Raw genomic sequence first — 53,142 nt, 5'->3', positions numbered from 1 at the left:
CTGTAGATCTCTCCTTTGAACAGCAGCATATTATAATGATGTAGTCTGTCCATCCAGAAAATCCTCCTAACTGTGATCCTGGACAAAGACTGTGGCCATGGCCATGACACATGTTCCTGACTAGCCTGCTGAGAGGTATCTGATCAAGATGTTAAACCATCTCCTTTGACTTGTCCTGCAGGCTGAGAGGTTTCCAACTTCCAGACCAGCTTGCAGAAACAGATTTGAAGTCCTTTACAGTGACATTGGTGGGATTTCCTGTTGATCATTAATCTTTATTCCACTTTGATGAAATCATAGACACCAAAGAGGACTCTGACCTTTCCTTGAAAAGGCTTTGGGCGCTCTAGCACTTCACATATTGAGACTTTGATGGATTAGGGGATGAAGAACAGTGGCTCTTGTGGGCTGGATGAGGCAGCCAGATGCCAGTAGAGTCAGCTGCCAACCTTAAATGCTGGCTGCCTAACTGATCGAGAAGCGAATGCTGCTGCCTCGTTAAAGAGACCTCTCAAAGGGTGAGATGGAGTAACTGGTATGTTAGAGGGACAGATGAGAAGGACTCAGGAGAGTCGCCCCCAAACTGGATCTCATTTCTCTGTCGTGTAGAGCCACAGAGGAAGATTTGTAAGGGTTGTCCCACTATTAGTAGTATTTCTATGCACTCTTACTGGATGCTGCACTGTTTTTGGTCGATAAATGTCCACCGTCTATGACAGATTCAATAAACTGAGATCAATCAGGCCTGCACTCATGGGACTGAACAGCTTGATTCCCTGAGGATGCATATGCAAATCTCCAACACACAGTTACAAGAGGATCAACCCAAAGAGCTCCACTAGAGGCTGAAGCCTGTGTGAAATAATAAGAGGTGTATGGTGCCCGACTTTCATAACATCACACCACTAAAACAGCAGACACGTCCATGAAGGATGAAGACATTTATTTCACATCACTCCCCCTGGATTACTATTCTCACGAGGTGCAGAGCCACAACTGCCGAGCAGTGATGTTGCATCTGTAAGTAACACTCACTCACACAAGTACAACAGCAGCGGTGGAGCTGAAAGCACATAAGGAGCTGCATGTGGATACACACGTGTTTCTAAGCAACGTTTCTTTTGCATCACCGAGTTTTAACATGGTGATGTTTCTGTGCTGTGGAATCTATTTGAGGCGTTCCATCCAAACAGCAAGAGTAAACCTGCTCGACAACAAATCCACGTTTTACAAGGTGAAACTGACATTGATAATCTGTTGACTAATTTGCGTCATCTCTCAGCGCTCCCTGTGAAATTCAAAGCCTTAGTACAAAATTACCTGTGGCCACTCTCACGAATCATGCTTGATTTTCTTCATGGCCGAGAAGGGGACACACTAATCAGATGTCTCATTCTCCTGAGGCTTGTACCTAATTAGGTATCATTTTGCTTTTTCAGTTCCTTTCTCCTCCAAACCCACACTATCATACTGTACAATCAGTTTTAAACGCAGTCTTGTACAGGATGGAGAAAAGTAGGTAGCATAATTATGGTGTGACATTTGGTCTGCTTGTCTTGACAGCACAGAGGTTTTAAAAGAAGTAGGCGTAGCCTCCAGGTCAGAAAATGAAGCCAATGCAGGCAACCCAGTTGAATATTTATGACCTGACTTTAATATCGGGAGGTGGAGGGGATGGTGGTGGAGTTACAGGCGAGAAGGCTGCCAAACCAGTGACCACAGTTCAATGCTTTTAAACCAAAACATTGTGTTTTCCTAGCCCTGACCAAGTGGTTTTTGTCCCCAAACTAACCAAACCAAAACAGAAAATTGAACCTAAAGAAATGTTGAGTTGCAACATTTAGTTAGCAAGAGCTGACCTCACTGGTTAGCGAAAAAGGACCCTAATGAGTGTATGGACTCCCTTTGGTAAATTATGATCCCATTAAGAGTAAAAGAAAATAAACCAGGGTATGCTTTAGGGTTTGGCTATCTTGTTATTGACAAATCGCTACCACACGACATCAGACAATGGAATGTCTAAAGATCCGCTTTCTCCGGAAAATTTTTGCTAATCGGACCTAAGTGGTGTAGGTCCGGTGTATAATTTTACCCTGGATGTTGCACGTAAATTGGGGATTCATGTGCCCTCCTGAGCATTGCCAACAAAAGCTTGTCTGTTATTTCCACCCTCATATTCTCTGCCAAGAGAGCTTGTATAGAGTTCAAAAGCTCCGGGCGCAGCGGGGGAAGATATATCACAGAGATCTAACCTTTTAAGGTTGTCATGCGTTTGAGGAAGGTATCCATGGGGTGTATCCCCTTGGTGGGTTAGGGAACTCAGAAAACATGCCGTGGAAAAAATGGCAAATCCTGAAGCATCTAAGGAACTGTTGTTTGGGGGCTAAAAATGATTGTGAGCTGCATGAATTTGTTTTTTTGAAAGCAGGAATCCAGATAATTTTTGGTCTAATTTGGGTGACGGTTTGTTGGGTGGCACTTCTGTCCTGAGGGGGACGGAGCTTGTTCATGGGCAAGTTATAATGAGCAAATCCTCTCACCCACAAGAAAATGCATGTAGCAATTACCCAGACGTGAGACTCTGCATCAAAATCACTTTATCTGCCAACCTGGTACTTTACTAGTACGAGCAGGCTTTCATTATAAGTTTTCTATTTACAAAACGCCATAGTGACCTTCGTCGTATATGTACGACTGAGTGTTGTGATGCAGCTCCCCCGAAAGCTTTAATTTTGACCGATTTTTCTTTAACACAAAGCCTGTACACTTATCTCTCCAACTGTATACAGTTAATGGAGTCTTCCGACACATAAAGCTGGCTGTTTCCAAGCAACAGAGAGAGACGGTTTTAACTTTACAGAGATCATAATGAGGTTGGATGTCAATCAAACTAGTTTTTTCATTCTGGGCACAACACTACGACAAGACAAAGACAATGACACGCTTGGTGAAGATCATTATCATTTTCTGCTTTGGGCTTTGAGCTTTTGATTCATATGAAGACAATCCCATCACATTAATTATATAGTGTCATGTATGATTAGAAGACGAATGCAGAATTTCAGAGGAAGGCAGGAAAAAAAAGAAAGGTCTACCAGTGTGAATGGTGTTTTCATGATGGGATTGGTTCAAGTAACCCAGTGAAGGATGTAGAAATGATTTAATATCAAAACAACCATTATTGCTGAAAGAGTGTTTGTTCACTTGATTCTTCATCTTCACATTTACGTAAAGTTACAATCAAAGCAACGATGTGTGTTCTACGCCTTGTCTGATGACATAAATTTGTTAAAAATGTCTGAGATCCTTCTGCCACGCTGTGCAGGAACATTCAAAGGCCACTCAGTGGGTCGTCTGCCAAAGATACGCACCGCTCGCTGTGAGGAAAACATGATTACAGAGTCAGAAATAAAAAACAGCAAGCTCATTGTGCACCTAATGGATGTACGTGTGCGAGCCAAATCTTTTGCTCCATAACCAATGAGGCCATGCTGGCGTATTTGCAATAATAAGGAGAAAATGAGTAGAACCATTTGTGTATGAAAAATTGAACGCCTTCCAAAATGAGACATCTACCATTTGGAAAAATGATGACTTCTTTATTGCCGGAACAATTCTGATATGAACATAAAACCCAGTATGAGTCGCTATTAATATTATGAGTCATCTTTGAGATCTTCTTATATACTGTTGTACTGAATCCATGAAAACCGGAGAGAATAAATGCCTTTTTGATAAGAAAATGTTCACATGAAGCAATAAAAATTGACACAAAATTGATGACGGCTTACAACACTGAGAATTATCACATTAAAGCAGGATGACAGTGATGAGGTAACGTATTGATTTGTAGCTATGTAAGATTAATAACTCTAGTTACGCCAATGGCAAAACAAAGATAAGATTAGTCTGCGCAAAGCATCTGTCTGTAGGCAAGTCTACAACTGGAGATTTAATTTCTTTCACTTGGGTTTAAATGGAGCAGTTCTGTAAAGAAAAATGTGGAAATCAACTACTGTTACTCCAATTCTACTGTCTTTCGTTTTCCTTTATTAGTAAGTAATTACACAAAGTTATTTTCCATGAATAGCATGTTTAAATAACAGACCAACAGAAAATATCTGCAATTTGGCGGTTCTGTTTTGGGTTTCAAGATCAATTCTGTGCCACCATGTTGAATTTAATCAGTAAAAATTGGACACAAAGTCACGTTGCCCTTCCTATATTAAGCACATCCTACTGCATTAGCACACACTATGCTGTTTGGCTTTATACATGCCTCCTGAGCTCCAGCACATCTTTGAAGTTCTCCAGAAGGTTGGAGCTGGAGGGCAGAAACACTCCTGAAAAATCCAACGCTCAGGGAGCTGTTTCAGTGTCATAGCGAGGCAGACAGGATTCAGTTTTCCGTGTTTGCCCTCTTGGATTAGGGATGTTATTGCTCCCTACATTTCGCTTGCATCCCTGGTAAAAGCTAATCACAGCATCTGACCCCACTCCACTGAGCAAACCTTTAAAGTAGCAGCAGCACTTCAGTCTCCTCTTTGCCACCCAGCTCCCATTCATCTCCCTTTTTACATCGTCATGGAAGCAAGCCTTGAGACTTGCACTTAAGTTCATCTGTTTTGACTGCCTGTTTTTTCCTTTTTATCAGGACCGTTGCAATATGTAATGTAATGTTATGTTTACTGTAGTATGAAATCACGCCCTTGTAACGTCTAGTGGTGCAAAGTGGTATTGCAGACAGAACAGGCAAAGGCTAGCTGACTATCATGCCAACTTCAATACACATCTCTGCATCACGATACATATGTGACATAACCTCAATCATAAATCATAAAATTGTTCAGGAAATGGGAAAATGAATAGAACATCCAGAGGAACTTAATCTTTTCTCATCTTGTTTTCCTGCATCACAATATGGCCAGAGAGGGATTTAACTTCTGTGGATTTCTCTGGCCACCAGATTTGTCACTGAAGTTTAAAGCATCTGACCACACTCCACTGAGCAATCCTTTAAAGTAGCAGCAGCATTTCTGTCTCCTCTTTGCCACCCAGCTCCCATTCATCTCCTTCTTTTCATCATCATCATTTTTTTAAAAACCTCACCTCCATCTGCAGCGATACGCAACAAACACTCCCTCCTGCACCTTCTCACCTCCTCCTCAGCTTCCATCTATTCATCGAGTCCATTTTCAGTCCTTTTTCGCTTCCTCCCTTTGTCAGCAGAGGTGAAAGAAATCGTTAGAGAAAGAAGACGAGAAAGAAACGGCAACAAAAACAGAGTAGGTAGAGCAAGGTCAAACTGTAGTTTTGCTATTATGCATCTCTCTCGCTGACTGTTCCTTTCAATTTAGTGCAGTTTTCATATTTGCAATGTACGTTTGAGGCCTCTTGCCAATGACGACACTCTCTTTTAAACCTGAATAAAACTGCCCCAATTGGAGTGTGTGGATGCTTCTTCTATACACTCCAATATGTTGCCAGTTTCACTTCTATTTTCAGTTTAAGCATTTTCATCTTTTTTTAGCACATAGTATCGTCCCTACAAAGTCGAAGTGGAAAAATGTAATTCAGGGGTGCCCGTTATTCCCCAGTTTCGCTGCTTGTATCATTTTCTTTTCATTTTCTTTAACACGATAACCCTCGCTCTGCGGCTGACAGAGCGGTTGTCCCGTTGCATCATGGGAGATGGGAAAACGACAGAGGAAATTAGGTCCATCATGTTGGTTACAGTTGGAGGAGCACCGACAGTCTCATTATCCGGTTCCAGTCTGTGTAAGGGAGAAATTGATGGAAAATTTGGGGGAAGCCATGACTGGGATCTTTGAGTGTCAGCGAACCGGACCAGTTTTGATGTGAAAGTGTCTGAGCAGGACATCGTCTCGTTCATAAGTATGTTTGGTTGAGCAGGCTCGTAAAACGCAAAATATACACAGTAAAAGCAAAAATGCCACAGGAGAAAGCTGCTTTTCAAAATAATGCTTTACAGAAAGTAGCTTGATCTAACAGGCAGAGTTTATCTCCCCATGTGCTGGCCTCTTTTCAGCTGTGACTGTGCACGTGAATAATTCATTGCGAGTGACTTTAGTCAGTGAGATTCGGCAGAGAGGCAATATGAACTCTATCTTAACCTTGAACTGGCAGCCACAGGTTTCTGTCGAAAGGTGAAATTCAATTAGACGAGGAGAGGAATGTTTTTATCCTCTGCTTGATTTCTGCTCCACGGTCGCTGCTGAGCCGTTGTATGAGAGGGTTATAGAGGCAGCAGATGACAATCAACAATAAATAATGAGTGTGATCAGGAATATATCATCAATTAATGTGCACAAGCAACATGTGAAAGTGGAATTGTGTCGATATTTTACAGTTTGGTTGATTCAACCAACCAACCAACAGTGTAGTATAGTGTGGTATGGTATTATGTGGTATAGTATAGTGGATGATAGGATAGTATTAGTATTTAATAGCATAGAATACATTTCTACAAAATGAGAAAACATCTTTGATGACTCATCCAGCACTTGTAGGCATAGATAGTCATTTCCTCCCACCAGATCCAATTGGTGTGACCAAACTAATCCTCTGCCATCACAAGAAACAGCCATTTGCATTTTGCATTGCTGGTAAGCTGCAATTTGGTTAGAGGTGTGTATTCAGTTGTTGGTCAGAAAAACGTTGTTTTCCCTTTCCCAAAGTGCTGTGGCTCTGATTCGAGTGGCTTTGAAAAGGGTGGGGGTGTTAAAGTGGTAAACTGAGTGGACGCTCCACTAACTTTGGTCAAATTAAGGCGGACTACAGACAATACAGACAGTAATCTGCCTACCAGTGTCTTTTAAAGCTCCAAAACAAAATGTTGCATCTTGTTTGTTTAAATGTACAAAGATATGACAAAAGATGTTGTGTATGACCGCCTGTGCATTAAAACTTCATCCACACAGGATTCCCAGCTAAACCACAGAGCCCGGCACTTCTGACAGCTCTCCCCACTTGGAAAGCTTGAAATCCCAGAAGACAGCGAGTTAACCGAGGAGTGACAAGCATTGATGAGCGACACTTGAGAACCCCTGCTGATAAATGATGGTCAATTTGTGCAAAGAGCCGATAAAATGCTTTACTGATTACTGATTGCGCTTTTACGTACTGACAGTCAGGGTCTAAATAGCTTAGTGAAGAGACAATAAAGAGGATGTGTGTAGACATATGTTTCCCGAGAGTCATTTTAACAACAGCACACCTATTCCTCTCCTCATTCTTGGCACCATTTGGTTGAACATTAACTGTTTATAGATTCGTTCCTTCAAAATCTTTTGTTGTCTTCTTGATTTTTGCTCCAGCTGAAGCCCTGACAACTACTGAAAAAAATGTAATGTGCAATTCAGTCTGACACTTTCAACTGTTATTGATCAGCGCCACTGACAAAACAATTGGCGATCTTGAAACCATCATGGTTGATGCACAATTTAAACCAGACTGCCTGCAAATGGATGCTTTAACTTCAGTCTCGGTGGAAAGGATGGTGCTTCGAGGTGTTCAGCTCATCAGGATGAATGACAGGTGCTCGGCCTCAGACTTGTAGGTGACATTGAGGAGGGCAGGACGCACACATCCTTTCTTCATGGAGAGCAGAGGAGATAAGATGAGCAACGATTTGTTTTATAGTCATTTGTGAGAGGAGTTTGTTTATTCAAAATGAGTAACGCAGGGTGATTTGAGTCATCGGAGCTTTTTTCGTATCATCGCGGGCTCCGTAGTGTTGTGTTAACTCAGGTCTTCCCTCGTTGTCTGTCTGCTTTACACCCACTCCGCTTTGTCCTTTAGTACTCTTTATGTGTGTTGACGGACAGGATGTAGGCTGGTAATGGATAGAAGTTGAAGGCTAGGAGTGTGGGAGAACAAACAGAGCACTGTAACAACACCATTAATCTCTATTATATTCAGAGGCAAACATATGGACACAACAATGGCAGCAGAACACCTCCAAGGCACGAGAACAGGTTTCACATTAATAAACTAAAATCACAGCTACAGGGGTGCCAGCTGTATGACAGAGGCAAAATGATGTTATTGCGTTGAAAGTTTTAACGTATTCGGCAGCAGATTAACCGACCTCGACAAATCAGTTACATAAATCACACAATGTAGCGTCCATGGTTGTTCTCAGCGAGGGCTTGCGTTTAATCTGTGCCTGGGGAGAACCATTATAAAGCGGATGGATTCTTTCAGCGAGTGTTGTGGTGCATTTACCTGTTCTGCCTGTCAGTTCTGGTGCTGGCGTTAAGTGAGTGCCTGGCTATCAGCCCTCGCCAGCGCCTGTGCAATTTCGCTCCCTGCCTTGGGTTTCTAGATAGGTCTGCAAAAGGCCTTGGAGGCCAGCTGAGAAAGCACACTTTCACATTCATACGCCACGCAGGAAAATGCAAAAACACAAAATGCAGACACACACACTCGCAAAACCCATTTGCCCTTTGCAAGAAGGAGCGTCAGTACAAACATATCATGTAACAGAGCAGGGCTCAACACTAAGGTCCAATCCCATTTCCAATTTTGACCCCACCCCACCCCATCCTATTGATACGACAGCCAAACACCAGCCCTACCCCTCTATTCCAACAAGAATCGGGACACTCCACCTCTAGACATCAACGCACAAGATAGAGGGGTAGGGCTAAGTGGTAGGTCCAAGGGACGTAATTGTATATTTGGACTGGGCCTCGCTTTAGGGAATGGTTGCTAGGCTCACAACTGGGTAGAGCCCTACAGAAGTTACATTAACCTATTAGCTGGAAAAGGAAAAGGTGAAACCGGCTCTCTGTCCACAGTCGTGCTTCGGGAATCAGTTTCTTAACTTCGAGCCGGCAATGCATCAAATCACCGCTAACTGGACATCAATTTGTGCTGTCACTACTCCTCTAATGTTTACTTTCTACTCAGAGCCTATACAGAGTGGCGTGGCAGCAGTTTTCTGCCTTATTTGATCCAGTTTGAATCCACACTTTGATAACCCTCTGCGTCTGGGTCACTTCTGGATATCCAGTCCAGTATCACAGCAGTTTGTGAAATAGTCATTGAAATGGATTCATGTACATGGGCACCAATTTTCATTTTTTTCATGAAACTTAGCCTGACTTTAGAATGGAAAATGGAAAATATGTCTCTTAACAATTTTACAAATAGATTTTTAATTAACATTCAACCAAAACCATGACCTTTCTCTAGCCTTAATAAAAGTGAAAAAATATCTCGACTCAATTAAAGGGTAAAGAGGTGATCTGTTTGTTACTGCACCCTAAGCATGGTGCAACACGCCCCAAAAGAAAGCATCACCCTCCTGTTCCCATGGTAACAAGACAGTAATAACTGGCATCAGGTGAAGGTGGCATCAGGGGAAGTCATCCCTCTAAATTTCTCTCATTCTTTTTCTTCTCTCTTCTGCCTCAATCATTCTCTTTGACTCCCACCTACTCTCACAATCAGTCTTGTCCATCTGCTTCCTCCACGACCTTAGTGCTTTCCTGACAATGAGAGGCTGCAGCTGCCATGGAGATAACAACAGCACCGTCTCCATTAATGAAATTTAGTTAACATCTCTGCACGCTGGCTCACATCCGAGCAGATGGCAAACTCCAGAAATATCATCATTTAGTTCCTGCCTCCTGCAGATCACAGTTAGTGTTTCAGGTAGCTGCTGTTTGAGGGCTGGGGAATGATATTTTGCAATGATTAATATTGTGATGTGAGTGGACAGTCTTAACCCTGATAACGCTGGGAAAATGATTAAAACAACAGAAAAAAGGATGCTGTTGAAATGTTCCTCCTCTAGTAAAATACTAATGGCAATATTGGAAAGTACAAGCTTCTGGCTGAGGTTCATTGAGGTTAAGTAGTTATTGCCAGACCTTAAATTCCTACATTTGAAACACTTGAGAGAGCATATTAAGTGACACACCACCGATCAATGAAGCACTCTTATTCCTTAACATTTTAAAGAATACTCAAGAACCTGAGAACGGTCCGGTCTTATTTGAAGTGTGACGGTGCGTTGAGGTTTTAAATGGCAAGAGATTAGGGGAAGTGTTGCGTCAGAAAATCAAAGCGAGTCTTGGTTTCTGGGGCTGGAGGAGCTGTTTGTTCCGAGGGAGTCTAAAAATGGACAGGAAAAAAACCTCTATTTAAAAAGATTAATTGCCCTTTTCGCCACAGAAAAAAGCTCCCAGTTGATGCAACACTAGTGCAAAACAGTGGTCTGTGCAATGCACTTAAAGTCCTGCAGAAACAGCTGTGGAGTGAGTGATCTGAAGTATGTTCAGTTCATGCGTGCATTATTGATCAGAGGACATAACGGCAGCCAAAGGAACTGACATCAATCATCCTGCGATCAATACGTAACAATAAAATGACTCATTACCTTCAAACAGCTGATGAGTTTTTAAATTGCCAATAACTTCAACACCATCAAGTTGTTGTTATTTATTGCTAATTAAGCAGACCACAGCCATTAACCTAAACACTGTAGAAATACATGACAACGCATGGTCATGGAGCTACATTTCTCATCATCTAAAAAAGCATTGGAAAATCTATTTTCAAAATAATTCTTATTTCAGTCTATCTGGTCATTAAGTGCACAAACGTCTGCCACTAGGGTGCTCTCTATCATAACAAAGCAAAAGATGTTTTCCAAGTGTTGCGTGGATGGGGGGGGGGACCACTGCTCAGCCGCTTAGAGCCTGCCAGAGCGTCTGAATTAGAGCCAGACCGTCTGGAGAATAATCACCTTGAGGCACTTATCACTCACTTATCCTCACTCCTGTTTATCAACCTGACCGCAGCAGCGATTTGCAGAGCTGACCTCTGTTTTCAAGAGTTTAAGTACTGTAATGTTGACTGCTGAGAGCCTCCAGCAAGTACTTCATTTACTGAGAGTTGACCTGAATTTAACCACACAGACACACACGACCTTGGTCGCTAACGTTAGCTTACAGCTAGTGTACAGTAAAGCAATCTAGCTGTTTGGGGCAGCTAAAAACTGCATGAGTTACGCAAATAACCATAAATGCTGCTGCCGTCAAACTCACTTCACTGTTGATGTATAAACCATTAAAAAATGTATGGGTTAATGCAGGAACTGAAGATGAGGTTAATAGTTTTCCCTTTAAAAATTCATCACACCATTTTTCTTAGCCGAGAATATTCTCGAGCAGCAGAAGCATGAAAGTCGACGCTGAAGGTGCTTGAAGTTCTGCCAACACCCTGAGGACGATGCTGCAGAGGAGTCAGCCCTCAGGATAGAGACAGGAAAAATGCATTGTAGGCCGCCAGTCAGCAGGAGACGGATCGTCTCAACTCCACCTTCCATATAATTGGTATATTTGAAAGAGTGCTCTCCGTTTCCATGCCATGTTTCAGCAGGAGCACTCAGGCTAAAAAGAGGAACTATTTTTTCTCTTCTCAGCATGCTGACAATAAAGAGGGTGATGTATTATCCAAGAGCATCTGGACTATGCTGTTTGCCACTTAAAGCATCTTTCTGGAGCTGACATGTTTTGTACATATGAGTAATATAGCATTTGCTGAACTACCCTCGTAGAAGTATATACAACACATCCTGTATCCTGTCTGGTATTCGAACTTATCCCTTCTGTTGAAGTTGATGTAATGGGGCTAATTCTGTAGAAACCAAAGAAAATGTGGAGCCAAATCACTGAGGAAGTGTCAACGTGATTTTATCTTTCAACATAGCCGTGCAATTAAATAAACCAGTCATCCCCCGAGGCAGACACAGGTTTCTCCTTTGTGACTAATTACTGCATGTTTTTGGTAGTTGAGAAGGCAGTCAAAGTAGAATTAGCAGCCATATCACACACATATCTCCTCTCCGTCTGCCTGCCTGTTACCCGCAGAGACAGGAGAATTGAAGCTGGCTTAATGACACCGTCACACAATCATGACAATAAAAATTGGTGTCAAGAGACCAAATTGACTGAAAAAATTGGCTCCGTCTGTCAACTACAGAGCCGTCCCCTGAAGTGACAAGGCTCTACACATACTGTCTGATTCAGCAGCACAATAGTTTCAGGTCTTTTGTACAATTTTGCTCTATATGGAGATGCTCCTCATATAAATGGTAAGATATGGACGGATGTTTGGCAGCTTTAGATTACTAAAAATTCAAGTTACAGGATATTTAAAGCAGCGCAAATATAAGAATGAAAGAAGACTAGATTTTGGGAATAAGACGGCAACTTTTAAGATGGTAAAGTATTTCTTAAATTCATGAGTAACTAATAGAGAAACTATTAACATGGTGTACATTATTGCGACTGGAGAATAAAACAAGAGGCTAGGCTTGGTCAGAAGCTGTAGCTATAAAAGAGTAAGTATATGATTTAAAAATGATGATGAAATACTGAGAAACAGTTCTGTCGTTGATATCTGTCCAATATCAGATCCATCTCTGAAACAAGACTGACATTAGAGACATTTTTCAAGGATAAATGTTCAAACACTTGCTGATTCCAGCTTACTATACATAAGGATTTGCTGCTTTTCTTTGCGTGATAGTAAATGAAGAGGTTTCTGACTGTTGGTTGGACAAAAAACCACAATCTGAAGACGTCACTTTGGGTTCTGAGAAACTGTGAGGAGCATCATCGTAATCTGCAGATTTATCCGTAATAAAAAATAATCAATAGCTGCAGTCCTACTGGATGAGCGTATCATCAGAAACAAAGGTCAGTGGGAGATAAAGAATAGTGACGCCAACAACTCCACCTTTTCAGTGTGTGCACAATACAAAGTGGATACATCATATTTATATCAAGTTACATTTGTTCACCAAGTAGAAGTGCCACAGGAGGTTTGACTCATTTTATGACAAAGCTGCTCTAAGAAGACGTCGGCTACAGCACAGACAAAGACATCTGTTGGTTCCGTCTCTGTAGTGATTAAATTATGGTGTAATTCATTTTCAACTTTATTCTCTGTGCTTCTTCCCTTGTATCCAGTAAGTTTTCCATATGGCAGGTTTTCTGTTGTCCAACATGTCTGTGAGCCCTGTTGAGCTCCACCTGGCGTGCTCCCCATGTCTAACGATGTGTCCTAATGATCTGCCTGAAATCCACTGGACAGGGAGGAACTGGGGAGCCACGCAGCGTGTTATTAGCCAGCGTTATAATTGTGTTTAGAATTCAATCCTCCAGATTAATTTCCTGCAAACCAACGTGTGCCATCTGAGAGTTTGAATGAAGTGATCTGTATCAAAACCCGGTATACGTCGACTGAATGGGGATTTCATTAACTCTGATTTTGGAGTGCGATGACAGACTTTTCCACACCCTGCAACCGCGTGCTAAGAATTCAGATGAAATCATTTCAAATCTCCAGTGGACTTGAAATGAAGTAATTTACACCAACGGACTGATCTAACTGTGCCTTTATGGTGTTGTAATGCTTCCTCACCTGTGTGGAGAGGGGAAATTGCTCAGTGTGGGAATGACCTTCACAGAGAGCATAAATAAGACTCCTGAATCACGGAGATCAGCGTGAAATGGCCCTTCCCTGCAGACGCATAATTAGTAGAAATGAGGTCTGACCGCAGTGGTATTTAAACTTCACCTGCCACAGAGAGCTGCAATAGGGATTCATTTCATTATTGATTCAGCTGTTAATTAGTACCGTAATTAATTTATTAACTATATGGCCTGTAACATTTCAGTTCATAATTTCACAGATCCCAGTTGACATATTGATATTGCTTGTTTTTTTCCTACTTATATTAAGTTTACTGCTATAGAAGACTAAGAAAAAATATTAACTTTAGCTAGACCCTAGCATCAGACAGATGATTTATCCATTAGTCAATTAAAAGATAGGTAATTGCAAACCTTTTGATAACCAATTAAGCGTTACCGCCATTTTTCAAGCAAAAAAGTCAAACATTTGATGGTTTCAGCTTCTTAAATGTCAGGATTTGCTGCTTTTCTTTGTCATTTGAGATAGTAAATGAAGAGTCTTTGGGTTTTCGGCAATTTGAAGACGTCACTTTGGGCTCTCGGAAATCGCAATGAACATTTTTTCACATTTAATAGACTAAACATGCAACCAATTAATTGATCAACTAATAAGCAGATTATTCCATAATGAAAAGAATTGTTAGTTGCAGCCCTATCGGAAACCTAATTTCACCTCAAACCACCCTAGAGTCAAAAATGACACAAAACAACAAGCCCACACACACACACACACAATCACACACTAATATCTTCGGATCCATAATATCCAATTTATACCTGGAGCACCCTACACCGAAGCAGATAAAAATCAGATACCAGATGAGATCAGTGGTCTGGAGAAAAAAATAGATCAGAGGATGACTCCTTCACTTTAATAAAGCACATACAAACCTCAGACATTTCATTAAAAAAAAAGGACTGAGTGATGTGGATCTGGTTGGTAGCTGCGGAAGCTGTAATGTTACTGCTGGGCTGTGGGCTCTGTCTCTGGAGGTCTGAAAATAAACACACGAGCCAATTTGAACCGGGGTTATATGAGAGCGGAGACCTCTCCAAAGATTATATCAAATCTGAGGAGACTTATCCGCTTCTCCTCCTCTCACATCTGCTCGTGTGTCTTTGTGTCTTTTTTGTCTTTCTCTGGCAGATAGACTGTGTGCAAGAAGAGAGAAAAGGGAGATTCTGTGTACTCTCTTCATGCCATTCAAATGAAATACTGAATTGATTTGCTGCTTATTTGCATTCATATATGGATCACTTGTGCTCTTGCTGTCAAGACACAGAACTGGAAAACCTGTTTTTAACCTGAAAACTCTCCTTTAAATGATATGAATCTGAAAGAAAAAGTGGAAAACTGGTGTTCTTTCACATCGCCTACAAAACCAAAGACAAAGGGTGCATCTTATATTTCGTAGTTCTTACAGTAGCTTTCCCCTGATGGTTGCCTGACTACCATTTCCAAAACCTGTATTGCCAATCTAATAACGTCAGAGGGAAGCGGAACATATAATTAGGCCGTCAAGACTATAAGCCACAGACTTCGTGGGAAGGAAAATACTATTCCCTGCTGCCCATGGGAAGGATGAAGGGAGATTGTGGACAGCAATAAGAGGACTAAGAATAGAATGGGGCCATACTGTTGATGTCAGGTAGGCGATGAGTAAGGGAAGTCATTCAATATCATTTCAAAATGGGGGGAAGAGTGAGTCTGATGGTATGTTATGGTTTTAAGGTAATGGTCAGCAGAGATCACAATTTAAATGTTTTGAGACTTTAACATAATTGACTAATTATGTACTCCACATTGATCTGAAATGAATGTACTTGTATGGTCGGTAACACTTTCAATGAAGCCTATAAGGCATTATAAGTAGCCTATGTTTATAATGCATAATAGACATCAGAGTCCTAATGAGTTGTAATTATTGCTGTAAAGCATTATAAATATGCTGCAGTACTTCATTATAATGTATGCACATTAGATTAGGGTTTACAAAACATGCAATCGTCCAATAAGATAATTTGTATTTGGTAAGATTAGCTTCACCTCAAGCTACAACAGTGCTCATATAACTCTAGTCTACATGTAGCTAGACCGGTCCAATAAAATAATAGCCGCGCATCATACATTGTGGAAATATATCGCCAATGTTCATATAAGGGCACGTTAACAACATTATACGTAAATATGAAATGAATGAAAGACAATTAGCCTACTGTGTGCGCCTCTTGGACCATGTGTAGAATAACGTTATTTTGGAGCTGCATGCTCTTCTTCTGCAGCCATGTTGGTTCTGACCCATAATGCCACTGACCTATGACATCACCACATGGCATGGCAACATTTCCCATAATGCCTTAAACTAAACTGTTGTCCTGTTACATTTTGCTTTAAAAAAAGACCGTACATAAAAGGCCATGCTGCTTTAACCAAACACTTTTAAGTACCTTTAAGGCACATTTTAACACCTTATTTATGACATTTTTAATCACCTTTTAACGACTTTATGAGCTCAAATAATCATGAAGTTATGACTGAAACATGCACAATAAACATCTCAGTGAAACTGTCTCTGACAGTTGCACTATGCAATAATATGATGTATAAAAATGTAGCACAAAAGGTGCCTTTCTGATGCATTATGAGCATTTTTACCTTTAATAATTCAAGTAGATTCAGCTGAGAACACTTCTGTATGCAGGATTTTTACTTGTAATAGAGTATTTTTACATTCTAGTATTGCTACTTTTACTCAAGTGTAGGGTCTGAACACTTCCTCCAGTCTCAAACTAAAGGAAGACAGATTGGCTTTTGTTCAAGGCAGAATTATGATCAAGAAAATAAGCAGTAATAAGCTGTTAATGGTATGCAGGGACCTTCTCACCTCCCTTAAAAGAGCTTTCCCCGAGGCAATGATTATTGCATTTATAGAATTAATGCACCTAATGCTCTCTGCAACTGCCTGAGCACTTCTTCCCAGCCGGGGGGTCAGACTGGTGAGCGCACTCTCCCTCTTTAGGTGGGAGGAGCGTGTTTCACTGGGACGATGCGCGATGCAGCAGTCCCGTCAAAACGTCCAGGTCCTCCTCCAGCGCATGTACACCTGTGGTACCACTTCCAACAACAGCTCGACGCTTGGATTTTAAACAAAGTCTGATCAAATATGACCGCTTGGAATCAGAGTGTCGGGGAGACATAGGTGAGGTGCCGCAAGATAATTTAATTAATGAGGTTTTTTTTTATATGAGAATTGATGATTTGGGGATTCTTCTCTTTTTCTGCCTGTGCGTAATGGATACCTCCGGGAGCAGACGCATATGATTCAGGTGCGTCAATTTCAAATTCAAAAGGAATAAATGATTCTCATTGCATTCAGATCTCCAGTGGGAGTGATTTTGGTTGTGATACCCTCATATTTTTTTAAAACTCCACACACCTCAGAGCTGTGTATTTGTGAAGCATCCCCTCTGTGTTCTCCATTTCAGGTTTGTTTTCATTCCCTCAAATGAACTTTTGAGTGATCAGACGTCTTTGAGATGCACAAACACGTCGCTACTTGCGGCTTGCCCCCCCTCCGCTTTTTGTTTTCCAGGACAAAGAGGGAAATCTCGCTCGAAATTACGATGCATCTCACAGCGGTGGTCTTAATTCTGGTCGTGACGGGCATGGCAGAAGGTAACCTGAGATTTTCATCAGTCCGCTGGGACATCTGATAAAAACACACACACAGAGAGAGATTTGAGTCCATTCATGAAAAACAAACTCCTCTCTGGAGCGTGCAAAGAAAGTACAACGGATGCATATTTCATCGCTCTGAATGTTTCATGTGTTTTTTTTTTTGGATGGGGTATTTCTTTTGATGCAAGCACGCTGCTGTCCCTTTCTCTCTGTCTCAAAGGTTGGGATTGCAGCGCGGGGTGCAACACGGAGAATGGGTTTTGTGAGAAGCCAGGGAAGTGCAGGTACCTAAACGACCCCGGATTCCTGTGTAGATGATAGCTTGTGCCCTGTGGGAGGTTTGCAACCTTATTTCCATAAATCGCTGGAGCTGTAATTGTGTTTCCCCTTGGAGAGATGCAGCCAACTGGATCCTTGTGCTTTTTTTTTTTTCTCTCTCTACATTTGTTTGGCGTGTTAAGTCAACTGCCAAATCATCCCTTTGTTTGAACAGTGAAGAGCATTGTTATCCTCACAGATAAGCTCACAAGCTCCAAAGCATGCCCAGTTTGAAAGGCTTTTTACTGGCAATTTTATCTACTCTCTAGCCAAAATGATTCGATTCCATCACTGGGAATTTAACAAATGGATGCATTATCAAACAGGACTTTTACTTTAAGAGAAAAAAAAAAAAAGCATGCAGACATTATAGGAACAAGAGCAGCACTGCACAGCTCTGTGGGTGGTATATTAATAGTTCAGGATTGTTCCCTTTCCATCCTCTTTCAGGTGCAAACCAGGGTGGCAGGGAGAGCACTGTGACCGGTGCGTGCCCTTCCCCGGCTGCCTGCACGGCACATGTGAGAAGGCATGGCAGTGTCTCTGCAGCGAGGGCTGGGTGGGCAGCCTCTGTGACCAAGGTGAGTCTCATTAAAGCTTCCCCAGACACTCTCATCTCTATCTGCCTCCTAACACCTCCCGTCAAATCAGAGGTCAGGGTGAGTCACAGAGCCTCAGGGACACACAGGTCGCCACCGAATGAAGCCGGCGTCTGGAGGATATAGTCGCTGTATTTTCAGGCGGGCAGTTAGGGGAGAAAGATCCAAGACAAAGGAAAATAATCATGGAAAAAACTGGGTCGAATATGAAAGCTGAAGCCACAAAATAACTGCAGAAATTCTCATTATAAACTGCAGCTTTTGTGTCCAGTTGCCAAAATCCAGTCCAGTCCAGTCGCCAGAATAAAATGTTGGCATTTAACATTTCTGCAAACCACAGATACGCATCATGATGATATTTCTACAATACGTGTCATATAACATTCATGTTACATGTCGGAGCTGACTTTTCTATCAGCAGGTGGACAGCTGCCAAGCCAGAGACCACTGTTCACAGCATTTCAACACGACGTCTGGACATTGTCCAGTTCTGCTTAAGGCGACAAATCCAGATATTTTGACAAGACATCAGGACATTTCCAGCTACGCTTGTGGTGACAAAATCTGTTATTTTTAACGAGATGTCAGGACATTTCCAGCTGTGTTTGTGGCGACAAGCTGGATGTTTTTTATTGTCACTGTGGGACATTTTCAGCCACATTTGTAGGGACAAAACTGGATGTTTTTAACAAGACGCTGGGCATTTACCAGTCCTTTTCCTGACAACATAAATAGATATTTTTGAGAACAGGTCAGGATATTTTCAGTCCTGTTTGTGGTGACAGAACAGGATGTTTTTTAACAAGATGTCAGGACATTTTTAGCTGCATTTGTGATGTCGAAACCTGGTGTTTTCATCCAAAAAAGGATCTTTGCTAAACCCTTATCAAGTGATTTTTATGCTTAAACCTAATCAGACCACGAGCACAGCTTTATCACAACATGAAATTGAAGGAATGAAAAAATATAAAGGTTAAAAATGTAAAGTTTTCAACATAAATAGATTAAGTTTCAACACATCCGTGATTTGAAATTGAAACGTGCATTGCCAACATTCATTCTGGCGAGTGGTTTGACTCTTGAGCGAGACACCATTTGAACTCATGAAAACCTCAAAAGTGATGCACTGTGACTGCGAAAATTTGGATGATAAAGCGTTTAAGAGTCATTTCAAACACCCCCATCTAAATTAAGCACTCAAGTAATAAAGCCTATATCATCTACAATTAGTTTTATCTCATGAAAATGACTTTCTCCCCCTCAAGCACAAGAGGAAACAAAGAGAAGAAGAAGAATACAAGAAGAAAGGGTCTTTGTTTTTTTTTTTGGCTTCTGGCTCAGTTTGACCTCCTTATCAGCACACTCAGTATATCTCTTGTTCTGTTGGAGCATACGAGCTGCTCGCCTGTGAAACATGGTTGTTTTCAGTTTTGTTCTTTTTGACAAGATGCTGTGGTGTGAATGTGAGCGAGAGAGTGGAAAACAAAGGCGAGAGGGAAAAACAAGCAGAGACAGAGGAGGAGGAGGGAGAGCACACAAGATCTAAATACAGCATGTGTTTTCTTTTTTTAACAACAGACACTCGTCTGTGCTCATCTGGGCCTTGTGCTGGTAATGCCACCTGCATAGAGACAGGAGAGGGGGGATATCTGTGCATCTGTCCCCACGGCTACATTGGGGAAAACTGCCACCTGAAGAGAGGACTTTGTCTCACGAACGGGTACTGACACCTTTTATTTATGTCCCTGTATTAAGTGAAGGAATAGAAGCAATAATCAATACATGGTACACTGTCATTTGGGGCTGTCTGTATGGCCAAGGCAGCTAATTGACATCACCACGCACTGAGGCTAGTGTATCCGTAGCTTCTTATGATGGGCAGTTAGCACAGAAAATATTGAATTTGTTTTTCTTTCTACTGCACAAAATGTAGACGGTTTGGTTGTTCTGACTTATAACAAGCGAGCGGGTGTTTGCACATTTGTGAGACAAGCAGAAACGTTTGCTTTGATACATCCCTTCACAAACACGAGCGTGCCGAAATGTAGGAACTGGCAAGTTTCCAACTGTGAGTGAACACTCCTCTTGAACGAGGCCCCAGCTCATTATTTCTACTCAGAAATTCAACTTTGTTCTTAGGTCAAGAAATAGCTTACTCTTACCTCTGTTTTCCTCACCAAACAGAAAACTACGACCGTACACCTTCTGAATTCAAGTTCCTCTCTTTTACCGAACTAAGATGAGCTTAATTACCTCGTTAACACTTCGAAAAACACACTTGACGCCTTCAAACTCAGCATAAATTTATAAAACTCACCAACACAGTCCGGGTTTGTCTTTTCACAGAATAAGTTGTGAAAATGTTCTGTTCTACACGCCGTTTTCACCTGCTGCTGAAGTCCCACTCTGTCACTTCCCACCCATCCCTGCCTGCTGCGTCGTGCCATCTCTAAAGTCATAGTCTTGATCAGAGCCGCTGTAAATCACCTCTGTACTGTATCGCCTGTCGTCAAACTGGCCTCAGTCGGTCTTGGACGCTTGCGTTCAGTCCCAGTTCACTCTCGCATCATGCAGCCAAATCCAGTTGAGCTGAGCCCAGTCTCCAGTGGTCTCACTCCACACAAACTCGAGAGCCACTGGTTTCATGGCTAACTGAGCCATGAGCTAATGCTACAGCAAAAGCTAGCAGCAGTTGTCTTTTACTCTGGTGATATGTTGCCCTCTATGTTTTTCGGAGCTACCTTTGAATTTTTGGCCATATTCTACAAATTACACCTTCAAGTTGATGTGGTGAACTTATTAGCAATTTAAAGTCTTTAAAGTTTCTGGCTACTTGGTAAATGCGAGTCCAATATTCACTCTCTTTTAGCTCCGTTTTGGGTCTCTACCAACATCTGAGCAGAATATCTGGCTTGCTGCTAAATGCTCCTCTGTGCCTACAAGTACGGTTGGGATACTGTATTGCAAAACATTGCAAACAATAAAAGCCGAGTGACTCGACTAACATAGCAGAAACAAACACAATTTTCCTGCGGGCCTAAATTTTGATGTCATGCCAAACACCCCGATGTAGAAAGAAGGAACGTTAAGAGAATGAATCCCCCAACTTCCTCCCGCCATAAATACATCAGCAGCCATGTTTATTGTGCTCTTCCCTTGACGACAAGCAGAAACCTTCATACAATAGCTGCCAGTGTTTACCTGGGCAGCATCTCAAGCTGCATCCCATTACAGGGACTGCATCTTTTGAAGTCATCATTTCAAAACTGAGTACATTCTGTGACCAGAAATTCAGCCATCTTTTGCCCATATTTGGAGGACACAGCTGATGTGTACTTTGCATCTGTCAGAATCCCACAATTCACTGCTCCCCAGGCCACAGTTTAATTATACATTCAGGCAGTCCCTGTCTCACATCGCGTTTGGAAATACCACATTAGCATTACCTATTTGCTTGGACTTTGCCTTCAGGTGGTGATAACTGTGCTGATAAATATATCACATGAACTGAAACAATTACTGTGAGGAAGGACTGCAGAAAAAAAAGAAGTTACAAGGTTTAAACTACACTATTTATTTGTGTTAGTCATAGCAGAGCATCACAGTTACACAGACGTTATTAGGATATATAATATTTACCATTGACCAGGTTCATCATGTGGTATTTTTCCATTCTGTGTTAAACTGAAACAGTGAAGCATTATGAGTTTGTGAGGAGCTCCTGAAAGCACCATTGGTTATGTCCTCATTAGGGGGCGACGAGGCCAGCTTTAGCCAGGCCTTCAGGTACTTTGAGGGACCCACCTTCATGGGTCGTGTCCTTCGAAGCACCAGAATTGGCAAGCAGTCGAAGTTTGACAGAGGGCTCTCTTCCTCTCTCCTCTGTCCTCCAGCCTGGGACACGAACAATCAATCTCAGCGTGCCATCTCGAAGAATATCTCAATTTCTTAAATGCCCCCCGAGGAGAGAGGAGCTCAGATGTATCGTTTGTGGTGGTCTTTTCGGCTAAACCATTTGATATTTATCCTCACGTTAAGTCATGTTGGTAATACAGAAGTTGTCATGAACACGGTTATGCTTATCTGACAGAGATCATAAAATACAGCTGTAGGCTATAACAAAACAAAGAAGAGAATTTTAATTGATGTCTCTTTAAATTGACGGTTTCCGAAGCACAGACATCTCATTTTGGGAGAGACTAAGAAGAGGAAAGGAATCAAGGGTGTACAATCTCTTTTCAGGTCATAATTCTGAAGAAAATACACACCTTGAAATCTTGCTTTTATGTAAAAAAAAACATTGTCATCAGTCATTTAAACTCTCGAAATTGCCTCTCTCTCCACTGCCTTTCCACAGCTGGATTACAGACAGGGATAGTTCGTGGAGAAATGCCCTCCCCCGCCTGTCAGATACAAATAAAAAAGCTCTCTGGAAACACGGCTATAGCTGCCCCCAGACTCTGAACACCACCATGTTTGTTCTCGCTCAGGCAGCCTCGTTATTGACGTGAACACACCTAAAATTCAATAGCCTACAGCTCGGCGTCAGTGAACTGACAGCTCTCCTCCTGCTCCCCCCAAAATAATCATTTCAGTCTTATTGTAATTTTCACAATGAGACAAGCGGAGCTTCACTTGTATGTCAGGGGAATTCATCTCCATTTAAAGGCCTGCCTGAGGTTTCATTAATCAGCTCCTCGATGAGACACCGGAGATGTGTCGAAAAAGTATGCCGGAGCTATTATTCTTGTGACTCGCCGAAACAGAATGCAAGGGGCTTGCGTAATTACACGAGCTACTATTAGAGATATTGATTGTTTTTTTATCCCGCGTTTACTTTGTGAAGCGTGGCTGCAGTGATCAGATATGCTGCACATGTGGGAGCAGGAACGCAGGAGACCAAAGGCTCCTTTTCTTCTCACTGCTTACTTGCTGGTAAAGATTATTAATGAAAGAAAATGAGCTACTCACTGTGTTTCATTCGGGCTGCAGGGTAAAATGATAATAAGTATTTATTCAAGATCCAAAAACGACTGATCCGCTTGATCCTCTGATAATTGCTGAGCAACGGCAATTGATTGAATTGATTAATTAAATAATTCATGAAGCAAAAATCACCCAGTCATCACCCCGGGTCTTAATAAGTATTTTCCACAGTTTTATAGAGCAAAAGAGTAATTAATTAAGAATATAATTGCACAAATATTCCACACTGAGAAGAACTTTTTTATTTTTTATTTTATTTCATTAAACCTTTATTTAACCAGGCTGTCCCTTAAGATTCAAAGAGCCCGCCAAGGTAGCACATCATTACAAAGTTACAAAATCTTAAAATAGAGCATATAAAGAAATAACAAAAGAAAAGTTCAAAAAAGGAAGCAACAGAGAAGGGACTACAATACATTATATAAAAATCCATTTTAGGAATAATAATTGCACTCCTCTTTTTCTTTAGTGATAGCTTTGAATGCTGCCAGAGAGACAAAATCACTAAGGTGTGGTGTATTATGATTCAGAGCACATTTTGCACTCTGATCATGGAATAACCTTCAGACGGAAGGTTATTCCATGATCAGAATAGGAGAGTAGTTACTGTATGATACAAGACTGCAAACGTGCAGTTCTGACATACATTTAAAATTATGGTGCATAAAATGCACTAAAGATCTTCCGAGTCAGGCAAAACAGGCTAAAAACATACCAAACAGATTTTAGATGCAGTGGTAAAGGGGCCTGGTGAGCTTCCTTTCGTTGCACGATTACAAAAGAGAACAAACAAAGATTATCTGAGATCATATCAGGCCATTTTAAGCTCGTTTTTGATGAGCTGTGGAGATTAGCTGTACCAGAGGGTGGCTCCATAATAAAAGTGGCATTGAACTTAAAGCTGCACCATCTCAGAGGGCTGCTTTCCTGGGGAAGTCTTGACAAGTTAAGTGCCTTCAGTGCCATGGCCACACATGAGAGCTGATATTTAAAAACTAAATGATTTATAGTTGTTTTTGGTGCAATCACTAATCGACCTACCTTAAGTAATAATTCAGGATGGTCTTAGTTTGATTTGAACATCCAAGAGGACTGGCCTCAGTTATCCCCAAATGACAAGAACATTTATTGTCTTTGTGACGATGTAGTTTTTAGGTATTTAAATTGGTTTGGAATAGTTTATTTGGATTTAGAAAAGGGGACATTTTGTCAACCTGCTGCGTACTTTTAATCCTTAATTTTATCAAAAAAATCCACCAAATTTGAAGATACATTGCTTTTTCTACACAGCAACAAAAGCATGCAGGTAATTCATGCAGCACCATCTGCATGGAAAAGAGGTCACACAAGCAGGTAGATTCTAACTCATTAATATGCTAAAAAAATGGCTGCAGGACGCTCCCCGGGGGACCCACACACTTGCAGTAAGGAATAGAAAGTGTCCTACTAACATCACCTTATGAAACCATTCTGTAAAATAGAATTGGAGCCCATTTGATGACAGCTTCACCGATGGCTGCATCATAACCACAGGATTAAATGTGCTGTCGTAAAGCTGTGCAGTAGATAGGAAGCCTTACATGCCCCTGCAGTATATTAACATTGTGTTGCTCTGTCCTCCAGCTCTCCTTGTCAGAACGGAGGCACATGTACGGATGAGAGCGGCTCAGCAGCGTACTCTTCCTGTTTATGTCCCCCTGGATTTTCTGGAGACTTCTGTGAGATCAGCGTTGACAGCTGCCAGCCTAACCCCTGCCTCAACGGCGGCAACTGTACAAACCACGGCCTGGCCTTCACATGCGTCTGTCCGCACGGCTTCACTGGTTTCACTTGTAATGACACCAGCAGCCTCTCGCCCTGCGCCGGCAGGCCCTGCGCCAACAGGGGCATGTGTGTTGGTCAACCTGATGGAACCTTCCGTTGCATTTGCCAAAAATGGTTTACAGGTCCCACATGTTCCCTGCAGCACAGGCCGAAAGCCAGGCCCAAGCCGGTCAGTGCCAGGCCTGTGGACCACAGAGTGTTTGCTCTGACTCCACAGCACTACTCCCTCCCTGCTCACACCTTCCACAAGCTTCTCAGACCGCCTGAGAGAGACCTGCTCAAGATAACCCTGAAGGAGACGGTGCACTCCCCCGGCGTCCTCGTCACCCACGGTCAGCTCATTTGCTTCGGCATGCTGGCCCTGCTCACCTGCCTGGTCATCCTGGGCACCACGGGAATCGTGTTTTTTGGCCGCTGCGAGACGTGGCTGGCTAATGCCAAGTACAGCCAGCTCGTTCGGCAGCAAAGGGAACACCTGCTGAGAGAGAGCGGCGGGGCGAGCCAGGAAGAGCCGGAGCACTCAGTAAACATCATCCTGCCGGAAAAGATAAGACTCACCAGCTTTGGGAGACACTACACCTCCATCTGATTAAATCACCTCTCCCTCTCAAAGGAGTTTAATAGGAAGGTCTAAAAATAGCGCAAAGCAAATACTATGACTGTTGTACAGTTGTGTTAATACATTGAGGGATACTGGACTACACTGGAATGTATCTGAATGTATAGTCCACTGGACTAAGTGGACAACCATGACGCTGCATTGTAAATCTACTTTTAATTGTACTGTTGAAATACTACCGTTAAAAAAAGTATTAACTTATAAGAGATGTCTTTTAGCACCTTGATGGCTGGTAAAAACATGTCATTGTGTTGTTTTTCTTAAGGCCATTTTTGACTTCAAAGTAATGGAGCCCGGAGGTTAATACTACAAAAAGAGAAATTAAGTTCATTTAAAAGTCGCCACTAACAGAGCACAACAATCCTCGACCACTTTCCTTTCAGTATTTGTAATGAAAGTATTCCAACCATTGATTTTTAATTTGTGAACAACTGTACTCTAACACAAATGTATTGAATAATCACAACACAAGCTGCAACAATTAATCCATTTATTTATTGGTAGGAAATAGCAGTTTTGACGTTATATCGCCCCGAGCCTGAAAACCTCCCCCCCCCCCAAAGCTCCTGTGTTGGAGGTGTAAAACAACAGCAACACTCCCACAGTGCTCCCAGTACGGGCAGAGTATATACAGTATCTATGGTAAACCGCTTGCTGCACAGCTAACTGAGCTAACTAGCTAATGACAGCCACAGTTGGCAGCAGATACCAGTCACTCTGGTGATATGCTGCCCCCTATTTGTCTGGAGTATGAAGTTAGCAGGTGGCCAATTATTACATATTGTAGCTTTAACTAGTGATTTATCGATTCAAGCAAAATGCCAAACATTATTTTGTTTCAGCTCGTCAAACGTGAGCATTATTTTCTGACATCTTATTAGACAGAATGATAATTTAATTGAGACAATAATCAGCAGATTAAATACATTAAAAATAAATTGGGAAGTTGTTGCAGCCCTCATCATCTCCATACAGCATTTTGTGAATTTGCCACTTTCTAATTAATGCAAAAATACATATTGTGAGTTTGTACAGTATGTACAGTTAAAATGTGTAATAAGATATTACGACATGCCACCCAAACAGCTGTACTTTCAAACCCTGCAGGTCGAAACTCTACAGTGCCCGGTACTTTTCGTGTGAAGGCATCAGTGTGCGGTGTGTACCTGGAGGTAATTTCATTTCTAAATACCATCCAATTTTCTCTCTCTGCAGATGTACCACTTTAGGTGTTGGTGTTAAAGTTATATATAGATGTGCACTCTGTTATTAAGACGCAGGTTATTTCACAGCTCCTCAAGAAATGCCACTTTCCATTTCCATCATCATCTATTTGCATCCATGCTGTGAGTATCTTCATACCGGCACCTTTTGAACAGTTTCAGTTCCAGTTTCTCAGAGATGTTGATACATCTTACAACATTACTTCTTACTGTCAGTATCAAAATTTCACAAGTCACGCAACCATGCATCTCTGATCCCTGAAATCAAAACTGTAACATCTGTTACATGTTATTGGGGAGATAGCCGCCCACTTCAAAGGAGAAAAACAGATGTCTGTCACCAGGAAAGATATAGTTAAAGGGGCTCTGCAGACACACAGTACCAATGTTAACCAATATTTAATTAATAAACAGAATTAACAAATGAGATTGTTTATAAATAATCGTAAGTAATGTGGATATAATGACTAAGTGAGTAAAGACAAGTATTGGAACAAGTAGAACAGTCTGCAGCCTCTAAACCTATAGGAAAAGACTTTAAAGCCAAATCCCAATATAATGATATCTGATCTCTAAGACAATAGATGTATGTAAAATATCTTAATGCATTAACTACTTACATGAGGATAATTGTGGTGTAAGAGCAGGATGTTTTGCCTTGCTCTCATAATGATAAGTCCCCTTCAGCCTCCATTCAGCCTGCAGGGAGGCTCTGTTAATGTGGCGGGTTGGGTTTATCACACTTCTCTGATAGGGTGGTTATCTTGTGCTTATAACATAACAGGCTTTCATTACATTGTGCAGAAGTAAAATTCTTAACGATTTACAAGTGGCATTTCTACAGGGTGGCTGTGACTGTAACCGCGCAGAGCTTATCAGTATTTGTTCCAGTCTGAGATTATTTGCTGTTGTACTTTGGCCGGATGTTTTGTTGTTTGTTCATTACTTTTAATAAAATACTGTAAATAAAAATCCCTGTGTTCTTGTGTGTTTTGTCCTGCCCAGGACTTAAAACCCACCACAGTTTATATCTTTGTAAAGTCTGACACAACGAGCAGGTTAGGCAAGATCAGATGCTTGGCAAGGCCAACGTATCAGATGTTTCACAGTGTGATACCCGACGGATGTACATGCTGTATGCACCACCACCTACCTGCTCTGAAATCAGTGGAACATCTGCTCTCCTGCTCTGTGACGCCTCATGAATTTCCCCCCGGGGCCAGCTCACTGATAATCAGGTGAACGATATCAGTGACTCCATCAGCACTCCTCCACTGTCCCTGATGGTTCGACGGTTTCAGAGAGCAGTCTCTGTCTCCGCCTTGTGGTGCAAGTTATCTATGTCACCACCAGGACATAAAGCTGCAGCACTGCAAAAATCGAGATTTCAATGTAGAAATAGAGTTAAATAAGTAGAGTCAGGTTGCTCTGTCTTTCTCTTGTCTTTAGTAGAGCGAATTTTAGGGCAACTTATTCAGTTTTTTTAAAAAACTTGAACCAATCAACAACAACAATGCATTATCCACTACTAGTAAGTACTGTGATTTCTATATGTGAGTTCAAAAGAGTGATTTTCAAAGCGCGCAGTGGGAAATTGACAATCACACTATGAAATTTGGATCAGTGCATGGAGTGGGCCGTCAGTTTAAGTGAAATATGTCAGTATCAGAAGGCACCTGATACTAAAGGTGGATCAGCTCAGTCCCACGTCTAATTATGCTCACTGGGTATTAAAAGATAAGTTCACACAAAAATAAAAATGTTGTCATGAAGTTTCATTGTCCACAGAACATTTGTATGGAGCCATTTCATGATTTCTTTGGTTGCTTTTATTCATCTTTATACTTGGAACAAGTCCCCATCTACTTTACTTGTTTAAGAGAATGCTGCAGCCCTGTTTTGCTGTGAAGCTTCAGAAATGTCTTTTGGACTACGAAACTTCAGCCGACTTTCCATCAGCATGAGGGTGAGAAGTTAATGACTACATTTCCATGTTTTGGTGTTTCAATTACTATTAGATGTTTAGGCATGCAAGTGAAATAGGGTGAACCTATGCCGGTAATGACACTGCGGCTTTAGCATTCGTGTCAGTACATTGTTTGGCGACAGTCAGATGGGATTTCTCCACCCAGTCATGAAAAACAGGGTCGTATTTGCTTCATGTGAACTCTTTCACACTGTGTAAAAATCAAGCCAGTTTAACCTTGAAACTGGAAATGACAAGACTCTCGAATGCGCGGCCAGTTTGAGGGAGCGCTGGGTCTCAACTCTCACTCAAGGAGTACTGTCAGTTAAAAAAAACTACCTGGTGAAATAATAAGAGCAGCAGAGAAGGTGGTGACGCAGAGGTTTGTACTAGACCAGTGACAGAAGCTACTGCTAATAGCGTGTCCTGTCCTGCCTGCCTTTGTTTAAGTTCACCTGGAACAATCAGGTGTGTCGTCCCACCCAACAGAGACAACATAGAGGCGAGGGAGCTGCCAATCAAGCAAAGAAGTACAGTACAGCTTGTACAGTTCAGACTGTCCTGAGAGGAGGTAAACATAGAGGAAAATTCCTCCGTGGGCCAAGAACTTTTTCTTTTCTTGCTGCCATTTTGAGACAGAAATGTGTCTCTGAAGCATTAATGACTTACATTTATCTTGTGTTTGTAAAGCATGTTGGAGAAGAATTTTTAACCAGAAGAAAAAGACATTCATTGACCGGTTTTGACTGACTAAACAAACTAAATAAAATACAACACAATTTCTGTTTAACTTGTTGTTTAACTGTTTATAATTGGCAGACCCTGCCACCTATCTAGCTTCAAACAGTGTTCTGGGGACCTTGTTTTCCTCTGAGAACAGCTTGTTCATTCAGTTCTGGAAAGTAGTAGTATTATTACCTCATTAATATTGTAAATATCAAAATTCAGAGTTTAAATTTCTTCTCCAAAACTACATAGTGCCTCTTTAAAAGAAACAATGGATTTTAATTTTGTTTTCCTATCAAGGCTTTTCAACCTTTGGTGGTTGTTTTGTCGTCCAACATGTTTCAGGCTTACATTTTGGGGTCTGATGCGGCTCCTATGAATGTGTGAAAAATCATGTAGATTCAGAGTCTGACCACAAGGTGTCATCCATTTAAAGGGGGACCAATGAAGGCTGACTGTAGCTGGTGCATTTCACTGCACTGAAAACACCGCATTTCATTTTTCACTGTGAGTATTTTTTCACAGATATGGAATTAACACCCACTTCAGTGTTCAATAATATATCTAAAATACCTGAACAACACTCTCATTTCATGACCGTTGTATTTAATATCTCTATTTTGCATCATTTTATACCAACCATCCCTTTTAAAAAACAAGGTATAACGTATAAAAACAACAATATGTGATCATAATAATGTAAAAACGTACAGGTAATGCTGCAGGCATCCTGGTTTCCATTTCACTGCTCTTCCTTGGAGCATCAATACACCGATAAAGGACTCAAGGACGAGCTGCCTGTCCCACATAACACATAATTTCCCACTTTGTCGCTATTTCAGTTCACATTTGAGTGACAATCTGTTTTTTTTTCTGCACTACATCCAACCGTATCTGACTTTATTGAAAAATGTCTCCTGCAGTGTTACTGCGTGTCCCTGACCTACGAAAACTAGCCCTTAAAATCTCTGCCACTCCAGTAGATCACTTACATAAATGTTAAACTGAATGTTAATCAGCTCGGATTGCATATGGATTACAATCTTTTCTTCATGCTGCAACTTGGCACTGAACGCCTCTTGCCGTGGCTAATTCAGTCAATACTTGCGACCATGCTGTAACCAAGGCTGCAATAAAAGCGCCTCATGCACAACGGCACTTTCAGCTCTCTAACGGTGTCTGTATTCCTGGAAAAACGTCCACAAAGGAGGCTCAGAGCCTATAAAGAACATTATTTAAAGCATGGGTTAAAAGTTAACCCATTAAACCCGAATCACAGCTGAAACCTCTATGTGTGCTGGGCCCCCGGCTCCCCACCACCACACATTTGTATGTGGAGTTATGACCCTGGGGAGAGAGGGGCCCTCACTTTCAAAGCCTAGCAGAGAAGCTAAATAAAACCCACCTCAGCAGACCCGTGGGGCTCCCTCCGGGTCACAAAAGCAAAACAGACCAGCAAATGTTAAGTCTCCCCCCCCCCAGCCTTGAGCCCCTTTAACCCTTTGTTCCTGTCTGCCACTCCTGTGACAGATGAAACTCAACATCCATGGAAAAATCGCACATGGAAGGAATCCAGATCGGATTTGAGGAATTCCAGTAGGGGTTTCTCTCCAGGGGTGCACACCAGAGACACTTCAAGTTATATTTCATTTATATGTTTGTATGTTAAATGTATTCCAGATGAGCGGTAAAGTCACTGTTAAAGAAAAACATTCCCTTATGCTGCCAGACATACTCTGATTTCTGCGATGTTGGCTCCTAACATTTTGGCTTCGGACCCAGCACTTGCTGCAGCTATTGCCTATATGTGCAGTTCAACCAAGGTCATTTCTTTCTGCTTTCCAGTATTTGAAGCCCAGAATACATCAAACCATCTGATCAGTACATTTGCAAGAAACAGCATTTCTTTCTTCTGACCTGTCTTTAATCATCTTTGACTGATTGTCTTTTACATTTAGAGAAAATTGTGACAATACCCATCGCAGTTTCCCAGATTGTGGGATAATTTCTTCAAATTCTTGGTTTTGTTTGAATCAAAAGTCCAAAATGAAGAAGGATGTTTACGTTTATAATGATAAAATGGAGAAAAGTCCTCGTATTTGAGACGCTAGAACGAGAAAACAGCTGATATTTGTGCTCAGCACTATTAATTGATTAGCAAAACTGTTCATGTATAATGCTCTGCAGACTTTCCAATTCATTTGTTTCAGGTGACCCATCAGGTCCAACCTGTGTCCCCTCAGTCACTGATTTAGGGCACAGATGCTGGAAATGACTACATCTCCAACTCGCAAGCTGTTCCTGCAAAATAAAGGTGCTGCTTCTCATATGTGGACATAACGTGTCAAGGACGAGTGCTGATGGCCAAGGAAAAGAACTGGAAAGGTGTGATTTTGCTGCCACGTCACAGCTGCTGGGAAAAATAACAAACAAAATCCTTCTCTCATTAGTTACACTTGAGCCGAATCTAATTTGTTTCAAAGCTGTGATTCATAAACACTTTTCTCTGGTCAAATTTCCCACTTTAACAACAATGAGCATCCTTATTTGTCACTAAATTTGACCTTTTAAAGCCTGGTTGTGTTGAGTGTACAATGATTTATGTCCTAAGTTTGAACTTTTAGCCCTTGGTGGAGAACACGGACTTTATTTTCCAAAGTTGATCGAGAATGAAGGCATTGTGGACGCTGGAGAGGCAGGGAACCAAAGCGTCGGACAAGATGTCGCTCCGTATGCAGGTTGTGTCAGAGCTTTTATCCCAAGTCATCTGTGACCGAGGCATTGCCCCCGGTCGTCTCTACATTGTGTCATGACGCGTATCGGAAGCCTCTGAAGGGATTTTCCTTCACTTTTAGATGGTGTAGGCAGCAAAGCTGAATGAAATCCTTTCCCAAGAACACTAAAAATGGTGGTGATTTTAGTGGTATTGATTGTACGTTTAGGGTGAAGGCTCAAGAGAGCAATAAACCAGCATTAAATCAGCGCAGAGCTCCAGTATGCACACAGTTAAACGCCTTCACTCTCAGCACCGTGTTTCTGCTGGGATCGGTGTGTTAAGCCCTGAAAACATTTGTGTGTTTAGACCCTTATAGGTGGATATATCACTCAGCATAATAGGATCAAGTGTGATTATCCTCATTTAATTGTGGGAGGTCAAAGGCTTAGGAAGGGGCTGTGGAGAACAAAGCTGGGCAGTTTCGCCGCAGTATTAACCCAAGACCTGTAATCGCTGTCTGTACAGTTTTAAAAGGTGTCTGAGCACTAATCTGACATACGTTATTTCATCCTGATTGCAGACCAAACATGTCTGCAGGGGCAGAGTTGACTTCAGAGAAAGAAACTGAGCATTTGCTGTGGAAACGACTGCTGACGTAGAACAAAATCGTTTGAATTGAGGAAAAAAAAGTCAAATTAAAGGCTCTGTGCGAGCCGCTCTTCTCTTTGAGAAGAAGTTGGAGATTCTGGGAGATCTTATCCTTTCTGATTTAATATTTTCTGCTTCTCCACACCAATTTCATGGACTGCACCTTAAAAAAAGGGGACATTTCAAGAGGAATCCATGAGAGGCCTGTTGTGCTTTATTGTGCAGGAAATCATCTTTTTTTTCCCTCTTATTTTGTCTAGGAGAACAAATTACTGTAAAAATCCATACACAGCATGCTGTAACTGGAAAAAGGGACTTAGGAGGGGGGGGAGAAAAAAAAACACACCAGCTCTCTTCTTTGCAGGCAGACAACAATAATGCAACACAAATATTATTATTAATAATAATAAAACAGACGTGCAGTGAAAGAGTAAATCAAATCATTTTTATTGTATGAAAAATATATCCATAAAACGGAACAATATTTACAAAACAGTTGCGCCATGCAGGGCAGACAGCAGCACCTTCACCATGATCTCCAGTATAAAAAACATCAGTGTCGGTTCTCTGGATTCACACCGTTTAAAAACCGAACTTCACAACAATACTGACGAACACAGTGATGCGCACATCTCAACATCCTGACCGAGTCATTAAAGGCGCATTTACACACAAGAGAGAAGGAATAAAGACAAAACTTTTGACACACAACATACTTTTGTTCACAAGCGAACAGGGTCTAGACTAACCTGTCTGCGGGCGGGTCTGACAGGATGTAGAGAAGTCCGATATGACATGAAGGAGTCTACTGTATTACATCCTACAATTTACTGTGATCCAACCATATCAAAAATAAATACACTTAAACAATTATTGATGGAGTAAATCTATCTAGTTGGAGTTATAATACTGAAAAAAAATCTGCAGCATTTTTTTGTTCTCGACATAGCAGCTCTAAAAGATGAGAATCAATCTACACGTGAATAACTAGATTATTGGATTTTTCCAGCCTTTCTCTGTATTGATCCAGCCAGTCTCTGAGCTCTGTGATCCGATACCCTTCAGGTCCTCTGCCGCCCTGGTAAACTATCTTCCCCTCCTGCAGTATATAAAGTCTGTCGAAATAAGCTCCGTACGCGGCGTTGGAGGAGTTCTCCATGCTGTCGACCACCACCAGGCAGCCGGGCACCTCCAGGCGCATCAGCTGCGCAGCGTTCAGCCGGTCCTCCAGACACCGGTGTTTTGGGATCTGATAGGGTGCGTCAGTGCTCATCCAGCCGTCGGAGGGGTGCGCTTCCTCGATGTACACAACTAAAGAGTCTGCTATATCTGCGTTCTGCTGCACGACTCCCTGGAAAGCCTTGAGACGCGCCATGAACGGTGGTCAGGTGCAGCTGCCAAAGTTGAGGATGAGCGGTCTCTTTGCCTTTGCGTAATCGAGGATGCGGCTGCGCCGCTGATCCTCCAGCTGAACAACTTCGGTGTTGGGAGCTCCGTGTCCGAGATGCGCTGCTTTCAGAAAGTCCAGTTTATGGCCGTGCCACACTGCCTTGAGGGACTCCAGGCTGAAGAGACGATTGGAGTCGGATATGCACAGAGGAGGGTCGATGGCATCGTCCTCCTGCTCCTTCATCCTGAAGAAAACCCTTTTCCTTATGCATAAAAAGTCAAGCAGCCAGAACATGACTGCTGCCATCAGAAAGCGGGGCAGCAAGGCGAGACAGACTATTGCATTTTTAATAGCTTTAATAGTATTCATTATCACTTATCAAAACAACCCGAATTGTTCTTGTGCTGTGCCACGATCTTGTGGGTTTGAAGTTGGGTTACTTGCAACTTCCCCTCTTTATAAAGCACCGGCAGATTTGAATGAATCACACCCCGCCTCCAAACTGGGGCCGAGGCCTCACATGGTGGGGATTACCTTCTGTCAACTCCACAGCTTTGAGTCACAGCCAAAAGCCAAGGGTACAGGCGAGGGTGCGGCACAGCAGTGCGTTATTTGGAGAGAGCAGGTCATCTTCTTTCATCACTGGACTGTTAAAATGATCGTTTAAATCCAAACGCTCCGGCTGTGTGGTCGGTGAAATCGTTTAAATGTCCCTGCGCATCATGTCTGATAGCAGCCTAAAGTTGGAGCTGCTGCAGACTTTTCCTACTGCAATGACAAAGAGTGTTTTGCCGCAGCACATTTCAGCAGATGTGGACCCTGTACTCCACACATAGCCCTGGGTTGTATAAGTACTACAGTGTCCTCAAGTGATCCAGTGCCCAGCATGTGCACACTGGACTGTTTGTAATGTCATGTCAGTCCATATGTACCAATATAGCTCACATGTGTAACTAGGAGCCTATATTCACATGGAAGACTACACTCACACGTTTGAACTCCTCAGAAGTGCACATCCTATGTTTATAGTAAATGACATGATACTTCAGAATGGGGTCAGACTGCCAAGTAAGGTAAGAGTCAGAGATGGAAAGGGAACATTTCTTAGAGAAATATATTCCTGGTAAGAAATATAAATAAAAAAAGTCAGGAATCTGTGAAAAGCATAGATACTGATGAAGTCTAAAGAGAAATAATCCCAGCACTTAGAACTATTTGCTTATGTGTCCCGAATCCTCGGGCCTCTGCTGCGTCAACTGAAGTAACATATTAACTAAAGACACAAGCACAGACAGAGACACAAACACAGACACGCATGTACTGTACAGTACGCTTCCTGTCTGTCTGGGTGTGGGGACACCAGTACTCTGCAGCCTCAGGGCTAACAGCACGTAAAAAACATGTCAGGTTATGATTCAAAATCTGAAGTCACTCCACTTGTTTATACAAAGAAACATTAACATGCTTACTTTGCTGTGGTAAGAAATCTCCCAGATTCTTCCCTTTTATTTGAAAAGGGGGCCAGGATCATTTTAGAAATGTGTCCTGGCTGATGTCTGGAGGCTCATAAAACTTAAAAGAATGTTGAAAACAGTCTCTGTTGGTTGCCTGTGAGGTGTTTGAAGAGCTGCCCTTTTTTTTAAAAAAAGCAAACACTTTCTTCTCAAACTACTTTTCGTATGAGCTAATCAGAAAGTCCAGAAACAACTGTACTCTTTGCCCAGTGTCACCTCAAAGGACTTCACATACTGGGGGGTGTTTTTTTCATGCATGTCAATAATTTCTTGACATGAGATTACGTGGCAAAAAAGCATTTTTTTCCACAACGAGGTCACTTTTCTGAATTTTTGCACTCGGGAATGAAGGCATCAACCAATTATGTTGTGCGAAACAACCGCCATGTCACACAACTCATGGCAGTATATGACAGAGGACACAAAATTACAGAGCCAGTGTGCCAAAGGTGACTTAGGATGAGTGACCTCGATTGCTCCCTGCAAAAACGGACTGATATACAGTTCACGTGGGATTTACAGATGGTAAGCCTAAGCTGTTATATCCACTCGTGCTCTCCTCAAACCCACCAGACTTCTTTCATGAAAACAGTTATTTTCCTACCGCTGCCTCGATCAGTTGGTTTGTTTGTGTTTTGACATATTTAACATCTCAAATGAGACATATTATGCTCATTTCAGGGTCATCATTCTATTTTGGGTTACTGCTAGAATAGATTTACATGCTTTAGTTCTCAAAAAACACATCCTTTTTCTCATATTGTCCAATGCTGCAGCACTCTGTCTGAAACACGCTGTTTTAGCCCCGCTCCCAAATACCGGGTCTGCTCTGATTGGTCAGCTCACACACGCCTGAGCCAGCAACGCTAATAACAATAACAAAATTATGCAAATGTTTGACATGGTGACGTAGTGTGATGTCACAAAGTCACTGAATTAAAGACGGGACTACGTATGAGCTGTTCCAGGCACTTCAGGAGCAGTGTTTTCTGTGGGAGAGAGGAGCTTCTGTTGGCGCGGACTTTGGCCTTTCTAACTTTCAGGACCTTTAACATGCAGAAGGATCAATATAAAAAAAGAAAGGAGCAAAACAAAAAAAGCACAATAGGTCTCTCCTTTAAAAGGCCGGACTGGTTCCGGACAGGTGGCTGAGATGAACCCCATGAATTCCACCTCTCTCTACCTGTCAGCAAGCTGGTCAGTGCTGCAGTGCGACCCCAGAGACCTCTGGGTGCCCTGTTGGAGCTCTGCAAGCTGGCACTGTTTTTCTGCCAGTCCTGCTTGGCCTGCAGTAAGTATCATGTATGTATGTTTACATACTGGAGTTTAACATCGCAAATTCAAGTCGCTGCCGGTGTGAATTGCGTTGAAGCGACATATTCGCAGATCTGTACTTTGCATATTCGTGTCACTTATTCGTCACGTCCCTGGTGTGTAAAGGCCTTCAGTTTAAATATCGCTTGGACCAACCATCTCTCATGACATTGTAAAACATATTTTCTTTTTGCACTCACAACTTCACCTGTCTGGTTCATTCTGCGTTCTTGGACCTAATGCTCTCAAAACAATCTTTTACACTTTCTATTTCTATTCAGTCCGTCCACTTTTTCTCACCGCACTAGTTCCAGACACTCACTCCAGGAAACTCTTCAGAGAAACTCTGGAAAAAGAGTACATTTGAGAAATGTTACAGGGAGCCTTTTTCAAGGCAACACAGGCCAGACACATTTTAAAAAACACTTAAGAAAGTGCTGCGCTCACCGGGGGAGCCGAAGGACAACTCACAGAACACCGGTAAGAAACCACCCACAGAAATAAACACAACTTTTCAAGCTACAAGTGTAACAAGGCCACTAAGTAAATAATTCCCTGAGGAAAAGCAGAGACAGGGGCTAAAAGCCTCTTCTTATTTTAAGGAAATCTTTCACACATTAAGTCTGCTGCACACTTCAGCTGGTGCATGTGAGTTCACACAACAGGGAGTCTAAACAAGCAGCGGCTCAGAAGGCAGTCATACTGATATGCTGGGCAGTTTGTCTGCTATCGTATGTGTTGGGCTATCTTAAACCAAGACAGGCAAAAGAAAATACATGAAGACAGCTGAAGCAAGTAGTCAACTTATATGATGACACGATATCATGAAAATGTCATAGGCTACGTACCATGTTGACATATCTATAATACAGGTCACATCCCTTTCTGATTGCATGTATACAAGCTCACTTTCATTTCTGGCGGCCAAGGCTGCCAAGCCTGTGACTGCAGGTCAAGACTGTGTTCCAACATTTGTAAGCGTGACGCCACCTTTTATTTTTAAGGAGACTTTGGGACATTTCCAGCTGTGTTTACAGCAACAAAACCAGGTATTTTGAGCCAAAACAAGATTTTCCTAACTCTGACCAAGTAGCTTTTGCAGCTAAACCGAACCAGATCACAAACACACAGATGCCTGCACATACATTTTAACCATTGATAAGTTGCAACATAAAGAAATGTAAAGTTTCAACAAATCCGTGGTTTGCAGAAACTTTAATTGATTGAATTGCTGTAATCATGACTCATGTTTACTTTCAATATATCCTCTTCGTTTGTTGTCTCAGTCTTTAAGAGTTGTCAGCTCTCATGCCTCATGGTCCACTGCTGCTTTTTGCTCTAGAAAACATTCAGGCATTAACTTTTTCAACATGTGCTCTAATAAGCAGTTTTGTTTTTATTTATTTTTTTAAAGCATCATTATGTATAAAATGGGCCTTTTGTGTGATTTGGCGCCCCCCATAGTTGCTGAGTGCAACACCAGTCGTAAATGCAAATCCCAGGTCTGTAACAATTAGTCAGACATAATGTAGGTGCCGGCTACAAACAAAACTCATTACCTCATAACAATGTTACGTGTTGAAAACTTGCACCTTGAAGTAAACGTGTGTCAGGCTGTGATCGTACCCTCTCACTGAAGTTAAATAGTGCAGAAACAAGTGATGGGGGGGCAGATGGGGGCTGTCAAACGCTTAGCTGCAACTGCTACTTACCTAGAAATGCCAGGGATGAAGTGGGCTAAAACATAGGAAAGAACATACAAAGAGTGGGAGACTTTGAAGGACAGGATTCGATCTCTGCACTCTACAGATACTTTAATATTAGTTTGAAATATGTACACATCATGCATTTCTTTCTTTAAAGTAATATGTCACCTACCTCAACACTGTCCATTGATATAATTACTCGGCCGGTTTATTTTATGTAATTTCTTTACTTTCATTTTCACTGATTAACTTATTCTTTCCTCATATTTGTTGGCCAGTTGGTTTTGATTAAGTTCCTTTGAGTCGAGTTCCTTATGAAACGCTAAATAGATATCATACATATACTCTATATACAGTACATTTATGAAGGAGCTTCTTTCTTCCTCACATTAGGTAAAGTCGAGTGCTTGGGGCTTTTATTTAGAGTCCAGATGTAAAGGTTCTAAAGGAATCCGGTGGGAGAAACTGAATATGATATTCATAATTATGTTTTATTAGTGTTTTTGTGTTTTCCTTCTTACTTTATAATGAGCCTTTTACATCAATGGAGCAAGCCGGCCCTCTTCCACCATGTTGCCCTGCAGTGTTTCTACAGTAGAAGACAAACCAACAGGCTTGTTTTGTGCTTTCAGAGGCCACCGTACAGGAATGTGAGTCAAACGTGTTCATTTGGTTGCTATCTGTAACCTCACCGCTAGATGTCACTAAATCCTACTCTGGACCTTTGAACCATTATTTTTGGTCTCTTATTTTATAATAAACTTAAAAAATATGATTATGTATGTATGATGTGTACTTTTCCCCTTGAGAGAGAATTCTTTCAGTTGCACATTTATCTAATGGATACACAGTATTGACTAAATATAACTGGGGCAAATATTATTTTCTGTGTTTCTAAACTGAAAATGATGACAGAAAAAAATCAAGTATTCAGCTCTTCAGTTTGGTCGGCACCTTGAAAACAGATTGAATCACTTTGTTTTTGTGATTCACATCTGCCCTGATACCGCAATGATTACGCATCCACGTATTAAGTTACAATGCACTGTAGATGTGAAGGGAGTACGTATATCTTCATAACACACATGTCAACACAGAGATTAATGTTAATGAGTCAGTGTCGGGTCTTGTGTACCGGAGGGTGTTCTGTTCAGCGTCTGTGTCTGTGCTCTGCAGGGATTCAACATCTGGACACACATATTAGCCATTACTGGCCAAGTGCCATTCACTGGTCTGCTTATTCAACAAAAGCATTCCAGGTCTAGTGAGCACATGGTATATTGGTTAAACCTTAATCTCCTGTTACAGTAAATCCATGTCATATTTGACTGCAGGGTGGCCGTAAACCAGACACGGGGGGAGCGGGGGATGTCATTTGTCTGCAGCTCAAAGTCGTTGTGATGACTCATATACAGTCGACGGGGGGGTGGGCAGCAGTGAGTTGATATCATGGTTTGTGTCTCAGTGTTGCAAAAGTTGAGCCCAAAATGCTGAACTTAACTAATACATTTCCCATAATACCACTTTTACTAGGAGTCATATAATTTGAAAGAAGCATGCACTATCAAATCTTAAAAACATCTCAACTATTTGTTAATTCTTGTTATTTATTTGGCTTTTTATTTTACTGAAATGTTCTTACCTTCCTATTTGTTTGGTGTTTTATGTGCTCTAGCTGTTTTTAAAGCTGCAAATTTTCCATTTGGATTAACAAAGTTCTGCATCTACTCATCAGTCAGCGTGTTTCCATCCACCTGTTTCCATCCACATTTTCCATTTGCACATTAAAAAACCTTTCTAAATGTTTTAGGCTTTGCTGAGGTGGAAAAGCTGTGTATAAATGAAAGCAAAATGCGACAAAGTGCAACGGAAACCGACTTAACAACTTAAGTGCATGCATGTGTGAATTCAAGCTAGCAAAAAATGGCGACAAACAAAAACATCTGATCTGTGTGCAGTGATGAGGAGACGCTTTCCGTTTGAGATTCGACTGGCACTAAGTACGTCATCTCATTGCACCCACAATTGTTTATCTCAGTTAACCAACACCTGATGTTCGGTTATTCACATTTTGTGCTAACCTGGATAGAAACTGGGCTCATCTTTATCTTTTTATCTTTACTGTCACTTGATTCCTCTTTATATCAGTAGTTTTTTTGTTTTTTTTATAATAAGTGCGAAACCATTAGTCGGTTTGTCAATTGAGTGTTTGACATCAATCTTGAAACAGCATATTGTGAATTTTTAATTTCATTTATCAAACAAAAATGCCGAACTTTCACTTGATAAAACATCTAAAACTGAGAAATGTCTGTACTATTGTTCTTTAGCATTACATATTGTATATTTTAAGGTTTTTAGATTTTAGTTTGGACCGCTTGATTATAATTGTTATGGACATTTCATACCACTTTCTCACTCTTTATAGACCAATACGCTGAAATTTATATGTTTATTAGTGCTTCTGTAATTATGTCATTGCTATTTTTATGTACTGACAAACCAAATAGTGTTAAGCCTTAAAGCTTCAAATATGTCCAATGTGTGTACAATCCCTGACCACACTTAATATCTACACAAGATAAATGTGGAGCCTTGCTAATGCGTCTGGTGTGCTTCGTTATTGCTACATATGACAGAGTGCTTTTTAATGAGGGCAGCTCATTTGGATTGGGAGGCAGAGGGATGACGGTTGCAGCTGTAATGAGTTCAACAGCTGACTCATCATTCCCCATTCTGCCATTCTCTTTGTTGGTAGACCTTTTTAACGAATCGGTTGTCTTTTTGTCCTTCGGTTCTCGCTCTCGGAGGCACTTTCTTCCCCTCCATCCTTCCTGGGCTCCCCCCCTCCTTTCTTGCCCGCACTGAAACTGTATTAACACTCTATTATCTGAACCCTTTTTACTTTCTCACAGCAAGTAAACAGAAGTGTTTTCATGAAAAAAGGCTCTCCTGCTGTGCCTAAATTTGCTTTGAGGAATTACTCTTTTGTTGTTGCGGCTGAAAACTAGAGATGAATTCGAACCTGCATGCTTACTTTTACCTCCAATAAACTTTGCCGGATTCTTGGCAGCGGCTCCAGGTTCATCTGAGGACAATGCAGATCTGGGAAAACAGCCCCTTTTTTCTGCTGCTTACTTATTGAGGTGGCAGGGATCCAGAAACCACAACTGATGGAATATCATAAAGGCTAACCCACAAAACAGATTTATGATAAGTTTCAATGCTGGCTCCTTCTCTTTCAAGTCACTGATATCTCTTTCCTTGCACTGAATAGAAAGGAGGATAAAAATCTACCTCTTCCCTATCCTCCGCTTCACCTTCCACGACCCTGTCTAAATCAAAGAGCGCTAGTGTTCATGCTCAACTTGAATGAACTGCCGTTGCCTGCCCTGTGGGCTGTTTGTATCTCAGCAACTGGCGAGCCAATGAGAAGCGGACTAACATGTTATAATAATCTGTTTCGTCTTGCTAGTCACATCGCTCACGTGACGATTTAAAGAAGCATCGCAGTTTGGACATTTGGTTCCCTGACAGACCAAAAAAGCACCACATATAAAGACCCCAAGGACAAGCAGAGGTATGTTAAACCACAAGTATCAGTATTTCTACAGAATCTTTAGAGGAGCACTTGAAGAATATGTGAAAGAGAAGAAAGGGTTTTAATCTATTAATCAATGAGCGTCATAAAATCACCTTTTTATAGTCTCTGACAGTGTTACATCACACCATGGGTGACATGATTGATGGCATTGTGATGCCTCTGTAGTGTAGCTTGAGGCTTCAGGGTAGTGTTACACATATAAAACATGATGGCAATTTTTTGGATGAACCGTCTGCATGTCTGAGGTGAAGCAACACACTGAGCCAAGTCTCAAGAAAACAGATGTAGATGCTGGATGTATGACAGACGTTGTTATTTCATCATGTAAACACTCTAATTAAATAGGATTCTTTGAGCAACAAAGGATGTTACATATACAATTACATTTGCAGATTTAAACTGTGAAGATGTGCAACACAAGTTCTAGATGTCGTGTGTTCGCATACAGAGACGAGGGGAAGACACAAGCGGGCAATAACAGACGCAAATTTGTGTGAGATTATAACATATTTTGCAGATTTGTGCCTGGCTTGTCTGGGCTTTATGAATTTATGTCATTAATGGACAGAGACAAAAGAAAAGGAAGGAGAGGGACTGGGGGGAAACATCAGAAAGAACATGGAGTTCCTTGTGAGCTCTGAGTTCAGGCACACACACGGTCGGTGGTCGGTACATTGCTAGACAGGCAAAGCTAATGCCACGTAAATAAACATAACAAAATGTAACATTTCTGCATAAAAATAAGGCTAGATTATTAATTTTGTTGTTGAGTTTGTACGCACATTATTCCAAATGTTTCCAACAATGTTCAAAGCCAGAGAAATACGTAACTTTGTTCATGGTGACGGCGCGTTTCATTTGGTCCCCTGTCACTGTAATTTCCAGGAGAGAGTCAGACAGGGAGGAAGGAAGTCAAACATGACATGAATAAAACTTTAAAACATGACCTCGTCTGTGAGCAAGGCTGAGCCGCATAGATAGATTTTTCACCAGCAGTTGTCCTTGCTTAACAATGAGGACCAGAGCTCACATGATCCCACGCTACTACACAACAAGTGGGAAAACTTCCTCTCCTGTAGGTGGCGCACATCTGCATTTCTACACCTGCAGCTGTAAATCTCTGCTGCTTAGTTTTCCTACCAATAGTTTGTTTTCTCAAGACATTTTCGCGTAATTATCTGAATACAATTCAGCAGCGTCAGTTTCACGGTCCTGGTGTTGCCCGAGAGTACAAAGGCCTGTAGGTGGCGCAGGTGGGACAGCGTCTGAAGTTAGATTATTTTGGATTGGCCTAGATCAACTCCCTCTCTCTTTGAGATACTTAATTTTTTATAATTTTGCTCAAGGCTTTAATAACTTTTCATCCTCATCTTTTAAACAATATTCAGAAACGTGTTTCTTGCTCATCTCCTCAGATATAAAGTCAAACAAAAACAGGCTTAAAACAAGCGAGCAAAAAATGCACGATTGTCTTCTTAAATTGCTCTGTGAGGGATAAACACAAAGAGAGGTCAAACGTGGACCTTTGGATTAACCTACATGCAGTTTGACAACACCTAACCTTTCACCCATAATGCATTTCCTTCCATCTGCATTTCACAACAACTTCCCAAACACCCTGTCCGATTCTCAGAAATATTTTCGCCGGAGTTTAGGGGCTCCTGGCAAGTCCTCACACGAGTCAGCATCTCCAGTTGTCTGTGCCCTTATTTGCACTCGCCGAGCACTGATGATGGTGTGCATGTCGGCGGATGTCCTCATGTGGCTTCTTTCACTGCTGCCTGTTTGAGCTTATTAGTGAGTGCCCGTCTGTACACTCATTGATGCCAGTCCCCAGGACAGATGGTGGCAAGACAGGGTGAGTGAGAAAACCTCTGACACACACACACACGCATGCATGCGCGCGCACACACTTTGTCTCTCATTCTCTCTCTGCCTCTGTGTCTCTCGCCCGCTGAAGCATCCACAGCTGCTGTGAACACTTGTCTTTATTGATCTCATTGTCAGTTTGTGAGCAGCGACGATGGTTATTGCCGTGTTATTTGCATACGTTATAAAGCCTCAACCATGAGTTATTTTAAGATATTCTGCCGCAGTGCATAGGCTTCATATACGAGCGTATTCGCAAGGAATACTGCAGCAACAATTCGACTGTCTGCCAGTAGTGTTTACCAGCTTGAAGTGAGGTGTGCCTCTCTTTTAAAACAAACCTGAATTAGTTTCTCTTTCCTATGTAAATGTTTGCAGAGTAGAAAAGGTTAATGTGAAGTTTATGTGTTTACCAAAAACCAAATCCCCAGGAGGAGAATCAAAGCACTGCTGTCCTCATAAGGTCATTGTGCACTCAACAGTGTTTAATAGGATGTGTTTTCTGCCCTGAGTAGTCTCTGCGGGATACCGCTAAAGCAGTGGGACAAACATCAACTGGCAGCATTTGTGATGCTGGACAGCAAGGTGAAGCAAAACACTGATGGCTGAGATCTTCAGGCCAGCCCAGGGCAGAGGAGGTTGAGAGACAACAATAACAACAGTGCTATGTAAAACGTGATTAGTTGTGAAGGTTTTTATTTATCGGTAGTTATATAAAAGCTACAGCTACTTAAGTCATAGATTAAAGTTATTAGAAAATTAGTTCACTATGGCTGCAACTAACAATTATTGTTGTTATTGATTAATCTGCTAATTATTTTAAAAGAGAAAACCATCCAACAGTCCAAAATCCAAGACTAAAATCCGAAAGAAAAAGCAGCACACTTACATTTGAGAAGCTGGAACCAGCAGATGTTTGAAATGTTTTGCTTGAAACATGACTTACATTTGCTTCTTGTTTTCTTTCGATCGACTAATCGATTAATTGACTAAACTTTCCAGCACCAATGAGTTAATTTGCAATATTTTGGAAATAGTCAAAGCTGACTGTTACTGATCAAGCTAAGTACAGTCAAGAACACATTTTTTAGCTGAATTTAACTGAAGGTTATTGTCTTAATTGGTTGATTAATAATGTTGTCTGTAGAATTTCTGGTATAATGTTGCAGAGCTGAAGGTGACATCTCAAAATTTCATGTTTTGTTTGACCAACAGTCCAAAATTTTCAGTTCAAGATATTTTTTTGTTTCATTACTTGACATGCTCTTATTTTAACAACAGTACTCAACATATTCTTGAGTTTTTAATAAAAAGAAAGCATTATAAAGAAAACTTCTTTTTCAAGGCTCCAAAACTCACTTTTTACCAACGGAGCACCACTTAAATCTACACGTAACACATTCATATCATGTCCATCTTTACTGAATTACTGATAAATGCTTTGGTTATAAATAGACAATTTACAGAAACAGAAATGTCATAAGAGTTTAAGAGTTTAAGTTAAGTTTAATAGTGTTTTCTTTGTTGTTGTTGTTTGAAAACACAGACACTAAATAATAAAGACATAAACATAAGGTAGGCCTATGTAGTCATTGCTGTCATTACATTGTTATTATGAAAATTATATGTTATCTGTTATTTGTTGTGTATAATTCAATGTTATTTAAAATTGCCATGTCCTGTTCAGTCAGGCCCCTGACATCATCAGGGACGTTACTGTGCTAAATGTTTTTCATCGTGCTCGGGGTGAGGCCAGAGATGATCTTACAACTGTGGTTGGTATTCTGACAATTAACATACTTTAAACTGACCAATCAAAATGTTAGCTGACCTCCGCTGATGCAGGATCTTTTTCACTGTGCACATCACGTGAACACTTAAACGTGGCCCTTGAATTTAGTGGATGACGGCTCATCCTTCACAATGTCATCTTACAACTTCTTCTGCAGGCTGATTATTAGCTTCCCAAACTCAAAATGCCGCTGGCAGAGTTGTTGCCATTTCATCAGTGTTGTTGCCATTTCATCAGAGCGTCTGTCCCTGCCTAGTTTAAGCTTCATGTTGTCGTTTTGCTTTCCAAGTGTTTTGTCAAGTATGCAGTTGTGTCTGCACACTGTTGGAGCACGCAGAGGCTGCGATAGCCCAGCCACCTGAACTGCGTGAGAAATTCCTGTCGGAAAGAGTTGGTCTTTGCCTTTTTTCAACACCTGCTGATTCCTCATCTGAAGTGTCCTCATCAGAACTTTGGGACCATAGTGGCACAGGGGGGTCTGAGTGATCTTTTATTACGAAAAAATAATCGAAAGTTCGTTTCATTGTCAGCAAAGAGCCGAGCGAGCGCGCTTGCGGCCCAGGCACGGGTGGATGACAACTCACGCTGAATTATGCCTATCTTGTGCTTTTATCATGAGGAGAGCCTTGGGAAATATCGGGAGAGAAGCGAGAGTGAGTACGGACTTCAGAGGAGCAGCAGCAGGGGAAAACAGCGTGTTGAGCCAGAATATTTTCACATCTAATGGGGTAAATTAAAGATTTATTTCGACCAAACCAGAGTTGGTAATTGTCGGAATAGTGGAAAGACACTGAGGTGGTTTTATTTTGTTTTTGAGTTTGAATGAAAGTGTTTTATGATGACCAAATTATTGATTCTGTAAATAGAGTTTGGCGAGAGTAATACAGAGCGTTGTTCTGGTAAGCACTTTTAGTGGACGTACTTTGATGGTGCACAATTGTCCGCAGGGTTTACATTCCAGTCCATTTGGTGGCTGCCGGTTGCGGTGAGCTTGCTTAACACTCGGTCAATTACAAATACTGTCAGCCTCGTTAGTCACTTAAGACACTAAACCACAGGAAAATAAGGTCCAGGTTGAAAAATACACAAGTTACCCATCAAACACCTAGAAAAGGAAAAACAGTTCAAACATATTTATAGAGTTTCTTCCCGACACAAGCCGTGTGAGATATTTCCTGTCACATACTCCCTAGTTGTTTATACCTATTTATAGTGGCATCATCCCAATAAATAAAGCCCCGACACCGTCCAACAGGCTCATTTGAATATAAACAAGCCGAAGATAATAACCTATAATCTGTTTCAGGCTATAGGGCTTGCTATAACACGATAGAGTCTGGGCGCAGGGATCGGAAAAGGTGTGTTTTCATTGTTTAACAGGTTGAGAGAGAGTTGTAAACATTTTGACTCCTCTGTTAGATTTCACTATTTCACGTTCAGTGCATCAGACAGCAACCCAACATAAATGTACTGCTACTTGTTCGATTCAAAATTATTTATGCTCCGTGTGCAGAGAAATTGTTTCCTGCAGTTTTTCTCTGTAATCCAGGCATTAAAAAGGATTTTCACATGACGGAGTGTTGTTGCGCATAGCTACGTTTACCCTCGTCTGCAGACGCGAGTGATGGCTTATATTTTTCTCCCTCTCCCCCCCCTCATCTGTCTCGTTTTCCTTATTTCCCCCCCTCTCTCACCAATCTGCAACCACACACCTCCTCCCTCCCCCTGTAACCCTCCTCTCCTCTTCATTATTGCCTGGGCTTTGTAAGACCCCCTGGTGAATCCTGGCATCACACTCCCATTTCAAAGGAATGAAAATGCAGCACTGGTCTGTGCCATCAGTTTACTCTGTTCCCCCTTTCATCTGCCTGGACATATTAAGACAAGAAATGCGAAAGCTCTGCAGCAGCTCCCACATGAATCAGTCTAAGCCCCCCAGTGGGAACGTGTGCTGGTCATTTCAGGTCCCGTTTCAGACGAGAGCGAGAGAGAGAGAGATTAAGTTAGAGCAAGATGTAGTGACAGAGAGAAAACTTCAAGAGAGGCAGAAAGAGAGAGGGCAAGTGGCTCGGTTTTTGAGGACACAGCCTGTGTTTCTTTGGTGTCCTTGTTTTCTAAGGACACTCTGTGCCATAATTAGCCGTCTGTGAACCACTGACCACTCAAGTAAAGGAGGATCAGGGGGCATCTGAGCAACCGAGCAGAAGACACAGCAATAGGAGAACAGAACTCGGCAGTACAGATGTCTTGAATCCCTGTCTACTCGAAATTACGTTTATATAGTGTGTATAATGTGTTTTCCAATCTGCTTCCCATTAACTTCTGTGGAGAGCGGATCCAAACACGTTTAATGTTTGTGAATTGGTCGCAGTTTGGTTAGGTTTAGGAAAAGATCGTGGTTTGGGTTCAAATAAGGACATACCTCCGCCAAGGCCCGGCAGTTCCCTTTAATTCAATCAAGCCTAAAACAGTATAAAACTGATGATAGACTGAGAAATTAACAACAACAATGTTAAATAAAGTAGGCAACATTCCTGGAACCGTCCCTTTATCTGGATACGCACCAAAAGGTAATGGGGGTCTATTGTGGGTCGAGACCTAGCCTCTATCCAAGCTTCGTGGAAATCAATGATGTAGATGTATAATCCTGCTGACAAACCAACCAACCAGCAACTGGACACAAAATTGGAGTTTGGCAAGCACACTGCACGCAATTTGAAAGTCTGAAGTTGGAGTGGGGGTTTGATGGCCTGTCATGCGCAGGGTTTTGAGTCAGCCACGTGGTGAGGTTTCGGCAACACAGGCGTCATTGTTGGGCTTAGGGAAAGCTCGTGGCTTTGTTTAAATGTTAATAAACACATTATGGCTCATGCTTCAGGTCAGGGCAGACTTTTGTATCAATATTAACCCAAGACCACGATCATGATTGTTCCCTCAACCAAGTGTCGCGAGTCTAATCACAAACTTACCAGGTTATGTATTAAAATACACGGCTGGAAAACAGAAGTTTAAAGGAGTAACTATCCGTATCGGACTCATTTTGTCTATGTTGTCAATTAGCCTGCAATAAAAGTTTATATCAAAAGGTTATAAAATACCATGCATACCATTTAACTAAAAGCAAAAAGCGTGCGCTATCCGAACAAGTTTTACAACACAACACCTCGTATAAAACTACTGGGTTATTGAGCTCTAGTCCTCTCACGTGTACACACAGAGTTCTCAACCAGTTAATAAGCTTTTAGCCCCTTCAAGGTAAACATCCAGGATGCCTGATGAATCCAAAATAAAATAAATTTGAGCAATATGGTTTAAGACCCTGGAAACAGTGGGGCATATTTTGTTTTCATTGTAAATTGCCAATAAGGCGAAGGGCGAGGTGTTTTGGAAAAGGGCTCTGCAGCAATAAAAAGGAGGTTAAGAGGACCCATGTTTAGCCGAGGCTTTGAGCGCAGAGATAACGGGGCAAAGAAACAGGCAAGGAGTCCACAAAAAGATGCTTGTAAGGGTAAAAAGAAAGGAAGCCAACAGTGCTCACAAAACCCGGAGAAAATTAGCACATGGCTTCTGAGAAGAAAGTATCACGACATGCATTAAGTGGGGCGATGTCTTGTATCGAATTACTGAAATTATATTATTGAATTATAGATCAACTGATACATTTTTGACAGGGCAGAAACAGATAACTATATTAGTAATCAAGGAGACTGATAACTAATATTGGAGCCGGTATACTTTTGCAGTAAAAATGAAAATCTTCAGAATAACCCGCGGCGGCATGCTACTAGCTTGTTTAGTTAAAGGGTCATCGTGACAGCCATGCACAATACCCTAATTGATTAGAAAATGTATTTAGGGCCAGCATTTTCCTTGTAATTCAAAACAAGTACTTGCATATAGGTATGATACGTAATAGTAAGTGCCACACTGCACAGCTCAAGTGTTGTCTTTAAGGGCAGATTTACTCGACATGTAGACTATGCCAGACATTGGCCTCGGTCATGACAGGCTCAAACACTGAGGACAGAGGGATGGTGACCTGGTTACAGATCTGCGCTTTAAGGTCAGAGGGCTTATCAGGAACCACTTCAGGACGTGACATGGTGCTCTATTAATACTTGGGATCTCAGGATATGGTTTTCAGGGCCGATACCGACTTGTAATTAACAAGGCAGCCAATGGCCAATGACATTTGCAGTAAAAATTGAATTTTTTATGGGAAAATTTCAATTATTAAGTGATGGAATGTAACAAGTACAATTTTGAGGTACTTGTACTTTGAGTATTTCCATATTCTGCTACTTTATTTGTTGCACTACATTTTAGAGGCAAATATTGTACTTTTTACTCAGCTACATTTATTTATTTGAGTAACTTGGCAGATTTAGATTATTCAGTGTTGATATGCTAATACTCCTGACATCAGATAGTGGGTGAGACAACAGCGGGGTAACTGTGGGCAGAGAGAGGATACTGTATTAGAGCTAAAATTGCTCATTTAAAAAAACCAAACAAATGCTTAACATTGGATCCGTTATTTGCAGGCCGATTCTGTCTATTTTTATGTTTATGTTCTTTGCACGTTGTTTATGTAGTTGATAATTTTTGATCACTTGGTTTCACCCATTTTCTCAGCTCCACTTTTTAAAAAGGTTATTTAAGTTCAACAGCTCTTCCAACCTCAACATCAAAAACAGGCCGCTTGTCTTTGCCTCCCAAAATGACTCATGAGACGAATCCATTATCAGTGCCTTCAAAAACACAAGTTTAGGCTTAGTTGAGCTCAGAATATCGTAAAAAGAGACCAGTGATGGCTGCTGGTAGGAGACAGGACAAGAGAGGTGTGGGGTAAGGCTTCTAGAAACTGTTTAAAGATCCAATAAGAAGTTTGTTGGAAGCACACTGATCGTTTAATCATCCACCCCCTCCGTCAGAGGTTTTTACTGCGCTATTACATCATTACATACCTTTGCCTTTATTTTTAGGGAAGGACAGTCATTATTAAGGAGAACCACATGAGACAAACATAAACACTGGTTTTAGGTAATTGACCACGCAACCACTGCGGTCGTTTTCTTTCCACTTGGGACGGCTTCTCTGAGTTTGTTTTTCCAAAAGAAGAGGCCAAACAGGTGACTGACTCCAAGACCTTTAGTATTTTATGAGCTGAAAGACTAAAGAGTATGCAGTATCTCTCCAACGAGACTCTACTCCACAGTATGTCTTCCAAGAGAGACAGAGAAAAGAAAAAGAAAAAAAAAAAACACTTCTCCAAACATGAGTTTCAGTCTGGCAAAAGCTGTTATCGATGCCCTCTGCCTCCTACACAGCACTGAGAAACTTTTTGTTCAGAATCATCACATCCTGACAGTCTGGTTGCATAAGGAGTCAACACAAGTCCACTTTCAATTTGTGATTCCATATTTAATGTGTTTGTGGGGGAGGTGAGAGGTTTTTTAAGGAGTAAACACCTACCTACGTACCAGCCAGTGTGTTAGAGCTGTCTGAGGGAGAAAAGAAAGTGAGAGCCATGAGGAAAGATGCACACTCACAAGTTTGAGCTGCAGACTAGTGAACAATTTAGGCTTAGTGAGAGCTTACTGAGGGACATTTAAACAGTCTGTTGTTTTTAACAAAAGCCATTGAGGTTAATTTGGTCAGATTATTTTTAGGATGCAAGAAAGTCTTAAGCTGCAACACCAAAAATTGCTTTTCCTCGAAAACATGTAGTTCAGTTGTTAAATTGACAGTTACCGAAATTCTCAATAAATTAGCTTGTCTCAAAGTCTATGAGTTTTTTTAAAATTGATTTTCGTTTAAATGCCTGAAATGTTTAAGTGTCTTAAAAACTGTGTTTGCTAACAAGTGGATAAATCAGGGAAAATGTCGTCATCACGCCAAACGTGGAGACTCATCTACTCACTAGTCCGTCTTTACAGGCCGACGTTAGTTACAAACTATTCCAACTCAAACTTTACAGCTCGTACATTGATCGATTTACAGATAACAAGTATAGTCATTGTGTAGAAAGACGCCAAGTGGTGGTGGCGTTTTAGTCATGCGACCGCAATGTAGTCTGTTTATAGCCTAACGATAGCTTTTTACTTCTAGCGATTTTATTCAAAAATCACAAAAGTGGCATTCATCTATGAAGAACAAACCGACTATCATGAGCTTGTGTTTGCCACAGAGCTTATTTTCGGCTGTAATCCAAAATCCAATTCAAAAATCCCATAGGCTTTTTGTCAAGGGAACCAGGGCGATGCCGAATTCCAGGTGAGCCCACAAAAATACGCCACCTCAGTTTAATACATTCATCCTCTCAAAACACATTATAGACATAGACACATTTTGCCCCGAGCACAAACTATTTATGTTTCAGAAGGAACATACCTGTTAAACAAAAGCAGACAGGTTGAGTCAAATCCCATACGAGAAAAAGAAAACAGGAAAGCCTGGCCTGACCACATTTACACCTGGTGTTAAAGTGCTATTTGAATCTGAATCTGTGATCAGAATGCAATGAGGCTTGCCAGACCTCCAGTGTGGTCTGGCTCACACTGTGATCAGATCTCAGCCAGGTGTAATTTAATGCGGTCCAGACAATGTGTTTCTTACATCTGTAGGTAGATTAGCCATAAATAAATCCACTCAAACCTTAAATTTCTCTTAAAACAAATGACTTCTCATGGTTTCTGTTGTCTCTGTTGTCTGCAAAAGAGACACAAAAACTGAGACTTTCCGTCTCGCTTGGAAAACACAGACTCCAGAATATCATGTCTAATGAGCCACCCCAGGTTTCCCCAGGTAGTGTTCACATCATATTGTTTGGACTGTCATCAGGAGCAAGACATTTTCAGCCTCCTAGTTGTAATTCTGAGTTGCTGTTATCGAGAAATGTCAAAAAACAGCAATACCTCTCGTTTGGTTAATAACAAACCGGTGGCAGAAGGGCCTGTACAGCTGGTTTAGTGTAGAAGCTTAACACTGTTTGTTTGTATCTGTAGTTAACGGTAGTCTTACCCGCTCTTCCCATTCTGCCGGCGTTGGATGAATGCAGCAGTAGACTGCTCTCCATGCCATTTTTACTACCAGGGTTGCATATCAGACCACTCCATATACCGTCTAGTGCATG

The 53,142-nt window shown here is 41.5% G+C and overlaps 2 protein-coding genes across 2 annotated transcripts; one reads left to right on the top strand and one right to left on the bottom strand.

The window, feature by feature from the left end:
• Nucleotides 1-16,597: 16,597 nt before the first annotated feature.
• Nucleotides 16,598-27,728, top strand: dlk1 (delta like non-canonical Notch ligand 1). The gene is made up of 7 exons (XM_084381458.1): nucleotides 16,598-16,714; nucleotides 16,827-16,841; nucleotides 17,108-17,190; nucleotides 17,414-17,477; nucleotides 17,962-18,092; nucleotides 19,689-19,830; nucleotides 24,720-27,728. The coding sequence occupies exons 3-7, from the start codon at nucleotides 17,139-17,141 to the stop codon at nucleotides 25,507-25,509; spliced, it is 1,179 nt and encodes a 392-aa protein (XP_084237584.1). The 5' UTR covers nucleotides 16,598-16,714; nucleotides 16,827-16,841; nucleotides 17,108-17,138; the 3' UTR covers nucleotides 25,510-27,728.
• A 5,513-nt stretch (nucleotides 27,729-33,241) lies between these two features.
• On the bottom strand, nucleotides 33,242-34,622 carry dio3a (iodothyronine deiodinase 3a). Its single transcript, XM_084380982.1, has one exon. The coding sequence runs from the start codon at nucleotides 34,575-34,577 to the stop codon at nucleotides 33,792-33,794; it is 786 nt and encodes a 261-aa protein (XP_084237108.1). The 5' UTR covers nucleotides 34,578-34,622; the 3' UTR covers nucleotides 33,242-33,791.
• Between the last annotated feature and the right edge of the window lie 18,520 nt (nucleotides 34,623-53,142).

The sequence above is a fragment of the Pagrus pagrus genome (assembly GCF_965226575.1).
Source record: "Pagrus pagrus genome assembly, chromosome: 18".
NCBI classification, from domain to species: Eukaryota; Metazoa; Chordata; class Actinopteri; order Spariformes; family Sparidae; genus Pagrus; species Pagrus pagrus.
This window is presented reverse-complemented; position numbering and strand designations above follow the sequence as displayed.

Excerpts from the sequence above, each read along its gene's own strand:
- dlk1 (XM_084381458.1), top strand. The coding sequence starts at position 17,139 with ATGCATCTCACAGCGGTGGTCTTAATTCTGGTCGTGACGGGCATGGCA. Across the intron at positions 17,478-17,961 it reads GAGAAGCCAGGGAAGTGCAG|GTGCAAACCAGGGTGGCAGG; the intron begins GTACCTAAACGA and ends ATCCTCTTTCAG. Across the intron at positions 19,831-24,719 it reads GGACTTTGTCTCACGAACGG|CTCTCCTTGTCAGAACGGAG; the intron begins GTACTGACACCT and ends TCTGTCCTCCAG.